This window comes from Protopterus annectens, chromosome 1.part0 (genome assembly GCF_019279795.1).
Source record: "Protopterus annectens isolate FY-2018-M chromosome 1.part0, PAN1.0, whole genome shotgun sequence".
In the NCBI taxonomy this organism is placed as follows: Eukaryota; Metazoa; Chordata; order Ceratodontiformes; family Protopteridae; genus Protopterus; species Protopterus annectens.
Window position 1 is genome coordinate 751,985,830 of NC_056725.1, and position 72,089 is coordinate 752,057,918.

A 72,089-nucleotide genomic window follows, 5' to 3' on the forward strand; every position below is an offset into this window, starting at 1 on the left:
GATATATTTCTGCTATTTATCAGCCAATAGGCTTCATGCATCAAAAATACACACACTACAAAAAGCAGTCCAAAGTCTCTAACTATCTCTACCTTCTCACAACTGGAGCACAGCAATACACAATAAAAAAGCTGTAAGAAATTAGTGCAATTTTAAAAACAGCTGCACTCAGTTAGCTATGCACCCTGTGCATCAGAAAAAAATGCATACATACCTATCCATGAATCCAAAATATAGAAACAAGGTGATGGCACAGTGTCAAAGGAAAAAACTTCAAAGACCAATACACATAAGGTTCAGTTAAGGCACTTTAATTTACTTGCAGCAAGGAGACAAAAACATGCAAATACAAGGATTTGTCTAACTACTAACAGGAAGTATGTTCATTCTTATACTGTTTTACAAGACATGGCCTTCTAAGCTGATGTAATCAAACACAACTTTAAGCATTGTACTACAGCAGGTGTTACTTCAGATTTTCTGCTGACATGACTAGCTTTGTGAGAAACCTTTCAGAAAAACAACCTGGCCTTGGTGACCAGTACTTCATTTACAAGCCTCCATTGTACAGTGTTGCATTTCAAGGTACTCTTCTAATACAGATACAAGCAAATGCTGATTGCAGTTCATATTTTCAAGCAGGCTTTTGTCCTAATTATCTGTTACTTCTACAGCTGTGTATGTTCTCATAGCACAGCGGAACTTCTTGTCTGAGTTTCATGTAAGCAGTATTGTTCTATTCATTATTTTCCTAACGTAAGCAGAAATCATCTGCTTCTCAGTAAATTTCCAAGGCACAAGCAATATTTAGCTGACAATACAAGGTCAGAAAGCAACTGCAGTTTGTACAGATTTATGCAGTATGAAATAGAATAAATGTGTTAACTCTTTTAGGCTCTGAATGCACTAAGCATATTACTAATACACACATTAATACATATTTTTCTAACATTTCCCCCTTATTAATACTTTTATTCTACTTTCAAAATAAGCATAAACAGTGTATTTTCTTCTCCTAACCTCTTCCACTCAGGATTTGCAGTTAAGAGAGTCATTCAGTTTAAACTCATTAAGCATTTTCAGTCTTTTAACAGTTCTTCAAACTCAGTACTTTGATATAAGGTTTCAGAAACTGACATGTCTATAAAGTCTTTGATCAGTCTTTTCATGCAGGGGATACCACAACAAACACATACTCCCAGTAGGAGCATACCTACACAAATGGCAATCAGGATGTTCATTAGGATGGTACCCTACCCCCAAACCATTTCTGGTAAAAGTCCATCAGTGGGTTTGGGCCTGGTTTGGTCATGGCCGACACTTGCTGAATCACCTCAAGATGATTGTCTATCTCGTGTTTATGGTCAGGAATATACGAACAGCATTCTTCTTGGATTAAAGCACACGTACCACCTCTCGTCGTTAGAGTGAAGTCGAGAGCCATGCAATTTTGGAGCACTACAGTTCTCATAGCATTCAGTTCATCAGTCACCAACTCGAGAGCAGAAAAAGTTGTGTTGCTCATTACTTCGAGAAGTTTTGACAGTTTTCTCAGCTCCCAGATCGATTTCACTGCTCCATATGCTGGTAATATGCCTGCCCACGATATAACACTATCACTCAAGTCCATGTGTGTCAGTACTTTGCCTAGAGAGTGATGGTCTTTCCAACGCGCATCAATTTGTCCCACTGGATTTACAGGTTTCTTGACAACCTCTCAGACATTTCGAATTTTCCCATGAGGAAAAACTGCAGTGTGTCGTATGGCCAGGACCAGGTAACCCAAAAAACAACTGCCGGACGAATTCTCAGGTAACCATTTGTATGCCTTTCTGCCACACACAAAATAACAATCCTCTACTTTAGTAGTAACCTTACTATGAATGTACACTCGCCCTGCATGAATCATTTTTCTATCAATTATAGACAGCTGTTTATAAAGAATAGAATTATGTTTTACTTCATCAAGTGTTTTGTGCATCAATCCAAGAAATGAATCATAGTTTGTATTATAATAAATATCTACTTTGTTACCTTTAGTGTAACATCTATAAGGAAGTCACATTGCAATTGCTCCAACCCACCTGAACAGTATCATTTTTATAAAAACACACAGTTCCCTTTTGTGGAACAGACAAGTGCAATGCTATTTTATCTTGTGCTGTAATGGTTGAGGTATCATAAATCAAGTTCTCCCAGGTTTCATTGACCCCTAGGGGGACTGTAGTCATTAATAACCCCTGTATGCTGTCGGCAAAGCTGTGCAAATCCAGCAATTCGAAACATTGAAAGTCTCAGCATACACATATTTAATTTCCTGGTAAGTGTTAAAGTTTGGATGCCAGTCTATGAGCAACGCTTCACGTTTATTCAGTTCAGTCTGTGTGGCTGGGAAAAGGAAAGGCCACAGCAAAAAGATTATTGTCACTAGTACAGTTAACAGGATGATTATGCAATACTTCTGAGGAAAGGGTTGTTCTGCATTCCTGTTTCTTCTGGACTCTATCATTTTTACTCTTGGCATGTAACAAGATTTTTGTCCATTTCAAAGATTTTAACCAATTTACAGTGCGTCAGGTGGATTCAAGAGGCACGCTCCGCGATTTTAACTGCAGTGGGTGTTGACAAAAGCACTTGATATGGACCTTCCCACTTTGAAGACGTCCAGTTCGTTCTCTTGACCACCTTCAGCCAGATCCAAGTTCCAGGGGACACTGCCACTTCTGATGGTTTGGTTCATTCTTTATCTGAAACAGAATTTAACTGCAACAAATGTTTAGAATTTAATAACTTACGCATATACTCTGCTAATGTACCATCAGCTTCCTGGTCTGCGGGCATGAGAGATTTCCACTGAGGTATATAATAAGCCCTTCCAAAGAGCTTTTCAAAAGGAGTCAATCCTTTTGCATTCGGAACAGTTCTCATGCTCAACAGTGCCAGGGGCAGACAGTACACCCAGTTTCTCTGCGTTTCTAATATTAACTTCCTTAACTTACTTTTTAAAATTCCATTATGCCTCTCTACTAGCCCTGCTGATTGCGGGTGATACACACAATGATTCTTTAAAGAAATTCTGAAATATTTACTTAGCTGTTGTATGGTCTGATTCACGAAGTGCATGCCATTGTCACTGTAGATCCTTTCCAGAATGCCAAATCTAGGGATGATTTCTTTGACAAGAACTTTGACCACCGTTGTAGCATCTGGATTTTTAGTCGGAAAGGCTTCCACCCATCTGGAAAATATATCTACAATGACAAGACAATACTTCTTATTTTCACATTTATTCAACTCTATGAAATCCATACAGATAGTATGAAACGGATACAGTGGTGTAGGGAAACTCCCTTGCTTGGGCTTTAACACCCCTTGTGCATGATGTTTATTACAAACGTGGCATACTGCGCATAATTTTTTAGAGTAATTTGAGAAGCCATATGTCATGAACACTCGGTTCACCAGCTGTACCATCCCCCCTGTTGAGACATGGCTCTGCCCATGGCTCAACAAAGCTGCATATCTAAACAAATTAGATGGCAATATTGGTTTCTTTCTTTAGAGATGTACAGCCCCTTTTCAAGAATATCTCCTCGTTTTACCCATCTTTGTTTTTAAACTTTCGTAGTAAGTGTCTGCATTGTTTTTAACATTTCTAGGTCTAAAATCTCAGAGGGTTGTAATTCCTCATTCAAAAGAAATACTTCTGAAGCTGCCTGCTTTGCAGCTGTATCAGCTCTTGCATTACCTTTTGAAATCCTATCCTGTTGTTTGGTATGAGCTGTGCATTTACAAATAGCTACTTTCTGAGGTAACTGAATAGATTCTAAAAGATCTAAAATAAGCTGTGCATGATTAATCGTTTTGCCAGTAGATGTTATCATTCCTTGATTTTTCCACTGTTGCGCAAAAACATATACAGTAGAAAAAGCGTACTGGCTGTCAGTAAAAATGTTTACACGTTTACCCTTTGCTAAGGTGCATGCCTGTGTCAAGGCAATCAATTCTGCTGCCTGTGCAGATAAACTGTGTGGTAAAGATTTTGCTTCTATAATGTCTGTGTCAGAAACTACTGCATATTCTACTAGGTTCTGTCCTGCAGGACCCCTTTTGCATAAGCCATCCACATAGTATGTCACCTCGACATCATCCAAGGGAACATTTGTAAGATCTTTTCTAGGTAGTGTCTTTTGCTCAATCACCTACAGGCAGCTGTGTGGTGTGCTATCTGCAGGGGTTGGGAGCAAGGTAGAAGGGTTCAAAGTCATACAACGTTCAATTGTCATGTGAGGTTGGCTCAACAATATAGTCATACAGGAAAGATGCCTAGCAGGGGAAAGATATGCTACCTTTTCTTGTAGTAAAATAATCGCGACTGCATGAGGCACTCTCAATGTGAGAGGGTGGAACAACAATACTGAGGCCGAATCCTGTACTGCCATTGCAGCTGCAACTACTGCTTGTACACAGTGAGGTAAAGACCGTGCCACTGGGTCCAGCTGTGATGAATAATAAGCAATAGGGTGTTGCTTGTCCCCATGCTGCTGTGTTAACACTGATGTCATATTACCTTGCTTACAATCTACAGTTTGGAAAAAACATTTATGATAGTTTGGTAATCCCAAAACTAATGAGGACGCTATTAACTGTTTCAGTTTGCAGAAAGTAGATTCTGCTTCTGGTGTCCATTGTAACAAATCCTGTGCTGCCATAGGGTTTTTATAAAACAGGTTAGTCAGCGGTGCAGATTCCAAAGCATAGTTTGGAATCAGCTCCGACAAAAATTAGTTGCACCCAGGAAGGACATAATTTCCTTCTTGGTAGTGGGTTTTGGTGCTTGCAAAATCGCTATTTTTCTGTCCTCGTCTAATGTTCTACCTTCCTTGGATATTACATATCCTAGGTATTTAACTTGTTTTTTCCAAAGCTGCAGTTTATTTTTGTTTACTTTATGTCCTTCAGTGGCTAAAAATTGTAATAGCGTTATGGTATCTTCTTTACAATCTTGCTGGGTGGGGGCCGCCAGCAGGATATCATCAACATAAAGCAAAATCTGACTACCTCTTGGTGGGGTAAATCCCGCCAAGTTTCTTGCCATTTCTTGTAAGAATATTGTTGGACTTTCACAATACCCCTGTGGTAGTCGTGTATATGTATACCTTTTCCCCTGAAATGTAAATGCAAACCAATACTGGCTGTCAGAGTATATCGGTATCAAGAAGAACGCATTGCTGATGTCTACCACAGAAAAATATTTCTGTTGAGGTTTTAAATCATTCAACAGGGTGTGTGGGTCTGGCACCGTAGGTGCCCTTGGTATTACTGTGTCATTTACAGCTTGTAAATCTTGGACCATATGCCAATCTCCATTCGCTTTCTTAACAGGAAATAAGGGTATGTTACATGTTGAATCAGGAGATTCCACCAGCACCCCTTCCTTAAGTAAAGCTGCTATAATAGGTCTGATTCCTACCTCTGCATCTTTTCTTAAGGGATACTGTCTCTTTTGTGGTCTAAATGCTGATTTTGGCATAATAGTAACTGGTCCCGCTGTACGAATAAGTCCTACATCTGATTTTCCTGTTGACCAAAGAGTTTCTGTTATATTCTGTAAGGCATTCTCTTCCTCCTTTAATAGGAGTGCTAATTAGCTGTCCTTGCTAGACTGCAAGTGTACAGCTGGGCGGGTCTAAGTTATCCAATTCAACTTCTGCTTTTTTATTCCATGTTCTGATAGTTTTAGCTCTGTCTGTTTCTCCCATCTCGTGACTTTTTCTCCCACGTCTACCCATTTCACATTTTTGTCCTTAGTTAAGCTAACATGTGGTAATCGATTAGATTTATAAAGTGCAAAGAACTCCTGTGGCAATGAACAGCTGACTACACTGTTCCCTTCTGTGTCCCAGTACAGATTACACAATATCAATCTGTCTGCACAGTTTCTAAACAATTCTTGCTCATATTCCTTATCAGGTCCTGGTGTGTTACAATAATACAGAGCACAGTGCAACAAATGTTGTCTATCAATGTCAAGGGAGGGGAACTTGCTGATGGCTATGTTCATCAACTCTTCGGTCACCGCCCCTGGACCAGTCATAACCAAGTCCTGGCTGTACCAATAAAACATTCCACCCTCCGATTGCACTGCAAAGGTGTCAATTTGTCGCTGTGCTTCCATACCCTGCATAGTCGGAACTACTGCTATACCAAATAACTGCATAAGGTCTCTGCCCAAGAGGTTTACTGGGCATTTTGCAGAAACAACAATTTTGCTTTTCTGGGTCAATCCTGAAACAGGATCAGTTATCACAATATTATGGGAGAGGGGCTCCCAATACAGCTGTCCATTAGCTGCTTTCACTAATATGTAATCAGGTGACTCTGAGTTCTCTGGCAGCTTGGAGGGATGTATCAGGGTCCGTGAGGCCCCTGAGTCACACAAAAATGTGACTTCCCTCCCTTCTACCAGGAGTGTGACTTCTGGTTTTGTGTCTGCTAAATAGAGCTCTAAGCTCAATAAAGCCAAATCCAATATTTCATTTTCTTCACTATCCGTGACTTCTTACACTTCCTCTATTTCTTCTGTCACATTCTCTACTCCCTCTATCACATTCTCATTTGTCCTTTCTCTGCTATCCCCTTCTAGTGATTCATGACTACAGTATCCTCTGTGGTTGCCTTCTTGTTTTTCTTGCAATCCCTTGCCAAGTGTCCTTTCTTACCACATTTAAAACATTCACCCCTTTTCTTTCACCCTTCAAAGTCCTCTGATCGTTGATCAGATTGTTTGTTTCCCTGGGCATTTCTCTTGCCCTTTTTCCCGGACTGTACTACATAAACTTCTGCTCCATCTTCTACAGAAAATACTTGAGCTTTCTTTTTCTTTTTGCTATTAAAATGCCTTTCGGCATGCCTAGCATATTCAAGCAATGACTGTAGTCTGCTTGTACGATGATCTACCATGTGTTTTGTAATAAAGCTGCTTATAGGTGCAATACTGCCTTTCAAAAATGCATTCTTTAACTGCTGCTCATATGGGGAATCATGTGTCTGGTCTTCAGGAACCTGCATTCCACAGTGGTTATTAAAACATTCAACAGTCTGGCATAATATCTGTCAACAGTCTCACCTTCTTGTTGGATGCATTGATTAATGCAAGTCCAGTCTGCCCTGGGTTTCCATTTCTCAGAGATTCGGTCTGTAAGACCTTTCACTCTGTTGTCTAACTCTGTGCTGCTATGTGGGAGGGGCCTGAGCGCAATATCACGGGGATTCCAGTCACCACTAATCATGTGCCAATCTGGTCCCACAATTTGTCTGACTACTTTTTCTACGTCTTCTCCATTTAAATTATAACTTAGCCTCATTCCTTGCAAATCTTCTAGGAACTTTCTAAAATTAACTTTTGGATGGGGAATTCCCTCAGTGGCTTTCCGGATGTCTTCCGGAGTCCAGGGTCTATACACTAGAATAGTTGGGTCCTGACCTTCTTGCCCTGCCTGAGGATTAGGCACTTCTATAAGTGGGCATATTTCTTCTTCACTCATAGATCGTGAATTCCTACCCATTTGATATAACTCAATGTCCCCTTTTGAGTTTCCTGCCCATGTTCGAGACTTGGTCTCGACGGGATCTCTAACAAATAGTTTCGCTTTTGTAATGTTCCCACTTGCAATGACAGCAGGATATCACAGGGGTGGACTAATTTGTTCATTTGCCTCATATTCTGGTAAGGGAGGTGGAGGGGCTGATGCTATTACTAATTTATTGTCCTCCTTATCTAAAAACATTGCTTTTGAATTATTACTCTTTTGTTCCCTTCGGTTTACTTCTTCAATCCACCTGTGTGCCTGAGGAATTCCTAATTGATGTTTCTTTTTTACCTGACCTCTAGAATCAGTTTTAAGCTGTTTGACAAGTTTGACAAGTGAGGATTTCTCTAGTTTACCATCAAATTCATATTTATTAACCCATTTTGAGTGTTATTTAATATTATCAGCACGCTGTAACTGCATGTATTTCGCATCTTCGGTTAACGGCAGATTTTGGGACCTTTTTGTACAATTATTACCCATTTTGTTCTGCCCTTTTAATCATTATGTAACTCCTTATTTTTATGTGGTACCACGGATATTTTTATAGTCTCTTCAGAATGACTGCCTACCTGCTCTGTTTCCCTGATCTATGACAAGACAGTAATCTTTCTGTCCCTGGCTTATAAACAAAGTCTCTAACAGAACAAATGCAAATCTAGTCCCTGATCTAAAACAGAAAAAGAAGGTAGATTCACCTTACCTGAGCCTTCATGATTGATCACCTGGTTCAAGTAAACCCATCCTTCAGTCGCAGATCAGAAAGCAGCTGTCCTCTTTTGTACGACAATTCAGTCGGAGAACTTTTCAAATAAGAAGAACCAATGTGGTTTCTTCCCCGTACGGTTTCAAGCCACCTGGCCTGTCTGATCCGAGGTGAAGTTAAGGTTTCCGGTCCAAAGGACCAATCTGTCAAAGGAAAAAACTTCAAAGACCAATACATGTAAGGTTCAGTTAAGGCACTTTAATTTACTTGCGGCAAGGAGACAAAAACATGCAAATACAAGGATTTGTCTAACTACTAACAGGAAGTATGTTCATTCTTATACTGTTTTACAAGACATGGCCTTCTAAGCTGACATAAGCAAACACAACTTTAAGCATTGTACTACAGCAGGTGTTACTTCAGATTTTCTGCTGACATGACTAGATTTGTGAGAAACTTTTCAGAAAAACAACCTGGCCTTGGTGACCAGTACTTCATTTACAAGCCTCTATTGTACAGTGTTACATTTCAAGGTACTCTTCTAATACAGATACAAGCAAATGCTGATTGCAGTTCATATTTTCAAGCAGACTTTTGTCCTAATTATCTGTTACTTCTACAGCTGTGTATGTTCTCTTAGCATAGCGGAACTTCTTGTCTGAGTTTCATATAAGCAGTATTGTTCTATTCATTATTTTCCTAACGCAAGCAGAAATCATCTGCTTCTCAGTAAATTTCCAAGGCACAAGCAAGATTTTGCTGACAATACAAGGTCAGAAAGCAACTGCAGTTTGTACAGATTTATGCAGTATGAAATAGAATAAATGTGTTAACTCTTTTAGGCTCTGAATGCACTAAGCATATTACTAATACACACATTAATACATATTTTTCTAACACACAGTTTTCATCATTTGCATGAGGTGGGGTTTAGGGTGGGGGGGGCAGCAGGAGGCCAAGGTTGACACAAAAGTAGTGACTGTGTGTGAGTAAGAAAGACACACAGGCATAAATGTAACTAATTATCAAATGGCCACTGAGACAGAATGACTGCAAGTCTCATGAATGCCTCGTGTACCTGTTATGTGTGAGTGTCTGTATGGGCACTCAATGCAAAATGTGTGTGTGAGTGTCTGCATGAACACAGCCAAGGTCTGTGCTAGCTCTACCTCCTGGCATGTCAGATGGGTGTGAGCTGTGCATGGTAGAAGTATGAGTACATTGTCATAACTCCTGACCGTGAGAACTCTCTCTGCCAGGAGATGCACTGGCATGTCCATGCCCATAATCAGATGTACTGGTGCTACCCAAATGTGAGAGATATCAGCTGGATGAGCTCTTCTCATGACTATGTCCAGGTCTATGACCATGTGGCCTACCATATCTGGATGTGGACACCTCAACCACTGATGGAGCAGTGCAAGTAGTGCCACTAAGGGTGCGGGATCATGCGCTGCCACATTGGCTAACAGCAAATGATACAGCTGAACTATGGCCACATGGATGTTGTTCCCCTCCCAACAGATGTTCCATTGCAGACACTGCCTTTTACATCATGTCATTCATCTGATCTATTGAATTGGCAATATAGTGGAGGCAGCCATGCATGTCATCCTGTGTCACATCTAGAACCCTAAGCATGTCCTTGGAAGCCTTGGTGGAACCTGCCTGTACCTCCAGGATGGCCCTAAACATATGTTGAGTAGCACAGAATGGCACTCCAGCATCAGGTGGAGGGTGGACAACAGACCTCCTCCAAGTGCTCCTAAAAATTCTCCTGCATGGCACCTTGCCCACACCTTGGCTAAGGCCAGAGTCAACATATGCTGAAGCTGCAGTAACCACACTACGCTGATTAAGTTTCTTGCCCTCCACCTGTCCAACATCTGAGGGTTCACTGGAATGGGTTTGTGTAGGCCTACTGATTGTGTCTGAGGGAAATACAGGGGATGGCTGAATATCAACCTCAGTGTTAGATATAACCTATACACCTCCTGACTGTGCCTCTGTTCAGGCACCATCATCAACAGAGCCTACCGATACTCCAACATTAAGTGATAGAAGTCCTACACTTCCACAGTCAGGATCACCTGTGATCATAAGCAGCACAGACAAGAATGAAATTACTACTACACTAAACTTTAAACCAATTTATATGATAAAAATGTAACATTGGTCACACAATCTCAGATGATACAGCAATACAGACACTCATTATACCCTCCTCATGCATTTATTTAATTTATATATCTAAAGAATGGTCATTAATAATCAAATAAACATTTGCTTACCAAGTATAGATGTCTCCACACTTTATAGGGAGGATGGACCTAGAAGAAATGAAGCAAGGAAAGGATAGTAATTAACTACCACTATGGGAAAAACACAGGGGGGACAGGGAATACACAATTGCCTATGTGTCCTGTATGAAACAGCTGAAACTGAAACTTGCCTGATACATCCACTTGCATCCATGTGTAATGAAGAACTGTGTTGTATAAGTCTATTAACTCATCAGTAGGTACAGAAACAAAAATCTTTCACCAGAAGTATTCAAAATATATGTTTTAGTATACAAAGCAAGTATAAAACGTGCCATATGTAAGCATCTATGGCAGGGCTAGCCACCAGGTGGTGTAAACGTTGGCTCTAGATGAGTGTCATTGTTGAATGACACCCTGACCCCATGTGCAAAAATGGGTAAAAAGTGTTGTGGATGGATAGATGGATGGATATGTAAGCTTGCCTGGAAGATGCTCTTAGGACACACCTCACACATGTCCTCCCAGCCATATCAGCACCAACATCAAGCACACAGTGCGCAGTTTCCACTGAGCTGTCTGGATCTCTTGACAGTGGGCAGGAACTCCTCATTTCATTTCAGTGGTGGCTCAGTAGCAGGACCACCCTCCATAATCAGCTGTTTTCAGGTAACTGCAGCTGCTCTCCTCCTGGGCTGATGAAATCATGTAATTGGCCCAATGCTGCAGCTGATCAGAATTCCAGCTGTGACCTCCTACTGCAATGACATCATTGAATATCCGGTTCCAAATACCCTTTCTGGCAGCCATATCCCCACATATTATCTCAAGCAGAAAGACTCCATGGTGCCTCAAAGCCTAGATTATCACTTCATTTTCAGAGGCACTGAAAGAAGGTTTACATGGATTTGTAGGCTTGGGTGCCATAATCTTATGTGACATAAAACAGAGAAGGATAAAACACATAACTATCACATAACTTATGTCTTGCTTACTTAGACATTTATCAACATTAAGCACTGGAAACATACTTTCCATTTATCAAAACTGAAGGTTATGTGGTTGCCCTACCTCTCCCTCACACACAAACCAAGTGTTGTACAAAACAAGGAATGCCACATAAGGATGCCTACAGATTTTCAACAAAAAAGTACTTGAAGTGCACTTTTGTTCTTGAAAGATAGAAAGGTAGATGGCTCCCCCACCCCCAAAACAACAAACACTGTTCCCACCACTACCGCAGAGGTGGCCCTGAGCCATCTCACAAGCATAATGCCGGTGTCGTGACACATAAATTACATTTCTCTTCAATAAAACAGAATATTGTAAAAGCTGATTTTAAAATTAATAGTTATGCTAAAACTATAACCTATGTCAGAAATGTAAATGCCTGCCAAAATGCCTATGCAACAGTGAAGTATAAGCAGTGCATATATATAAAAGTTCCATTTTCTGCTGAATATATAAATACAGTTGTAACATTTTACAAAATGTAGAATGCACTTGAATAATACAACCATAACTTAGCCAAATTATAAGCTTTCTTAGCTGATAAATCTCCTTCAAAGGAATAACAAACATCTGTTTTGTCCAAATACACAAGTCTCCTCACCTTCAAGTTCCTTAGCTACACGGTTACCTCTTTATAGTCCAGGTTCAACCATCTGATTGCTGTGAAGATGTAAATGAGGTGTGAACTTATTAGAATGGATGAATACCAAACTTTTGACTTTGTGTAACAGATGTAAACATAGTGTAGGCTCCACACCAGTGCTACTTGCTAATGGCTTGCAACTGTGAATGATTAGTGTAAGACAGAAGGAAACACAACAGCAATTCAAACAACCTTCACTGCAGTGGGTGTGTCAGTGAGGATAAACTTCCAAAGGGTGGAACTAACTTCAGTAAGCTTTTGAATGAAACAAAACAACACATATTTATCATTGATGTTTATTAAAAGCCCAACTCTCCTGCTTTTGCTGAAAAATGTTTTTATTTTACTATCATGTATTTTTATCATGCATTCAAAGGACAATGATAAAAACTGCATTATAGACTGCATGTCTGAGATTACAGCAGAGATAAGAGAAGAATGAATACAATACAAAAAGAAGACAGAGCTGCATTTCTGCAGACATATTCATAAATGATTGTATGATCACTCATTGCACTAAATATGTAAACCACCCATCTACAGCCATTTGAGAATGTACAAGTGTATGCCCTGTTAAACTGTAGAGGAAATGTGAATTGCTTGTGTGCACATGACTTAATTGCTGTTGCAAAGTTTTGTCTGTGGCAAAGAGAGATAACACACTCCAACTGTGTTTTGTAATTTCTTTAGTCCGGCAATTCAAATCCAGAGTAATATAATTCTTTAACATGTGTTTAACTGTTTTTTTCCCTCTTGTTAACATTTGTGTGGCATGTGACTAAGGACAAATATGGTTACATGCATAAATATTTAACAATTAATATTAGTTTCCTTAGGAAGTGCAATCACAGACACCTTATAAAGATGTTGAGGCACACAATATATAAGATAGTGAGACTGTAATAGGAGTTCCACATTATTTTTTTACTGATGAATGATCATAATCATTCTGAACAAAAATAGTGTATATTCACTTTTGCTTGTCTTATTTGCATGTTGCTCACCTCTGAGCAAAGATAGTTCACTGCTGCAAGCAAAAAAAGAAACATTGTATTTACAAAAAAAGAAACATTGTTACTTCCTTCACCTTCCTTCTTGCAAACAGGCTAAGTTTCATTGCGTAGCCATTAGCACTTTGGACAGTACTGATTGAAATAATACACCTACTGCTGGCTTTCCCTGTGGTACCAGGTGTAACTTCATTGCTAGAATACTGATGAACCAGAGTTCTAATCCAGCATTCTTCAATTTGTATTAATGGTGTTCCACTGTAATTTATATCCAAAATAGCAGTATAAAGATAAATTTACATAAGAATAACTATGTATAGCAGGTTGACTGAGTATTCAGATGGTATCATGTGTATTATATGCATAACTGGGGTATAATGACAATTATAGTTCTGTAATTAAAAATGTTATTTTCTGACCTGGGATGAACTTCATAGTTTACTGACAGTCATCTACACATCTCAAATAACACAAGTATAGCTGTAAATCAAAATGTATTGTGTGGTCTGAACCAGAACTCAAAAATCTACTCTGAAAGTAATACAAATATATGCATTTCCAGTATATTGTCACATATTATTCCCACATCACACCTGAAAATGCATAAACCAGGACCTTGTCATGTCGCAGACATACATAGGTAATTGAAGTATAGCACCACTCACTCTTTAAGGTGTATAGTAGCAATAATCATGTTTGGCAAACGCTTTTTCTGTGACAATGAGCAACAAAACACCAATGTAGAAATATATGTATTTTCTGTTTTACATAAGTATGAATCCCACAGTATACAAATTACCTTTATCAGTGTGTGAGGCCCCACAAAATATGTGTCAAGTCATAAAACTGATTCCTCCAAATTCAAGTCGTAAAAATCAAGTCATTTAAAATAACAGTGTTGACCAATAGATAAACTGTTACCATGTATAGCAGTGTACATGCCTTAAATTGATGCCAACTGTCAAATTATCCTTCCTATTTGATAAACTGCCTTCCTTTTTGTTTGGCAATGCTGCTCTCTGCTTAACATCACGCAAACATGGTTGGTATGGTTGTGTGGGTTTGCACACTGGCTGCAAAGTGCGATATCATGCATTGACAAGAATACACTTTAACTTTTGTTGGGCCTGTGTAAACATACAGGAGCTGGGAAGGATGGTGCCCAATTCGGGGTTCAAAGGTGGGACATAGAGGAGTCAGTAATATTCATTGCACTCCTCCTAGTAAAGTGCTATAACTGTAGGCTGCTGCACAAGAGCTATACTGGGTCTCAGTATAAGGCTAAGGCTTGGAAAAGCCTATCCAAAGCTGTCTACAGTGTGGCTGGCATTCTACATTGGCATGGATGTGGCTGGCATGGCATTCTGCATGGGGAGCAATGTGAGCACCATTATAATGACCCGAAACAGTGCAAGCAGGCACACCTGAACCAGTTGCTGGATGAGTATATCACTGCTGACATCCAACAGCTATGTAAATATACAGATAAAGCAACTTTAACTGATATAGAAGGCTGTGGATAGTCAAGACTGGTACACATAATGCTTTCATGTCTTTTTTTCTCTCTTCATTTTATAGCTGCTGAGGAAATTTCATTGAACAGGGAGGCACATGCTGAGAGATTAGAGTGGGAAGGGGTACGTATGTAGCACAAATGAACATGATTTTATTAAAATTATTGCTCTTCCATACATTACTAGCTACTTAAGCATGTAGAGCTTTACTGTAAAAGCAAGCATGTATTCTTTATTCTGTAAGTCTTGGTAATTGTATTAGACAAGTGTAATAGTGTATTCAGATTTGTTGTATTAAATTTCCACAAGTAACAAATACATTCTAATTACAAACATATCATTATTTATTATTAGTTTCATCAAAATTGGCAAAAATGACACATTGTTAACTTAATATGTTGTTCTTCTTTCGGCTTTTTCAGGTTTGGCGTCGCCACAGTAGAACTCCGGTCCGCTAATGACTGGCAGTAGATTTTTTTGCGGGTGCCAAGGTGCCAGCTCGACGCTAACCTTCAACGAAGGCACACCCATTCTACGCATGTCTTTTGAACATCACTCAACCACGGGGAGGACATGCATACTCCACACAGAAGGCGCTCCAGCCGAGAATCAAATGGGAGAACCTCTTGCTGTGAGGCAACAACGCTACCGCTGAACCATTATCTTTAAAAGCATATATGCAATATGTACATATTGCAAGGATTACTTGTTACAATTCACAATCCTAATTTTGATTTTGAAAGTTTATAGCTAATATAATAGTAAAAGTATATTTAATTGTAATAAAGAATTTATGTGATATATAATGGATCGAATCATCTGTTTTTTGTCTCATCTTGTCCATTATCTCTCTTTTTTATTTTTTTTATGTATGTGTTCACAACGTTCTGATGTCATACTTTTCTGCCAACAAACAAAATTATTTACAGCACAGGGAGATAGGCCAACCAGTGTGGCTCGGCCTGCCAACCCACCACCAGTTGCCACAGCAACACCCAGCCCATCTGGGAGACAAACTGGAAGTACTGCCTCTACTGCCCCTGCACTACTTGTGCCATCAACATTAGGAAGCATTACCCAGGCAGCTGGTACAGTGATACCCTATGGGAGTATTGGTGGAGGTAGAGATTACATCACTCACTAGGAGCTGCCAAGTATGCTGCTTGAGGTATTAGAAAGTAGCATTGGTATGCATTTCAGCCATCTGAAGATGTTGCTCAGTGGAATGCAGAAAAAAACAAATGTCAAGCAATCCCACAGGGAAACAAGGAAGGGGACACTAATGACAGTTCTGAGGATGAGGACTAGATTCTCACTGTTTCTTTGCTTGATGGACATGTGCTCCTGATGGCCCTACCAATCTCCAGTCATGGTTTTCTACAACCTTTTACGTTCATCACCATCCCTATGTCTGTCTTGTTTATCCTGTTTGTCTGTACTGGTTTCCTCACCTACCCTATCTACCTGACACTGACATTCCTATGTCCCTTCCCCAATATTCTTTTTTTTTTGAAATCCAAAAAAAGGGCACCTGTCCCACAAAAAAAAGCTTTTGTCCCATACATAGCTCCCCACTTCACATTTGTGTCTTCTCTACACACTTGATTCTATCTAATTTGCTATATAATCTGATTGCATTGTAGTCACCAACCTGAGTTGTGGTGACAATCCAATTTTCTATACATGTTCGCATTACACTGTTAAAGAAGTGGATAGCTATGGTTCTTTCCTATTTCTCTCCTGAAAATTCCTATATTGCTTCCCCTTTGTTCTTCTCCCTGCTTGTCTCCCATGTCACCACTTTCCTATCAACACCATTTTCACACGTTTAATCTGGCCAAAAAATAGAATCATACACCAGACACATGGCAGAAATGGCCTCTAATAAAGCCTTCACTTTTTGTCCTCTGCATCTGCATGGAGTTTGGCTTCATGCACCGATGCTGAGCAATGGTGAATGGCTGTTCATGTCCTATGGTGGTGAGTTTTTTCCATTGGCCACATTAGTCCAGTTATTCTTGCACAATGCTGCTTAAATTCACTGTGATAAAGGAATATAGAGTTAAACTAAAGTAAAGGCACTACTTTGGAACATTTAGTCTGGCAATTATTTAGACTGCTGAATATAACAAAATGCAAATTACTCTGCGGAATGTTGAAATCAATCACCTTTTTGAAGTTTTTTTTGACAATATCTTCAAGGCTTTAATTCCAAATGCATCTTTCATCATTTTTTAGTGTGGTGATATATGTGCATGATATATTTAATCACATACACATATTAAAATTTGCCACAGATATGATTTTTCATGGAGATATAGTGAGTGCTGCCCATAAATGAATATCTGAAGTGACACCCATTCTCATCACCACAATAAACAGAACATGCTGGAGGGATAGATTCCTGTCCCAGAGACTCCCCATACTCTGGAACAAACTACCTATCTATATCAAACAAAGCTACTCATTAGCACTCTTCAAGAAAAATCTTGATGATTGGATGGAAAATAGGAAATTCACCTCGGGGAACACTGCTGTAGCTCTGCTTGACAGGGGCACAGGAAAATAATTTTCTTGGGTGGCGAAAGCCAGGGTACCTTTTTGGCTAGGCTTATATAGGCCCTAGGGCCAATAGCCTAGTACCTACCTATGAACCTATATTTAACTAACCTTGTTCTGTTTGGCATAAGCCTGTTATCCCTCTCCTAAGCCTTTCCTATCCTTATGTCACTCATTTCATGCTACTCGACATGTAATGGTAATAATAACAACAGACCAAAAATATGTTCATCTCTCCTTGTATTCATCCCATCCATCCAACTCCTCGGTATGTCTTTGTATCTATTAGGTTGATGGATGGTGTCTGCAGACTGACTTGACTGTGCTGAAGGTTAATACTAACTTGTTACTTTGATGCAATAGTTTATCATTGCTCATGTAGTGTGGAATTTTTTTTTAAATAATCTGCAGGATTCTGTTAGTGACATGTTCAGGTGATGATGGATGCAATCTTCATCTAATGTCATATGCAAACTGCTCATACTGTGAAAAAGTATGCAGCACACATTTTCCCCAGATATATGGCCAGACACAAATAGTTTGCATATTTGCTAAGTCAGAAATAATCATTTTAAAACATGTACCAAACTTTGTCATTTCTAGAAAGCTGTAATGACAATTACATTTTAGTTTGCAGTAAGGTCTGCAAAACAGCTAATAGTTGTACAACTCTATAGAGGTACACATTTATGATAAAAATTGTAGAAGACAGACAAATGCTTTACTGTAGTTGTTGCTTGTCACGTTTGTAGAAATTATTACATTCACTAAAGTACTGCCATCCTGACATCTTTAAAAAAGTGAATGAGCTGGATTTGAACCTTGTGTTATTTGCGCTCTGACCATAAGCTCACTACTCTTACACCTGCTGCCACAGGAAAAACTAAGACAGCAGGCATGTTTTTTGCACTCTACTTTCCAAAATACTGCCAGCTGTGCATTGATGCTTAACGTATTTGCGAGAAGCACAAACCAGTAGAAATATTACTAGTTTTCCATTTAACACACAAAATGGATAAACCAACTAAACTAACTTCATTTTTAATAAACTATTAATACCGATAATTTCATTTAGCCCATGCGGGACCAAAGCATTAAGGAAAATTTGCTACCATGACTCCCTTTGTTCCAGAAATGAAGGCTTATGAGAAGTAATTTGTGGATTTTATGTATTTCATTATGTTTTATATTGTGTTTTTATAGTTATCTATCTTGATTTTATATTTAGTTGTATTGTATCATTACTGGATGATACCACTTCAAATTTGTAAATGTCTATCATGTCAAGTAGTTTGCAGGGGTATAAATGTTGCATCATGTGGCATTTTTAAATGTCTGAAGAAGTCTATATCGAGGACGAAAGTGCTTACTTTGTATTTTGATACAATAAATTCCGGTTGATCTTTTCTGCCTAGTGGCCATGTTTATTTTAGTTTAGTTTTGTATTTAAGTAGAGAACGGCCTTTGTCTATCACTTAAGTCTGTGCAAACAGGGAAGTCAATAGCAGCAGTTCTTCATGTCCTAAAAGTTATGACACAAGTTTTCCAATATAAACTACAGCATGAACAGCATAGTATCTGTCCACTATTTCTCCATAGCATATATATTCATAACTACTTCTCAAGTTCAAGTTGTATTCATGAAATGGAAATTTCACGTGTGCAAACCCTTTGCCATTGTTCACACAAATCGGTTTCTCCGTGATACACTATGGTTGTAGTATAGTTCTTACCCAGTTATTCTCCAACCCATTAGAAAACAGTTAAAAACACAACAAAAGGGAAAGGTCTTGTTATTCACTGAACACATATTTACTCAGACTCATGTGTGCCCTGCACCAGTGCACTTGAAAATGATATCTCAGTACTAGGTCTAATGTCGACTACAATAAGATCAGGATCATAGGATAATATGATCATAGGAAGTTACTATGCTAATGGCCCTAGGGGTCTTACAAGCCTAGCCAAGTTCTACCCTTATTTCTGCAATCAGCCACTGCCCAAGAGGGACACAGGTGGAACCCCTTAGTGATTGTATGGTTACCCATCCAATCGTCCAGATTGCATTTGATGAGTGTCAGTGAGGTGCTCTGTTTGACATGAAGTGGGAGTCTGTTCTAAAGGTGTAGTAACCTCTGGGAGACAAATCTGTCCTTCCAGCAGGTTCTATTAAAGTCACATGCCAGGTTAAGGTCTTTAGAAAGAATAATCCATGTACCATTTGACTTGAGGATATGCAGCATTTCCAATAAAGTAGGATTAGAGATTGCCTTATATGCAAGGCAGAGATTGCCTCTGAGTAGTCTGTATGAAACAGAATAAAGGGATAGTGATTTCAGATGATCCACACAGATAGATGCTGAAGACATTGAATTTCCCTTGAGAGGAACCTCTGTGGTTTATCCAATTGCTTTAGGTGCTTGGTAAGGTACATACCAAAAGGGGTGTTGCACTCAACTATTGACCTGATGAGGGAAGAGTACAGGGAGGTTATAACTTCTTTTTTTCCTGGAGGCAATGCCCTTATTTTTGAGATGAGCAAACAGAATGCCCTTCTTACCACTGTGAAGACATAGTGACCAAAGGCAAGGTTGCTGTCAACCTGTGTGACCAGGTCTCAAACCACTGAGTGCATACTTAGGGCATCACTACTGATGTGGTAGTTAGCAGGAACATCACTCTTACCAAAGGAGATAATAATACATATTTTTGCATTGAGTTTAAGGCCATAACTTTGGAACCAATCATTTATTTGTGCAAGACCCTCTTGTTGGACATCATTTGGAGATTCTATGACCACTGCCAGTTTGCAGTCATCAGCAAATTGTGTCAACCGCAGACCTTTAGTTTTTGCTTGTACTTCAAAGAAATAGATTCCAAACAGTAGAGGTTCTAGGACTGATCCCTGTGGAATACCACTGGTTACAGGTCTGCTGCTTGAGGTAGATTCCCCTATTTTGACTATATGTGTTCTATCAATAAGCTAGTTAGTGACCCATGTAATGGTATAATGGTTGATACCTTGCTGAGTGAGTTTGTCAATGATGCCTGAGTGGAGGATAGTGTCAAAAGCCTTGACTAAGTCTAAGTAGGTTGTACATACAGTTTCTCCTTGTCCTGGGCCTTGGTGACTGTCTTGAAGAAGTCCACCAAGTTTAACAGGCATGATCTTCCTTTGACAAATCCAAACTGAGTAGGGTCAAGTGTTTGGAGATTACCCATATCGTTGTTGAGTAGGGTCAAGTGTTTGGAGATTACCCATATCGTTGTTGATAAGGTTCATGATGATTTGCTCCATGGCCTTGCAGATAAGGTTAATCAGACTAATAGATCTATAGTTCCCAGTCAGTGGAAGCACCATCTTTGTGCAAGGGAATAACTGTGGCCATTTTCCATTCAGCTGAGACAAAGCTGTGCTTAGACTATGACTGAAAAGATTATCCAGTGGTGATGCTAATTCTTGTTGGAGCCCATGTAGAACATAGCCTGGGATTTTATCAGGTCCCATAGATGCTGTGTTTTTGGCCTTATACAGGGTGTTTACAGCCTGCTCTTTAGAGATACAAGGTAGGGGACAGGTAGTAGGGATGTCATGAGATACGATTGGTGGGGACAAATTAGTGAAGTTTTCTCTGAACCTGTTGGCAACCAGATTAGTTATGTCCACAGGCTCAGTATATGTGGTATCATTAACTACCAGTTTGGTACAAATCTGGGCCTTTCCTTTTAGGTTATGGATGTAACGAAAGAACACCTTATGGTTGTCATTAAATGAGGAAGCTAATTTGGATTCATAGTTTGCTGTGGAGGACATTATAAGAAGTCTTATTTGCTTGTTTAAGCTGAGGAGGGAATGTTTCCAGTTTAGGACTCGCTCCCTGTTACTCTTGGACAGCAATTTCTTCCTCTTATTGTAAAGCCTGTTAATGGCAGCTGTCCACCAGGCAGGTTTTCTCTTCCTTGAGGAACTTTTTTTGGCCCTATAAGGTACGGCTGAGTCAATGCAGTTATACAGGTGTTTGTATAAAGCATTGGTGTACAACTTGGCATAGTTGCCAGTTCTATCTGATGGGGAGGTGCAATAAAGCTAAGAGGTCATAATCTGCTTTGGAGAAGTTTTTTAGTGTAGTTGCTGCTAGGGGGAGTCAGACATGATAGCTACTTTGAATGAAACTGATTTGTGGTCATATCTCAACAGGGAAACCTCACAGTGGGGGTGATACAGTGGTCCCCCATATTGATAAGTATCAGATCCAGGATGTTGGCACCCATTGTGCGGGTGTCAACCAGCTGGTCCAGGTTACTGGAGTTAACAAAGTCGAGGAACCTTTGGACAAGTGAGTTTGAGCATGAGTAATTTACCCAGTCAATGGATGGGTAGTTAACGTCACCCAAAACCATGGTGTTCAGATGTATCTTCATAGACTCAAGTAGATCCAAATAGGCAGAGTGGATGCCCTGATTTATGGAAGGGGTCCTATAGCTGGCAATGACTTAAATAGGTGTCCTACTAACAGTTAATTGCACCTGAAGTATCTCCAGGAAATCATACTGCTTAACCATTCTAGAGGTGTATTTATCTTTAATGAATATTGATACACTGCCTCCTTAGTTTTCACACCTTCAGTTTGTAGTCTGAACGTGTGGAAGGAGGTGTAACCTAGTATGGCTGGGGTGCTCTCTACATCCTTGAACCAGGTCCAAGGTGAGGACTGCTTCTACTGAGTGACGTTTCATGTTAAGACTCCTAGCATTTAGCAGCATAACCTTGAGGTTGTTTTAAGATGGAGATTTACGTCAGGAATTTTGTCCTTGAGACACTGCCTAAAAAAGGCACTATGGGGGTGGCAAGAGCCTTAGCCAGTAGCTGGAATACCCAGGGTGACAGATAAAGACCATCTCTAGCAAAGCATTGAGGTCTGTCGCTCATGTAATCCCAGGCTGACACATACCGGATCCCCTTAGAATGACATGAGAAACTAAGCCAATTATTGAAGTCAATCATTTTCTGTTTGTATTGAGGAATCATCCTATGTGAAGATAAAATGCTGCTTAAGGCTAGGGACATACCTGCCTGAGACACATAGTCCAAGAGCTCAGTCATGTCTGTCTTCATATAGCTCAGAGAGGTATGTCTCAAGTTGTTCACACCAACTTGGACTATGAAAGAGTCATAACAATACCTGTTGTTGAGAGACTTGAGTGCATGTATGATATGGGGGATCCTGGCACCTGACAGGCAGCTGACCATGACCTTTTCTTTAGCCAGCCTGATGAGGGACATCTTTGTGTCTCACGATGGAATCTCCTATGACTAATATGTTTAATTTTGTGTTTTGCCTTAAGGGCTTAACAGGTGAGACACCGGTGCATGAGCTATTATTTGTATTGTGTTTTGCAGAGGAATTATTATGTGTAGCTTGCTTGTGTTTGTGTTTAGGAGGTCTCTGGTGTTTAGGTATGTTTCTGGTGAGGACCTCCATATATGTATGTATGTGTGATATAGATTTGGATGGAGTAGGAGGTGAGGTGTGCATGCTGACAACCTGCTCATTGTCATATGTTCTGACTGGTATGTGAGACAGCATGGATTCAAGGTTCTTAATATAGTTGCATATATCACATGTTGAGTTTGTGTGGACTAGGAGTAGAGGGTTGTCTGTGAACATGAGGCAGTTGTTACACTATCTCAGGATGCCCATGCTGACCAAGCTGGCTGGAGAAACTGTGGGAAATTGTCTCTTCATAGTGTTAGGTAAATTTATATGGTCAAGAAAAGAAGTCACACTTAGGAATGCCTAGTAGGTGAGAGGTGTGTTGGTTTCTCTGAGGCTAGGCTTAGTGTTCGACCTGACAGTAAAGCAAGGCCATAAAAAAACTCTGGAGGACCACAAGCAAAGTGCTAAGGGAAAATTTAATGAGTAAAACATTTGCATCTATAGCCACCAACGGTAACGACTGCTAAGCAGCAGTGCATGATGGCTCACTACATGCAAACAAGTGCAAACGCCGGGCTTAAATAAAGCAAGAAATTACCCTTTTAACTCAAACTAGCCATTACATAAAACCAACAATCTGGCCGGAGACTCTCTGTCTGCTAACACAGTGGGTAAAACCTGGAACACCCTCCCTAATGACCTAACCTCCTTACCCTCAATTACCCTATTTAAAACTAAACTCAAACCATACCTTAAATCATGCTGACTATGCTCCTGTGCAAACCCAGTTTAACTACCTCCCTTGTTTTCAGGCATTAAACTTCTCACTTGCACTAACTAAATTAATCTTTTCACTAACAATGAGTGTATAACTTTTAGTTCATTAGTGCACTATTTTACTTATGTTTTATATTTGTTATGTATATCCACACCTGTTATGTAACTAAGAATGTCTTTTCTTACCCATAAGCTAAAATGTAATGAACTGTTATAACTTTGCTAAAACTTAGGAATGTACCTGTGTTCTTAAATGTTTTTCTGATGTGCGGAGCTTTTCTCCCCGGGCCTCCACTGAAAATGGACATATATCCAGTTGGACCAGCCTGGTCAACAAATGTAAAATAAATAAAATAAATAAAATTAAGGATGCTCTCTCTGAGCTCTAGTCCAGTCGCCCTTGATTATATGGGACCCAGACAGCACTCTCCTCCTACAAGAGTGCAGAAGGGTCTTTACCAACAAAGATGTCTTGAATGTGATGCTCAGAAGTTAAAAAAAACAGACCATGAAACAGCAAAACTGGAGCTGGGCTATAGTATAGCTGAACTAGTACAGTATACAGTAAAATGTGGCAAAAACAGTTCAGACAATTCAAACAGACAGAATTCAAATACAAATTAAAAGTACAATATAAGAGCAAAAAGAGGCACTTATAGTTGGAAGCAACAGATGCATCAGACCTTTCAGTACCTCAGTGAAGAGTTGGTTTTAGTGCTCAAGTGATACAAAACAGTTTAGATTCAGCAAGTCTGAATCTGGCTCATGTTGTAAAATGCAAAAGTACTGGAAATTCAAAGTGCATAAAATCACAGTCACAGCAACAAAAAACAGTTTAAATAAAGAAGCAATTCACCAGCAATTCCCAGCTTAGAAGGGTATAGGCCACATTCTCCCACCACAAGAGTCTAGACCACAAACCTTCCTAATGTAAAACAACTGGTTTTGGAGCCCAAGTGTTAAGTCAGAACTAAGACACTTCAGAAGAACAGACACAATAGCCTTTCAACCAGCAATTTCCAACTTAGAAGGGTGTAGGCTATCCTCTCCTGCCACAAGAGTTTAGATCACAAATCTTCCCAATGTAAAATAACTGGTTTGGAACCCTAGTGCTTAAACCAGAATAACAGGCACAATAAGCCTTCACCAGCAATTCCCAGTTTAGAAGGGTGTAGGCCACAGTCTCCTGCCACAAGAGTCTAGACCACGACCCTCCTATTGTAAATGTAAGACACTTTCAGAATAACAGACACAATGAGCCTTCAACCAGCAATTCCTAGCTTAGAAGGGTGTAGGCTATCATCTTCTGCCACAAGAGTTTAGACCACAAATCTTCCTAATGTAAAATAACTGGTTTGGAACCCAAGTGCTTACACCCAAACAAGGACATTTAGAACAACAGGCACAGTAAGCCTTCACCCAGCAATTCCCATCTCAGAAGGGCAGAGGCTACTCCCTCCTCCCAGAAGAGTGTAGACCACAGAGCTTCTTAATGTAAAATAACTGGCCTTAAGCCCAAGTCCTTAAACCAAAAGTAAGAGGCTTAGAATAACAATTACAATTTAGTCAGGCTACTAAGCAGTGATAAATGCAGCAGAATAAATGCAATTGAGCACCTTTAAGAACAAGCAGCAAAAGCTAAATAAAATAATACTATAGGAAGAGACACAAATACAGTAAAAGCAACTGAATAAAGTGTAATTTTTTTGTTAAGTAGTAAGGGAGGAAACAGAAGATAATTCAAGGTTAAGAAACTAAGGGGGGGGGGCCTTCCCAAATTATCTCACTTTACTTAGTAGAATGAGCTGATGGAATAGTACTGGCAGGTTGCCCAGTATCAGATTTATAGTAGAGGTGGGCAACTCAAAAGACAAGTTTTAAGAATACGATAACAGGGAGGAGGATGAGAAAAATAAAATGGAGATAGAGATCAGATTAGAAGTAAGGCTTCCTGCAATATCAAGATTCCTTGGAAATAAGTTCACTAACCCTGATAAATGTTCACAACACACAAAAACTTTGCATAACCTAGAAGTATTTTAGCAAACTCAGAACAGCTTTTGCAGAATACTATTACAACAACCTAAGAGCAGTACAGTAACAAGCAGATGGAGTTTCTTTAAAAATTACAGTCTGAAAAACAATGATAAAAGAATGTTATACTGACACTAGATATTGATCAGAATATGAACACACGTGTGTGTGTGTATGTGTGTGTGTGTGTGTGTGTGTGTGTGTGTGTGTGTGTGTGTGTGTGAGACTGAGTGCGTAATGTACACAACTTACTGAGAAACAGATACATGTATGTCTCAGTTTTGCAACATGCATTCATGACAGTTTATTGCATATAGGTTATAAAGGTGTCTTTTAAAGTATTTGTGTACATTGCAAGCACAAAAGCAAATCTAAAGTCCAGACTTTGTACACAACTCTCATAACAGTATATGTTTCCTGCAACATAATTATGATGTCATCCTCTATAAAGACCATTATGACAAGGAAAAAAATGAAACTTCAGTGATGGAGTGAATGCTAACTACTGTGTTCTTTAGCTGGAATAAATAGTTAGGTAGGGGTTCAAATTGTGTAAAAGACAAATTGTGTGTGTACCTGCATGTGTAACTGTATATATGTGCTAAGTCAGAAGAACCTGAGTCTGTGTCCTAATGTCATCACTCAAGTCTCATGGACACCAAAGGTTTATAGTCATACATAAAACCAAAGACAGCACCAAGGGGTAAAGACTCCTGTGGTCCAAAATATAAGCTCAAAAATCCATATAACAAAAACACATCCACAGGAATCAAGCACGGTAGCTCCAAATATCTGTTATAGAAACAGCTTTTCAAAGACAATCCAATAAAAGGTACGCGGGCTGATAAAAACAGTCCAAGTTTAATAAACAGTTAGTGCTTTCACCCAGTAGGCTTCATCAGACAACTTCTAAAATGTTAAAAGCATTTAAATAAGACATCTCAACAAATCATTGGTGCACGCTTACACTGACATCATCACAATTCATTACTAAGCGTGAATACATTAATTTCCCTAATGTCCAAACCAATCAAAATTCATGTGCTTTAGCTAAGTATTTCAAAGATGACCATCATCAAAATAAAAATACATTATTATATAGCAATTAAATTCCATAGAATTGAGATATAAATAACACATTGCTTTCCTAAAAAATGGAAATGAAACATATCATATACGCCAACCTACATAATTAGCTGTCATCAAAGTATAGGGTACAATTCAACCTTATCAGATACTACAGCGTAATCTTCTAGGAAAAGTGAACAAAACTGGAATATACATCCAGTACATCATAAGAGAATGCACTGTATGTCCGCAACATGCGGCATACCATGTTGAAGTGACAAGAATTTAATGACTTAGCTAAAGCACATGAATTTTGATTGGTTTGGACATTAGGGAAATGAATGTATTTACGCTTAGTAATGAATTGTGATGATGTCAGTGTAAGCGTGCACCAATGATTTGTTGAGATGTCTTATTTAAATGCTTTTAACATTTTAGCAGTTGTCTGATGAAGCCTACTGGGTGAAAGCGCTAACTGTTTATTAAACTTGGACTGTTTTTATCAGCCCGCGTACCTTTTATTGGATTGTCTTTGAAAAGCTGATTCTATAATGGATGTTTGGAGCTACCATGCTTGATTCCTGTGGATGTGTTTTGTTATATGGATTTTTGAGCTTATAGTCATACATGACTACACAGCAATTTCATGCAGCCCTCCCAACATCTTTGTTCCAACATACACTGATGATGGCCACTCAATTCTATGTATATACAATGTAAATAGTAGGTTGGGAAACTTCTATGTCCTTTTTGTGCAGTTTATAAGTTCATTTGTTTATCAGTAGGATGTGCTTTGTGTCATTGGGTCACTTTTTACTATGTAAATACTTCTCTAGTCAAATACTAATGTTATTGACACCTTAGTGTACTGCTATGTAAATAGTAGTTTGGGAAACTTTTATGTTACTGTTTTTCTTTATTTCTTTTCCTTTTGTTGTCCAATCTATGAGTTCATATTTAGATTGACAGGTTGTATTTCTGTCTAATTGATACTTGTTACTGTGAGCAATGCTGAAATTTGTTGTCATTTATAACTGTTACTGTGGAGCTTTTCTCCTTGGGCCTCCACTGAAAATGGGCTAGCATGGCCCAGTGGACTTTCCCAGTAAACAAATGTAAATAAATAAATAATAAATAAATAAATAATTATGTCATCTGCTATAAATTGGTATGCAACAGTATAAAAGTCAGACTTGTGCCATGGTGTTTGTGTTAAGTACTGTGTTGTCTAGCTTGCATAACTAGTTAGGTAGGTTCTAATATCACTGTAATCAACCTGTGTATGCATAGTTAGAAGAGCATGGATCTGTGACCCACTCTCATGACTCCGGTTTCATTGAGAACAAAGTTTTTCAGTCTTGCATGACTACACAGCAATTTCATACAGCCCTGCTAACATGTTCTTCCCGACATACACTGATGATGTCATCTTCTATAAAGTGTTCTGTGACACTATAAAAGTCAGACTGGTGCCATGATGCCTGGATTAAGTACTGTGTTTTCTAGCTTGTGTAACTACTTAAGAAAGGGTTCTAATCTCACTGCAGCTGACTTGTGTGTTGTGTTCAGTTATTTGCCATTCTGGAGACTGTTTTAGAGCAGCCCATGAGACACTCTACTAACGTCTTCTTTTCATCAGACAATGATTATGTCATCTGCTATAAAGTGTTATCTGACACTATGAAAATCAGACTTTTTCTGTGTTGCTAGCATTAAGTACTGTGTTCTATAACCAGTGTACATAGGTAGGGGTTTTAATCTCACTGTAGTTAACTCGTGTGTATGTTCATTCTGCTATCAGTCTGGAGACAATTTTAAAACTGCATGTGAGGTTACAGCTATATCATGTACTCCTATTAATTTCTTATTATCCACATACACTTCTGATGTGATCCTCTATATTAAGTTCACTCTGACAGGGTTACCCTTAGATATCTGTATTGGCATGAGCATTAGCTATGGTGTCCTCTAGCTTGCATAGCTAGATAGTTTGTGGTTCTAATCTCACAGCAGACAATGTGTGTATTCAGTTAGGTATAAGTGGGTAGACAATTTTACACCAAGACGTAAATACACATCAATGTAACACACTCCTCCCAACATCTTCTCAATATACCCTGATGCTGTAATATTATATTAAGTGCACTGTGCTAATGCTAATGTAAAGTCAGATATCTGTAATGATGCTGCTAAAAATTATATATACTCCAGTTTGTATACCTACACAGGCCTAATGTTCAAATCTGACCTCGTTTAACTGCCGAGTGTGCGGTTGGTGGCATATTAATGCCAGTATATGATCTTTTGAATCTCTTTTAATTGGAATCCAATTCAGGAAAACCTTTAACATAGCCCTATAAATCCAAGATCCCATAATTCCCCCTGCCAACATGACATGCTTTCTGCAGATCTCTGGAGGATGTCATCTCAAAATACATACATACATTGTAAAGCTTAGCCCTTCCATTTCCCTCTGCAAGCCATCTGCAGACCATTGGATGTGTGATTGCTAATTCTGTTATAGGGTGGAGCACATGTTACATACATACAGAGGTAGTAAGTAATACAATCCAACATATACACACATTTATTTATTTATTTATTTATTTATTTATTTATTACATTTGTTAACTGGGTAGTGTCCAACTGGGCCAAAAGTCTGTTTTCAGCGGAGGCTCGGGGATAAAAGCTCCACATGCAGTAACAAAGCTTAAAATAGTAATAATCATTTTATAATACATTAGTCACTACAGAGTACAAACAATAGTGTACACAAGTATACAGAGTCACAAATGGAAGGACAAGCCATTGTAAAACTTGTACAGAATACAAATTACAAAGCCAGTGTGCACAATATAAATTTAGAGACGGTATGCACATATATCAACAGTGAAATAATGACAGGGAGTTAATTACTATTCCAAATGTATGTACAGTATGGTCTGGACACATATACATGTAACCCCTACTACCTTCCATTATATAGGTATAGTGATTTTTTCAAATGCTATAATAATGGTTAGAATTTAATGTTATGTTGGCCATTAGCATAGTAATGTCCTATGACCCTATGAAGATTATGGATGCCAATGTTGCTGTCATCCACATTTGCTGTGTTGAGGTGTGAATGTTTGGTAACCCTACAATACTGCATTCCAATCTGTGATTTGAGGTAATGCATTGATGGCCACTGCTGCCATTTGATTTCACATTCCATCCATAACAGCTGTAGTAATATGCCTCTTGAGGACTGCTGACATAGGATGATGGTATGTATATTGTTGCCTTAGTAAGGCCTGCGTTCTTGAAGTGGAGTATATTAACATTATACACATTTCTCATTCAACCATCGCAGTGACACTTGCAGTATGGCACATGTGTGAATGTGTATATTCGCCATCATGAAATGCTATGTGATATACAGCAATATTTCATCATAGTGATTACATGGGCATATATGCCTTGTTTGATCCATGTATTGTAATGCTGCTTTATACAGAAACATATAACCAGTTCAGATTCACTTGCAACCTCGGTCATTTCACATTTTATGCACAATTGTAGTGCTATTCATAAGGATTATTCAGGTGCTGCCCAGCAGCGTTGTGTGACTATCAGCATTTGTGTCATTAACTGTTCTGCATGAACCACATCCACCTCAAATGTAATGTGTCCATATATGATATCAGGGCCCTCACAAGCACCTTCCCAATGATAAGTATATAGGCATATGATGTGTAACTGATGTAATGATGTGAAATAGGTAGAGTTGTATGACTCTGTTAACAGCTCCACTGTGTGTCATGTAATGCATATCCAAGGTTGTATTTGGAGGTGTTGCCACAAATCCTTTTTTTTTCAGTAAGTACACAATCTTAAGCAAAATACACAGCTAATCACCAGATGGTTGTGGATGGCACCACCAATACTCAACTGGAGGCAATAGACAACCTGCTAGCTGACAGATTTAGATCAAACTTCACCCCCTGTCCCCTCTGCTCATCACCCAAAGTATACATGCAAACATTACACAGCATATTTTCTTAAGAGAACAGCTTATCTGTGCACTATCTAAGGCTAAAAATGTGGCATCAGTGAGCCTTAACAACATCCCAGGTTGCCTTATTATTAAATTAAAACATGACCTAGCAGACACATTTAGATCCTTACTTAACCACAGCTTCCAGACAGGCTATTTTCTGGAAGAATGATGCACAGCAACAGTCATCTGTGTCATCAAAGGGGATCATCACCCAACACAGCTAGTTATAGACCCATAAGTCTAACTAGCCTCATCTGTAAGTCAATAGAAAGAGTCATTATGGACCCTATCAGCAAGTAGGTAATCTCCCAACTGTGTAACCAATCCATTTTTTTATTTGTTAAGACTAGAACACATCTGTTTTATATTGTAGACTTCTTCAAGAAGGTCACCAATGTCATGGAAGAGGGAAAGAATGCGCATCCTGCATAACTTGACCTGGCCAAGGCACTTGACACAATCCCACACTCAGGTATTACAGAGAAACTGTTTCAACTGGCCTTAAACCACTACATCACCAAGTGGGTAGCACAATGGATCACCAACTGGACACATACTGTCAAAGTGTGTGAATTCACCTCTAGCAAGAGGCCAGTGAACAGTGTAGTACCACAGTGCTCTGTACTAGGTACTTTCCTCTTTGCTATTTAATTCACAGAAGTCAAGGCAAACTTAGACAGCCTTGGTAAAACCAACTTTGGGGATGACTGCAAATTGTGGACAGTCCTTGAATCCAGTAGCAGTATCCATAGGTTCATAGGTTCATAGGTGTGTACTAGGCTAATGGTCCTGGAGCATTTACAAGTCTAGCACATAGGATTACCCTGGCATCATGCCACCCGACCTTAGTTCCTAGTGCCTCTGTTGAGTAGAGCCACTGGAGTGATCCCTGGGGTGAATTTTTATTTCCCATCCACTCATCAAGATTTCTCTTGAAAAGGGCCAGTGAGGTGCTCTGCTCGACATGTATGGGAAGTCTGTTCCATAGCATGGGTAATCCCTGGGTTATGAACCTGTCCCTCCAGCATGTTTTATTGATTGTGGTAATGAGTTTGAGGTCTCTGGAGTGTGTGGTGAGGAGGGATTGGGATATCTTTAGATGCAGCATTTCTAACAGAGCTGGGTCAGACATGGCATTGTAAGTCAAGCAGAGATCGCCTCTAAGTAGGCGATATGAGACAGAGAATAGTTGGAGTTTTTTGAGTCTGTCCATATAGGACAAGTGTTTAATGCCTAGGATCCTCTTTGTGAGGTACTTTTGTGGCCTCTCCAGTTGTTGCAGGTGTCTACTGAGGTACATGCCAAATGGGGCATTGTACTTGATGATTGGCCTAATGAGGGAAGAGTAGAGGGAGCCAATGACCTCTTTCTTCCTGGATGCAAAACCCTTAGTAATGAGATGTGCCAAATAGAGGGACTTTCTGACCACAGTGGCAACATGGTGGTCAAAACAGAGGTTGCAGTCAGTCTGTATTCCCAGATCTCTTATAATGCCTTCTGTGTTCAGTGGACTACCATCAATGTGGTAATTCAGGGGAAATGGGTTTTTCCCAAGGAGGATGACAACACATTTTTTGGCATTGAGCTTAAGGCCATGGTTCTGGCACCAGTGGTTGGTGTCATTGTGGCCTTTCTGTAGACTTGGGGAGTTAATAGCTCCCAACTTGCAATCATCTGCGAACTTTGTCAGCCAGAGTCCCTTCATGTTGGCCTGGACTTCAGAGAAGTAGATACCAAACAGGAGAGGACCCAGGATCAAACCCTGTGGGACTCCACTAGTGACTGGACGGCAGTCTGACTTGGAGTCAGCTACTTTCACACTGTGGGTTCTATCTGTGAGCCAGATTGCAACCCACCTAGTGATATAGGGGTTGATGCCTAGGTTAGTGAGTTTTTCTATGATTCCTGAGTGGAGAATGGTATCAAAGGCCTTGGCCAGATCAAGGTAGGCTGTATGAACCACCTTGCCTTCATCCACAGCTCTGGTGACTGACTCAAAGAAGTTGACCAAGTTGAGCAGGCATGATCTACCTTTCACAAAACCAAACTGTGTAGGATTCAGAGTTTGGAGATTCCCTATATCCTTGTTTATTAGGTCCATGATGATGCCTTCCATAGCTTTGCATATCAGATTCATTAGGCTAATTGGGAGATAATTCCCGGGGTCTGTAGTTGCCCCTCCTTTGTGGCTAGGAATGACTGTAGCAGTGTGCTATTCGGTAGGGGTAAAGCCTGAGGTGAGGCTGTGAGTGAACAAGGCACACAGGTGAGGTGCCGGTTCTCTCTGTAGTTCATGTAGAACACAGCCAGGGATATTTTCAGGTCCCATAGAAGCTGTATTCTTGGCCTTGGACAGTGCTGATTTAACCTGTGCAGCAGTAATACTGGGGGCTTGGCAATCTACTGATATTGTGATTGGTCCTTTGGGGGTGGAGAGAGGGGTAAAGTTGGCACTGAATCTGTCGGCCAGTATATTGGCAATATCTGTTGGCTCAGTATAGGAGGTACCATTGTGCAGCAGCTCAGAGCAAATCTGGGTATTGCTGTGGAGATTATTTACATAACTATAGAAGGTCTTGTGGTTGTCTTTACTATCTGCTGCAATTCTGTTTTCAAAGCTAGCTTTAGAGGATTTGATGATGGATCTCAACCTTTTATCGAGGCTGATAAGGGAGTTTTTCCAGTCTTGGGACTTTGCCTTATTCAATATCAGTTTCCTCCTTCTGTTGTAGAGTTTGTTTATGGCAGGGGACCACCAGATTGGGTTCCTTTTTTGAGGAGAGCATCTTGGTCCTGTTGGGTATGGTGAGATCCATGCATTTGTGTTTGTACAGTGCATTGGTGTATGATTCGGCAGTCATGCAACTATTCTTCATTTGCATGAGTGCCGTGAAGTTAGCCACCTCTGTTTTTAGGAGCCCAAAGTTAGCTTTGGAGAAGTTTTTCATGGTGGATACCTTTGTGGGGGGGGGATGTGGATTTCCAAGTTGATTAGTTTGTGGTTGGCTCTAACCAGGGAGGAGTTTACTATTGGTTTAGAGCAATGGTCACCCATGTTAGTAATGACCAGGTTAAGGAAGTTGCTACCTCTAGTGGGGGTAAGAAAGAGCTGATCCAAAGCATTGGAATTAATGAATTCCAGAAAGCATTGGGCAAGTGTATTGGTGCATTAGTAGTTTTCCCAGTTAATGGAGGGGTAGTTGAAGTCGCCCAGTATGAGAGTGTTAGCTTGGACCTTAATATTCTCCAGGGTGCTTAGAAACATGGAGTGTGAGTCTTGAGACATGGTCAGGGACCTATAGCAGGCTATGACCTGAATTGCTGTCTTACCCAATGTTAGTTGCACCTGAAGTATCTCAGATGCATTCTGTTGGGCTGCCAGTCTGGAGTTGTACGCATCCTTTATGAATATGGAAACACCACTGCCTTTGGAGCTTTGGTCCAAGTTCTGGGGCCAAAAGGTGTGGAATGAGTTATAGCCTGGTAGTGCAGGGGTGCTTTCTGCTGCCTTGAACCAGGTCTCTGTTACAGCACAAATGTCGATGTTCTCCATTTTAAGGAGTGCTTTGAGTGAGTGCATTTTGAGATTTAGACTTCTAGTGTTGAGCAGCAATACCCTCAGATTCTTCTTGCCTGTACCTGTTAGGGTGGTGAATTTGTCATTTGAACCTTGCTTAAAAAAGGCACTATAGGGGTGGCTAGAGCCTTAGCCAGTATCCAGAATCCCAAAGGTGACAAGTGCAGGTCATCTCCGGCAAAGCATTGAGGTCTGTCAATCATGTCATCCCAGGCAGACAGATACTGGATCCCCTTAGAATGACACCAGAAACTTAGCCAATTGTTGAAATCAATCATTTTCTGCTTGTACTGTGGTATCATTCTGGGTGATGGTAGGATGCTACTCAGGGCTAGGGTCATACCTACCTGGGCTACAAGATCGGACAGCTCCTCCATGTCCCTTTTCATGTAGTCCAAGGAGGTACATCTCAGGTCATTCACACCAACATGGACAATGACAGAGTCATATTTGTACTTGTTGTGGAGTGACCTGAGTGCATGCCACCATTGTGGACACATGGTGGTTGAACTTCCAATTACTATCTACCTGAGTACCCAGATCATGTACCACTGGGAACACTTATTGAGGTGTACTCTCTATATTGTAATTAGCTTAAGTATTTACTTTACAAAAAGGAATAATTATGCTTTTTTGGACATTTAGTGTGTCTCCATGGCTCTGGTGCCAATCATTTGTGTGAGTTAATACTTCCTGCAGTGTAGCCTATCTACCACAAGAGGAGTGGTTTCTGGACCAGAAATTGTAGTTTATTGGCCGTTTGGGAAGTTTTTCCATCTCTTTCAACTTTCTGGTTTAAAAGCCCATGTTTGAGCTTGTTTCCTGCCTTTCCTGTAACTAGTCTAGTCCAGGTACAGATTTGCTGTATCAAGGACTGTTTATAAGCTTCTGAGCCCCCCAAGCTATTCTGTGTTGAAGGGAAACCTTCTAGCTTATCAGTGGGAGTGGTAAACACTAGGTAGCTTATATACCACAGGAGGAGTGGTTTCTGGTCCAGAAATTGTAGCTTATTGGCTGTTTGGGCAGTTTTTTCCATCTCTTTCAACTTTTTGGTTTAAACGTCCACATCTGTGATTGTTTGCCACCTTTCCTGTAACTAATCTTGTCCAGATACAGATTTGCTGTATCCAGGACTGTTTGTAAGCTTCTGAGTGGTGCCAAAGTCTGCTCTTCAAATTTTCCCTTAGATCTGCTATTTTTCTCCTCTCCTGCACTTTTACTAGTTTATTACCTAGATGTGGACATCCTACAAAAGGGCCTCGCTGAGACAGATGCCTGGTGTCAAAGCCATGGCCTCAAGCTCAATGCCAAAAAGTGCATTGTCATCCATTTTGGTAAAAACTCTGTACCCATGAACTACCACATAGGCGGTAGTCTACTTAACACTGAAAGTGTGATAAGAAACCTTGGGACACAGGTGGACAGTAGTCTCTCCTTTGATAATCACATCGCCACAGTAGTCAGGAAATCCTTCTACGTGGCACACCTCATCACTAAAGGTTTCTCATCCTGGAAAAAAGAGGTCATTGTTCCCCTCTACTTGTCACTCTCACTCATTAGACCCATTATAGAGTACAATGCCCCTTTTGGTATGTACCTCACAAGACATCTACAACAACTGGAAAGGCCACAGAAATACCTCACAAAGAGGATTACCAGCCTCAAACAGATGCCCTATGCAGACCATCTCAAAAAACTGCAGCTTTATTCCATCGCATATCGCCTACTCAGAGGCGATCTCTGCCTAACACACAAAGCTATGTCAAACCCAGAGCTTTTAGACATGCTCCACTTAAAGAAATTCCAATCCCTACGAACTACACGTTCTAGGGACCTAAACCTTGTCACCACAATAAACAGAACATGCTGGAGGGATAGATTCCTGTCCCAGATACTTCCCATACTCTGGAACAAACTACCTATCTATATCAAACAAAGCTTCTCATTAGCACTCTTCAAGAAAAATCTTGATGATTGGATGGAAGATATGAAATTCACCCCGGGGATCACTTCTGTGGCTCTGCTCGACAGTGGCACAGGAAAATAATTTTTCTTGGGTGGCGAAAGTCAGGGTACACTTGGCTAGGCTTATATAGGCCCTAGGGCCAATAGCCTAGTACCTACCTATGAACCTATGAACCTAAATCCCTTCTATGTGGCAATATGGAAATGTCACCCAGACCAAAAAAAATATATAATTACATTGTACTCATCCCTTACTTTTTTGCATGTAACTCAACATACATTTGCAACAGCTAGATCAACAACAGAGATTTATTTATTTTTTATCATTATTTATTTATTTATTGACATTTGTTAACTGGATTAGTCCAGCTGAGCCAGTAGCCCATTTTCAGTGGAGACCTGGGGAGAAAAGCTCCAGTTGCAGACAGTTTATAATGCATAAAATTACACTGAGATAGAGAAATTAAAATACATAAGGTCAGGAAATCTAGAAGTAAGATACATACCTATGATAATAAACAATAAGTAATGTACAAAAAAATTTAGTAAAAATATATACAGCAACTGAGCTTTCGATTGAGAAAGATAGGGTTTACCAGATAAATTACTAGTAAGGTAGTTAGAAATAGGCAAACAATATATACATATATACATGTGGTGGAGTAGTAAAGCTTAAGGATGTAGTTTCTTGGTAAAGTACTTTGGTAAGGTGAAAAAGATAAAGAATATGTGCAAGGTGAGAAGGACCTGGAGGAGGTAGAGTAGGAAGTCTGAGGAGTGGGAGCGAAACAGAAAGAATATAAATAGACAGAAATATAGGAGTGTCGGGAATTAGGTAGGGTCCTAACAGGTGGAAATCTTGGTGCTGAGTAGATGAAGTATGAGTTCTCTTTTAAAGTGTATAGGGTAGGTAATGGAACATAAATATGTTGGGAGTTTATTCCAAGCTTGGGCTACAGAGCATTTGTATAGTAGTTTACCGACATTTTTCTTTGATTGGTAAATATCTAGCAGTTGCTGGTTCAAGGTGGGGAGGGTACAAGTTGGGGTATAAGATGATACCAGGAAGGAGAGGGCAAGAAGATGGTTTGTATAATATAGAGTGTGAAATTGTGAAAGAAGGAGTTGTTGAGGGAGTTCAAGCTATTGGAGAGAGTTGAGTGCAAGGTAATGGTGTGGGTTATAAGGAGAGGTGGTGACAAATCTAGCTATTTTGTGGTTGGTTTGTTGGAGTCTGGCCAAGGTTGTGGACTGAATATTAGTTAGGACTGGGGTGGCACAGAGAAGGGAGGGGAGCATGACAGCCTGTGCTAGGGAGAGTCTAGCATTAGAAGTTGTGAATTTTCTGTTGGGATAAAGCAAGCCAAGTTTTTGGTGAATTTTTTTCTATACTTTGGAGGATATGTAAGTTAAATTTAGTTCATCATCAATGATGGTACATAGGAATTTTGTGCAGGGTTCAGGTTGTATGATGGTGTTATTGGAGCATGCGATGACAAAGGTGGATTTCTGATGTGTATGTGTGTGCGAGAGAGAGAGAGAGAGAGAGAGAGGGAGAGAGAGGGAGAAAAAGCAATAGTATTTTTTTTGGGGGGGTTAAGATTAATTGATTATCATACAGCCACATTTCAATGGATAGAAAAGCATCTTGGGTAAGAGTATGGAGTTCAGGGATATTGCTGGAAATGGAGATGAGAGTTGAGTCATCAGCAAATTGAATTAGGAACGACTGCAGGATGTATGAAGTTCATTAGTGAAAAGGTTAAATAGGAGGGGACCCAAGATGGAACCTTGGAGTACACCGGATGTGACTGGAAGAGAGGGCAAGCAAGAGGAGAACCATCTGACAGATTGTTGCCAACAAGAGAGGTAACTAGAGAACTAGGCTAGGGAGGTAGGAGATAGATTAAGGTTAGCAAGTTTAGATAGACGTATAGGGTGAGAGATAGTGTTGAAAGCTTTGGAGAGGTCAAGGAAAGGACAGGATATGAGTTGGTTGTCATCACTGGCCTTAGCTACAGTATGAGTAAATGATAAGAGGGCAGTAGCTGTGCTGTGGTTTGGCCGGAAGCCATGTTGAGTGGGAATGAGAAGGTTTTTCTGGAGGAGATAATTTAGTAGCTGTGTATGAATGCATTTTTCGAGTATTTTAGAGAGAGGGGAAAGGATGGTCATGGGTGTATAGTTAGGTCAGTTGAGTTCCCCCTTTTATGCAGGGGATGGTGAAGAAAGATTTCCAAATGACCGGCACTGTTGCTTCTTGAATGGATCTATTGATTAGAAGAGATACAGGATAGGCTATGGATTCAGCTGTTAGTTTGAGGAAGATACATGGGAGATTGTCTGAGGAGGGAGAGCAGGGTTTAAGCTTCAGCAGAAGTGATTTCACATAGGAAGTAGGAACAGGTTGAAATGTGAAAAGGTTTTTGTTAAGTAGATTCAAAGAGGTCAAAGGGTATTTGTTTTGGAGTTAGAGGGTGCAAGTTTTTGGATGGTGTTAATGAAGTGTATATTGAGGAGGGTAGCAGTTTCTTGAGAAGTATTGTTTGGAAAGGGTGAGGGATTGAAAGGGCAACCTGGCTGAAGAATTTTTTTAAGGGTAGTAAAGAATTTATGTGAGTTGGTTTCCTATTGATTTGGGGAGAGTTATAGTAGGATTTTTATCATTATTGATTTGTTTTTTTGACAAGGTTCTGGAGTTCTTTGTAGTTTTGTAACAGGGTTGTTCTTTGGTTTTAACCCAGGCTTTCCAAGCACTAACTCATTTGTGCATAAGAGATCTAGTTTCCGTAGACAGCCAGGGAGCATAGTTAAATTTGATTCTAATTCTCCTGCAGGGGGCAAGGGAGTTGAGGGTGTCTAGGAAAATGTGATTAGATTTAAGCACTGCTTCATTAAGAGGGATCTGCCTGAGGATGGACAAGTCATTACTAGAAAGTATGGAGTTAAATTGGGTGGTATTAAAATTAGAGAGTTTACAACAGTCTCTATAAGAGTATGATTTGGGTAGTAGGGCAGAGTGTTATAGGGTGGAGGTGGGAAGATGGTTGCTTAAGGAGCCTGGTAAGGTAATTAGATTGTGATAGAGGTTAGGGGAGTTATTGATGATCCAGTCAATAGTAGAGCTAGAAGAAGAGGTTTTGTGCAAGCGGGTTGGGGATGTTATCAGTTGGTGGAATCCATGTAAGTTGATACTAATTTATGGAGAGTCAGTTGCAAGTTTGGACCAGTCAATGTTGACATCTCTGAGGATGAGAGTTTCATATGTTATGTTGCTGGAAAACCAGAATAGGATATTTTCTAGGGTTGGAATATTATTTCCAGGGGGGTATATATACATATATATATATATATATATATATATATATATATATGCAATGGCAAATTTCTTGTGTGGGTTTAGGTGACAATTTAGCATGATTAGTTCAGCTAGGTGGAAGTCAGGAATAGGATGGTGATAGGTGAGAGATTAAGGCCATCAGAGTAGAGGATGGTGACCCCACACCCCTTTTTAGGGAATCTATCAGAGCAGTAAATATTATAGTTAGGTGGGAGTATTTCATTGTTTGTGATGTGGGGTTTTAGCCAAGTTTCGGATAAGGTTGGAATGTGAGGGGAGGTATGGGCTATCCAGGTGTACAGTTCAGTGAGTTTGTTAATGAAGCTTTGAATATTTACAGAATAGATAGCTAGGTGTTTCTATAATGAAGTGTGCTGACGGGGGGATGGGGAAGGCATGATTGATGAAGAGAGGGGGGTAGAGGAAGACTTGTGGGGTATACAGCTGTGAGGAGGAGTGGGATGGCAGGGTTGGGGTGGATGCCTCCAGAGAGGAGTATGTTACTAGTAAAAAAAAGTAAGAGGAGTTAGCAATAAGTGTTGGTTGTATGATTTAGATTTGGATTTATCCTAGAGAGGGTAGTTCTGTAATATAGTAAGTTTGTGAAACCAGTTATTGGAGAAGTTGAAGAGAGATGGGGAGATTATAAAGGAGTGAGAGGTAGTAGGAGCTTTAGGGATACATGAGGTAGGAGATCATATGTAAGGATGGGAAAGGTTAGTGTGATAGGAGGTTAGAACAGAGAGAAGTATAACAAGTGGAACGGCAAAGTATATACATTGCATTTTAGCATGTGTGGAACGGGTGGAGGAGGATTTGTTGAAAAATAGGAGGTGATGGAGTTGATTGTGATAGTGTAAGGGTGGGAGTGGTTACAGGCAGGAAGTGGATTGTGAGTGGTTGAACTGGCAGGAAGGGGGCTGATTGGAGAGGATCAACGTAATTGAAATTGAAGTGGGTGGAAATGGGGGTAGGGGAGTGAGGTGAGGCCAAACAGAGTAAGGCTACACCTGTGGAGAGATCTAAGAAATCCCAACAAATGTAATCAGTGATGCAGGTAAGTTTGACAGAAGTGGGAGCAAGAGAGGCAGGAGGCAGTAGAGCAAGGCACAGGGATTTTCTGTATAATTCCTTAGGGAAGGAGGTAACAGGGCAGAGTAAAGAAACTGGTGAAGGAAAATAGGATAGAGCAGTGCAGGAGGGTCAAACTAGAGTAGAGGAATCAGAGATGGGCAGGGGGAGCACAGCAAACAGGGAGCTTTAAGAGTATGGGTAGCTGGAGAAAGGCAGGAGATGGGGAGAACTGGGTAGCTAGAGAATAGGGAGTGGCCCAGAGTTGTGCAAGAAGCAGTCAACAGAGGAGCAGCAGTACTGGTATGAGAATAGCAAGTGCCTTTAGCAGGATATACATTAATTCAACTCAAATAGGAGATAGGCACCCTCAAAAGGACTTGACTACAGGTAGTAACAGGTTTGTGGGATTGAAGGTGTGGATATTGGTAACTTTAATTCAACTCAAATAGGAAAGAGGCATCCTTGAAGGGACTTGACTGCAGGTAGTTGCAGGCAGGGTAGGTTTGTGGGCTTGAAGGTGTGGATATTGGCAACTTTAATGCAGCTCAAATAGGAGAGAGGCACCCTTGAAGTTACTTAACAGCAGGTAGTTTCAGGCAGGGTAGGTCTGTGGACTTGAAGGTGTGGATATTGGTAACCCTATTTGGCCACTGCACACCATGGGTCCATTTCAGAGTTAAGGGGAAAGAGAGAAAGAGATTTTGCACAAGAAAAATACAGGGTATAAAACACAAGTCCTATGTGGAAAGATTGAAAGCCACATTACTGTATTCTGTCCCCTACAAATTAGAGCCGGTTTGTGTCTGGCCAATAGGGCTTTCTACAATCTGGCACTGATTAAAATTTTACACTTTGGTAAAACAAACTGCATGAAGTTCACACTTTCCTAGGATGATTAACCTAGCTTTGGACATAATAACTCATTTTGGAGAAATATAAATGTCTCTCAGATACTACCCCTTCTCTGGAACAAGCTTCCCATTCATGTAAATCAAAGGCCTTTCCTGACCATATTCAAGTGCAGCCTACATCAATGGATGGTTAATGGTAATTGTACTCCTGGTGTTATGCCCAGGTCCCTCATGAATAAAGGCAGTTAGTCTTAGATAACATAGCATAGGCTCATAACTGTCTGAACTTTGCTCAAACAGATATTTAAAATTGTGAAACATGTTAAATTTGGCTAGGCTTTTATGTCATCTTGGAACATTAGTCTACTACTCTCCAATTAACATATGAACCTATAAAGTCCAATTGTATCCTAGGTGCAGCTATAGTGTGACTGTACAGCATCATGGATGTAACATTGCATCACATCAGTATTAACACCTGATTGTTTGCATGTGCACATATGCATGCATATCAGGATCTCATGCCACTATAACATTTTCATTGGCAAAGTCAGGGGGGCAGTGATCATGTGGAACATGTCTTGAGGTTTGGCATGTGCTTATACAGTGAGCTCCATGCATTCTTTGGTATGTGAACAAATTATGATAGTGACAGCTTCCTCACTCATTGATGCTAGACTTTGCACTGCAGTAGTTTCTGTGCACATGGGTATAGTTGATGCATTGCCATGTGTCTCATATACTGGAGTAACATTTCATTATAACACTCATCAGTTGCAGATACTTCAGACAATATCCATTGTAATTACATGTGGCAAATGCATGCAGTGCCCAGCTCTGTGTAGGGAGTCCACTCATAATAGTGTGTTGTTTGTAAGTACTGTTATCCTTATGGCCAATACCTATATCAGCCAGGGATGCTCTAGTCAAGTGTATTATATTTGGCACAGTGAGCTCCCACACATCTTGTTGCTCATACAGAACTGTTCTTTGTTATGCATACCTGTTAGAAATTGATAGTGCAGACCTCCCTTCAAGGTTCTGTAGAAGATGCATGTGTGATATGTATTTCTGTGTTGCAACCAGTAAATACTGAGATCATTGACAACTTTAATGGCATGGTATTTTCGCCCATGATAGTCATTGTTGCTGTCTGTGCAATCTCGCACAGCAGGTTTGTCTGTAGGCAAACTTGCATGCATGTTCTTTCTGCATTCCTTCTGCTCTGCACGGTGTTGCTGGCCATGAAACCTCAGTTGTATCCAAGTAAGAATGATGCTGGACATGCATATGTAATTAGTGCTGCTGCTTATCATGCAAACACAAAGTCTGTGTAGTCTTCATGTGACGCCTGCTTCATTTAACTCCTGCATGGAGTTTATTGAATCTCTGGGGCAGTGTTGTTCTCAACTGAAAACAGACTTATAACAAATGCTGCACCTACTTTGTTAGCACTTGGGTAAATCTGTAATGACATCAGTTGCATTCAATATTCACTCATAATCAATGAACTCATTAACAAGACAACAAGCTTCAATTAAACATGTCAGTGCTTTAAACTGCCACATTTGTGTTATCGTTTTTATGGATGGCAGGTTTTATTGGTGGTGTGTAAAAGAAAGCAATCATCCTAGCCACCCTAGCTGAGAAGACTGACTTGATAATAGGGAGTTCACAAGATTCCTTGAACGTACCTGAAAGACCTGATAAGTGCATTAGGTTTTGCCAAGTCCACATCTCTTTCTTTTTGAAAGACAAAGAAGAGATGATTTCCCACTAGCAGGACAACATGAATTCTAGCAAATAGCTGAAAGAAGGAAACACACTGCTCTGGTGCTCAAGAGACATTAATCTACTGGCTTGCTAAAGCTTGTTTCAGGGATGCATTAATGAGGGCCACTTATCAGCAAAAAAAACAAATGAACAGCTGAGTGTTTTGGCTGTACTGAATCCAACCCCCTTGATCAATGGCAGTACTGTGGTACAGGTGGTGAGGGACATAACAACTGGTGTAAATGAGGTCCTGGAGAGAACATGAGCTCTCATGGAGCTGCAATTGACCACTTGTTTACACATGTCCTTCTGAATTACTGTTTTACCATATAATCAGTAATATCTATAAATATAATGAAACAAGACAATTTTGCAGATGTAAGAGTTTTAAAAATGAATTTTTATCTGACCCTTCTCCATAAAAAAGAAGACTATACAATTTCGATGCTTCTTAATATGTATAGTGGTGAGAAATTACATTTTGTGATTGTGGCTTAGAATTCAGGCTTACCAAGATATTTGTTAGGTGTGTGCCACGATCTGTCTGTAACGTACCCACTAGGGGAACTATCTGGGTAGCTACTGATGTTCACTGAATAGGTGAGAGCTTGGGACAGAACCTTACAAGGACATCATACTGTGTGGAAGGTAAACAGAGGCAGAGAATAACCAAATTTTACATGTGATGTGCTAACCAGCCATGATTTTGCCTTTCCTTTTAATTTAAATTATAAAAAGGTAGTACATGTATGTAGCTGTATTACACAGTACTATACTGAAATTTTAATTTAGTAGATAAAAAGTGCAGTTAATTAAATATCACTCCTAATTTTCTTTTCATATTTTGATGTCTTTCAGTGAAGTATAATACATTTGTGGAACCCTGACCCTTTGTAGTTAGTTTTCTCATATAATATAACAGCTCCTATTGAAAGCTTGGTTAAAACAGACAGGTTATACTGAACAAAATGGTTAAAACTCAACAAGTCCTTTATAAGCAGCATGCATGTCAGTAAAGCCCTTCATACTGTAAAATGTATTTTAGGTCAGACAGACTTGTTGTATTATATATGTTAACTTTTTTCAGCTGTAACTTATAATCCTGCTGTTTGTAGCATGTCCTTATTATTATCTTGTTTTATAGTTGCTTATATAGTTCACAGCCAGAAACTGGCATCAATTAGAAATATTCATCTTTCTCCATATACTTAGTATAAGCTTTTAAGCTTCCCCAGTGTGTCAGCTTTCCTAAAGGATCTTGGGAAACAAATTATTCCAGTGTTTAGCGATCTGCAAAAGAAGAACAAGCTCTTTTTTTACATATTTCAATGTATAGAAAAACTCAGGAGAGGCCTGTTTGATTATTTCTCTCTTATACGTGTGTTTATCAATTAAGTGCCCCTTACATGATTCTCTCGTAATGCCTTTTTGGGGCTACTATATCTCCTCAACAGGCCATTCGAAGCTAAGTCCAACAGCACACTTTCCTGAGCAGCCTCTTTTGCTGTTAGTGTACAGTAGGTGATCATTCTTGGTCTCTAAATATTCTGTTTATAAATGCTCTCCCCTCAAATATGCATTGCCTGGATATGATGCTATATGCAGACAGCCTTTAAACCTTTAAATATTCTAATGGTCTTTCTAATCTTCAATATTGCTTTCAATATTTTTGTAGGATTTGTATCTAGTTCCCTATCCACAGATTTACAGTAAACTGTAAAACCAAAAGCATGCTTTTCAGAACATCCCAAAGTTTTTCCGCTGCTTGCTCACCTTTAGTAATCATAGATGGCTTTTGTACACCTGTCACTCATGTTAACTTGCACGCATGACTAGGAGTCATATTTGACTACTGCCTGACAATTAACAAAGACATTGTCACTATGACCACTGCTAATGGTTACAGTGGGAAATGTAAATCAGGTAATGTTTACTCAAATAAATGGTATAATATTTTGTAAAAATCTTCCTATAGTCTCCAGGTAAACACTACAAGACCCAAGCAATTCAGAGGTCCCTGACAGTCATGTGTGAAACACTTTAATAATGCATATGGCTGACAGATTGTCAGTAATGTTAATGGGTAAATCCTGTACAGTGTACGTAACTAAGATGATGACATTCATTATGTCAGTGAGACTCTTCCTGACGCCATTAATACTACAATCCTTTTAAAAAGCTACAGGGTTAAACACAAGTCCAGTTCTAGGATGACCTTAAAAGTAAAAACTGCTATGATATGTTGAAAAAAATCACCAAAAGCCATGTTTTAATTATGATCTTCCTTCTACTCACAACAAATCTAGAGTGATTAAAAACACTTCCAAAAATGTATAAAAAGATGGACTTTTACCACATACAGTCTCTTTAGAATTCCCTCAAAGAATGTTGGAAGCCTTGGAAGGGTATAAATTAATTCCTTTCACCCAGTTGCATTCTCACCCCCTTTACAGTTCTAACAAATTTATTCATAGCAGATTCTTAGAAATTCCATTTTCTCAACTCTATCCCTGAACAGCTAGACAGGGATGCCTTCTAGGAAGAATAAAATAATTTTTATCTGCTTCATGCTTTCCAGCAGTTTTATCAGAAAACACTGCACCTACATTCCAGCTTCCACTTAGCACAACTTATACCTTACTTAGCACTTACTCAAAACACTTGTTCACACATTCCTACCCCCTAATGCCAATATCTTTGTCATATACAAAACTTCCAGTGTCTGACTCCAAGAAAAACTCTTCCCTTCTGCAATCCAGCTTTCTACTCTCTGCATAAACAACACTCAAACACATCCACATTGATGAAAACCTTTGAACAAACATTCACACACCACAATAACAATTTCATATCTGCCTCATTTGATCAAATTCACATTTGAAAATACATTTACATATTGACAAAAATACATTTAAACTAACATAACATTAGGATCCCATATGTAGATATATAGTTAAATGGCTGTAGATATAGATATGTGTGTGCGTGTGTGTGTGTGTGATGTGTGTTTGTGTGTGTGTGTGTGTGTGTGTGTGTGTGTGTGTGTGTGTGTGTGTGTGTGTGTGTGTGTGTGTGTGTGTGAGAGAGAGAGAGAGAGACAGAGTCTTTGATATGTTCAAACATGCTGCTTTGTGTAATTGGCATACTGTTAGGGATATTAATCTTATTTGTAAAATTTAAATTAGCTGCTTTGTCTTTTTATGTATGCGTTTTGGTGATTTTTTTATGCCATCATCGGTTTGGTAGCATCATTTTTTGTTTCCACTAACAGTGCAGAAAGCAACAATGAGTGTGCAGTGCATTTATAAGTGCTACTTTCATTAACTGAGATTTTGTTAGGGATTTACAGATTTCATATTTGCCTTTTATAGTCTGTCATTTACTTTTTAATGTGTATTATTGTCTTTATTACTGTTTTCTGTGCTGCCTCTCAGTTGTTTCCACTGATGACATGAGAGGAAGCTTTGAAATTGGGATTATCTGAAACATCTCCATTACATATTGCTGTCCACGTGCTCATTACTTTTTACTTTACTTATATGAATCTGCCTGCTTTACTGCTTTCTGATACTAATGTTCTAGTTGCTAAACCTTTTATGGCTAATCTTGTTTGCAGCATGCATGCTGATTGCTGTGTTGAGTCAGCATGCACATTTTTAAATATTATGTTAACTTTATTATATTATACATGTCTGCCTATAAGATGAGAAAGAAGGATTTGGAGTTTTTAATTTTTTTCCATCCCCTGGATCTTGTCTAATGGCACCCCTTGCTTTGCCTCATTGACCCTTTATTCCTCTTCTCTCAAGGTGGGAATCAGGCAGCTTCCAGCCTGAGCAAGAGCTCTACAGCCCATTTGATGTCTAGCATTCCCACTGCTGCAGTAGCCTTAAGAATTTATGGGCTGTGTCTTGTCCAAGATACCACAACTCTGGCTCCTTTCTACACTTTCAATCTGATTGCTGATTGGAAAGTGATGTGGAGGGAAAATCAACAGTAAGATTGAAGAAGCTTCATTGTTTTCTTGCCGTCTCATGAAGAAGCAGCTCAGAGGCTTCAAAAAGCAGAAGCTGGCCTTCAGATTCTTAACTGGCAGATAAGTCCCTTCTGGGGAACCCCTCCAGATAGAATATTGCCCTTCAAAAAATGCTATTTATTTTACTTGAACATTTTAGTGGTAGTGCACATTTTAGAAACCCAGTATCTTTCCAGTATCAGTAGTTTCCTGTCAGGGAACACTATTTTTAGCTTTGGCTAATTGGGGGATGATTTTAGTGAGAAAATGTACTGCTCATATAAACTTTGTGTTCTTTGTGTAAAAGTCTAATGTTGGGAGTTTTATTTGGGCAGGAACTAGTGCAAGATGTGTTAGTGCTTGTGTTCAATGTGTGACAACTTACCTGCCATTTTTTTCTGTCAGACTAAAGTTTATGTGAAGTAGTTTCTGACATGAGTTTAGTGTATTGTTTATGCATTACTGTGTTTAGGAGACTGTCCTTGTGAGTGTAAGTGTGCTGTGTGGGAGCACTGACAATGTACTATCTGTTTGACTCATTCCAGCAAAGTTTACAACATCTGAAGCATCCTCCTTGGTTACAGTATGAATACTTAACCCACTCCTGTTGGATCACCTCCTGCTGTTCCTGGATAGAAAAAAAACAAGTTACCAAAGAGCCCTTGCTGAGTCTGTGGGCTCAATCAATGCCTCAGACAATGGTGGGCAATTATCTTTAGTCACACTGCAAACCATTCACATACTTCTCCATCTCTCTCTGGAGTAGTCCTTTCAGCCAACATGAACTGGAGATCAGCCACATCTTCTTTGGCTGTTCCAGTCTTCAAACTGGGCATGGGAGAACCATCTTTTTTGGGTCAAAGAAACATACCAGGGGATGTTGCTCGATGTAGCAGGGGAAAAACACCTCTTGATGGGGCACAGTTACCTTCTCTGAATTGGTCATCAGTGGTACCTGTGAAGAAAACAAACAAAAGTGAAATGCTGTTCATCTGAAGACATGGTATCTATTTGAAAAGATGACTTTTTACCTTAGCTAAGAATTTGATACAAGCTGATAATCCTGGTACTCAGAATATTTAAGATGTCAACAGAAACATCCCTTGGGAAAATATGTCAGACGATCCTGATATAAATAGGCATAGGGCTTCTTCCTGTACAGATTATTCCCAATCCCAGTTCTCTAATGCGAGGAAACTTTTATTTTACTATAGTCAGGATGAATAAGGTAATTTTATGGGAATAAATGGATGCTGACCCTAAATATAGGAAATATTCTGATATGTTGCAAGTGCATATGCCTCATTCTATTCTCATTTCTCCAGTAGTGCCACCCTTTGAGGATATATTTAATGCTGCCTGTAACAACCCTGATCTTAAACTCTTATCTCCCAAAAAAGTAGATATACTTTATAGCTAACAAGAATTTGTTTTCTCACTTTAGGCCTGAACTCACAGCTATATCCACATCTTCATCAGCTAGGAACAGAACCTTGGTGACCTCCAGTCATTCCCCTGTGAGCAAGGAAGGGAAATATTGGATATATTTGCTAAGATAATATTTTTTCTTCCACTTAGACATATATAACCCTTAACTATCAGACTCGTGGAAGTTTGTACCTTTCTGTACAGATAGTTTGATAGAATTATCTACCACACTTCCCCATGAAGGTCATGTCTATCTAAATTATATTGTTTCTGACATTTCTCAAGTATCTAAATATGCCTTAAAGAGTGTGTATTATTGTGAAAGCACTGTGCTAGGGCCAATAGATATTCCTGGGCACATACTTACATTTTTTGATGAGGTAAAGTCTGTATTTTTAAATTCAGCTTTAGATAATGAGGTTTTATTTGGCTAGTCTGCTACTCAGGTCCTGAAACAATTTGATAAAAGATGGAAATGAATTCAGGGAGTTTCCAAGATTTTTCAGATTCACCCTTACACATCCCCCAGATCTTCTTTCAAATCTAAAAAACAAATCAAACAATCTTTGCCTTCTCAAGCCAAACAGGGAAACAAAACAAGATGACAGGAAGGGAACAACAAGAAACAGGGATCACTTCCTAAAAAGGGACAGTCTACAATGTCAGAATGACCATGCAAGCAGTGTTTTCTCCCTCCGAACCCTCCTTCCTCTATCCTTTAAATCTGTCCTAGAAACTGGCTATGTTGGCAACAGATCATTTTAGAATTTTGAGTGCTAAAACTGGTTCAGGAGGGATGCAGTTGCCACTGGATACAAAAACCTCCTTTCAGGGCAGTTCCTCCCCTCACTCCAGACCAAACAGAATTTTCCTTGGATTCTTCAGCACTACCCTAGGAGTCATAGATCCAGTGCCATTAAATCAAAGGGGAAAAAGGCTTCTTTTCCAACATGTCTCTAGTACCAAGTCTTCTTTGAGACCAGTTCTAGATCCTTCCTTCCAAATATGTATATGAATGTTCCAAAATTTAAGACATTGACCCTTCAGTATCTGTTTATTCTGATTTTCCAGAGATGCCTTATGGTAACATTAGACCTAAAAGATGCATGCCACCACATTCCAGTAGCCAAAGACTTCAGGAAACTTCTAAAGTTTTCTCTGTGTCTGGGTCACATTATCAGTTCTTAGCACTATCCTTTGGTTATCTATAGCGTCAATGGTGTTTATACATTTTGTAGCTCCAGTCATACCTCATATGGCATTCACATATTTACTTATTTTCTCAACTTACTTAACTTTGCATTATTTTAACAGATGTAAAGAGGCACAATTGGTTTCTTTTCTTTTGACCATTCTGGGGTTCTAGATAAATATTCAGAAATCCCCCTTAACTCAGTCACATAGGATTGTCTTTTTTAGGATGTCTTACTGACACCCTGCAGCAAAAGGCTTTTTTGACAAAGGAGAAGGTGTATATTTATCTGGAAACTTTCCCAAACTTCTCAAATCAGTCTCAGACTTCAGCTACAGAGTATTTCAAGATCTTGGGGTTCATGGCATCTATGATTCTTATGATTCCTCTTGCCAGTTTGCACATGAGAAAGAGTCAATGGTTTCTGAAAAAAAATACATGGACCCAGTCCTCAACAATTTCAGATTCCAGTCTTTTACTTTGTGAAAAAGGAACTGCACTGGCGGGGACTACTGATACAAGCAAATCTGATTCTCCCATTTTCTTCTCTACCTCCAAACCAATTTGTAATTGCAGATGCTTCAGATTTCAGTTTATAATTCTTATTTATTGATGATTGTATTGTTAAACATTATATTATTTGGAAAATAAAAAAAATATTTGAAAAAAAAAGCACATCAGTGTCAAAGAGATTATGGCTGTGTCCCATGCCTTAAAGTCTCTTTATCAGCTATGGTCCCCAAGACCCCTTCAGGCAATAACAGATAACACCACAGTGATGTGCTACACCAACAAGTAAGGGAACACCAGGTCATACCTTCAGAGCAGGTTGGCTATGATAACATGGGAAGTAGCTCTTCAGTTCTCTTTACCCCTCCAAGCATTGTACATGCCATCAGACCAAAACATTGTGGCAGGCAACCTGAGCAGAACCAGGACAGACTCTCATGAATGGAAATTGAATGAGGAGATCTTTTAGAAATTCATCCAGTTGTGGGGAGCACCTCAAACTGATATGTTTGCTTCCTTCAAAACAGACAACTGAACAAACTCTGCTTCAGGGCTTCTTGCAAGCAAGCATGAAAAATATATGTACTTTCCTTCCCTTGAAGGGAATGTTCCTATACGCATTTCCACCCTTTCCACTGATATAATTGTGAAGATTCAGAAGGACTCTCCAAAAGGTCATTGCAGTGACTCCCTTTTGGTCCATGCAACACTGGTTTCCCATGTTATGGAATTTGCCAAGGGAAATTCCCACAAGCTTCTTCTTCTTCTCAAATGGACCTGTTCACAGAAGAAAGGGAGAGTTTGATACACCCCAGTCTTAAACATCTTCAACTAACTGCCTGCATGATTCATTTCTTATTTTTTTTTAGGCTCATCTTTTCAGAGGATATCCAGATACTAATTGAGGCAGGAAAATTTGCAATAAGAAAATCTTATATTGGCAAGTGGAAAACATTTTCTAGTTGGTGCATAGCCAATAAATAGGGCCCAATAAGGGATTATGTACCACTGTTGTTTAAATATTTATGTGAGTTGCTAGCCTCCAGTGTCTCTCACTCATCTGTCAAGGTACATCTTGCAACTATTTCAGCATGTATGCCCATGGATCCTCCACTTTCTTCTATGTTTTTAGTAAAACTGCTTCTTAAGGGAGTTTTACACCTGAGACGTCCTTATAAACAGGTTGCTCCTTCCTGGGATCTTGACTTTGTGTCAGAAAAGTTACTCTATCTCTGTCTGAACCTGCACACCAAGCAAAACTAAGGTTCATTACAAGGAAAATGGTTCTTCTCATTGCTATGACACCTGCAAGAAGAGTATCCCAGTTGCAAACTTTCATGGCAGGCGAACCCTATCTGCTCTTCCATAGAGATAGGATCTCATTAAGAATAAGTCCCTCATTCATGCCCAAAGTTGTTTCAGAGTTCACTTTGAATCACGCTATCATATCTCATTATTCAGTCTAAATCCTCAGAACCAGATGAAAAGGATTCTACATACATAGGTAACACAGGTACTATCCTGACAGAAGTAAGTCCTTTAGAAAAGCTGATCAGCTATTTGTGTTTCTTATCTTTGGACTAAGAAAGGACATCCCATGTCAGAATAGATTATTCCAAGATGATTGTCTGCAGCTACTGCCTTTAGTTATGCCCACCAAGGTAAAGCAGTTCCAGGAAGAATCAAGGCTCACTCATTGGAAAAGTTGGACTCTACAAGTATTCCAGAGTCAGCTATATAGTCCTGTGTATACACTTTTATAAGGTATTGCAATCTGGGTTCCTTTCTAGGTCCAGTACAAGCTTTGTTTGGACCATTTACCTGGGGTTCAAGGATCCATATCCTTCCTCTTTCCAGGTGGGTTAGCCTTTGCTAATCAAACCATATAGCTGAAAGGCTACTGCAGCAGTGGAAATGATGAAAATAACATAACTGTGTAATTCCTCACTGCTGTAGTAGCCACACCCACCCTCTATTCCCCTGTTCTTCGTATATAGTTACTTGTTTGGCTATAAGATTGTTGGCTATTTCTTGTTTTAGTAGTTCAGGATACGTATGTTCCTTCTTAACTTTTGGGCAAGAAAGTCCAAAGATTGTTCACTCTGACTGCTGATTTTCCTTCCACAGGGCAGTGTTTCATATAATGTGCATTGATATGTAACTGGGTTATTTCCACTGTTCTGGCATACTGTTATTACTAATGATGTTTTGTTCATAACTAACCTGCACTTATTGTATACCTCCATCACCACAGCACATCAGGGTAGGCCAGTTCCTGGTGATTCGCCTACCTTGCCTCAACTGGCCATGGCACTGGGTCTTAGCATGTCTGGCACTCAGGCCAGTGGTGCACCCTCTGCTATCCCTGCACCTCCTGCAGTGTCAGGTGGAACCGGCTCAGGGGACGGGGCCTGGTCTCCCCCTGGAAGTGGTGGCAGAAGGGCTGCAGTCACCCAACAGGAACTGCCGGTCATGGTGCACAGGATCGTTCATCGGACCAATGAACATCGCCTGTGCCAGATTGAGGGCACATTGGCCAACCTGGTGGGGCAGGCTGGCCCTGGCGCCCAGCCTCCACCACAGCCACCTGCGGGGCAGTGAAGGAGCAGTGTCTACTGCCCATGGGTGAGGATGTCAGTCATGCTGCTGCACCATGCTGCTTCACTTAACTCAGCTTAAATGAGCTTTAATGTCTATATGTGTCTATTACATTGTTACTCACATATGGACTTTATTGTCTGTATGTGTCTATTACATTATTGCTCACATGTGGAAAATAAACACCTCTACTAAGTGTTGAACCCAGGTCCCTCTCAATTATAGCACACTGCATTAACCCACCATGCTACACAGGCTTTAGGTTCAATAGGTGTTTCCAGCAAAACATATGATAGTTACTTACAGACATTAAGCATGAAACTGAAATAAACTTATGTGAAAACTGGGAGTGTACCCTGGACTCTGGTGCAATAATAAATAATAACATACTAATGGATATAAATGAGGCCTGTGATAGTAGATATATGTGCCCTTTTATCACCAACTTGTGGAAAGACACTTGCCAAAGCAGCAGTGGCTAAGTACATGTACAACTGGGACCCTAGTGCAGAAATACAACCATATAAAGCCATGTACATATTCATGGATGTAGAAATGTTTCTCACAGCCTATATATGTGCACACATATCCTGCAAATACCTGCCTTTGCAGTATCTCAGTAGTTCAGTCTGTTAAATGCCTTGTATATAGTACATTTTGCCACACACAGTCCTGGGTTGGAATCCAGTGTTGTGTTGCACTTCAATTACATCATAGTGAAGACAACAAGTAATGACTGAGTCATGCAATCTTACTCCCCACAGTTTACTGCTACGTAATTAACTGCTACCCAGTTTTGCAAGACAAAGATCTGTAGGTAGAGACACAATGCACATATCCATATAGCCTAACTATATGTCACCTACTACTCTGTTAGTCGCACTGTTGCATAACAGATGTACCTTAAGCACATGCCCTAATTGCACTGTCTAGAATAACCTTGCCCTGGCTCTGCCATAATGACAGGTCTGACACAGCTGACACAGTTACACATACAGTTTGCTGTCCACCAAAGTGTTCACATTCCCTCTATGTGTTGTAGGCTGCAGCAGGAGCTGTGTGTAAAGGTAGCTGCTTCAGACCTATCATACCTCCCAACCCGCTAGAAAAAGGGATCTGGACACAGCCATACTTAATTGTGGGGTGGGGCAAAGGTCCAGAGATAGGGACATGTTTAACAGTTTGCCTCTATAAAGATAGTAGGTTGATAGAATAACAGCTATTGCAGTAGCATGCATAGTCTGATGGGTATGAAGTGTGACACGTGTCTCTTCCCTTACTGACCTCAGCCTACATTGATTGCCAGTGCACTGCCAGATGACCACAATAGTATGGGACATTGACCACACATATGAGTTAAAGCTGTGGACATACTTCATAAATCTCTATAGTGGATGATGTTTGCACCTACCCTCTGCAATGCTGTAGTCTCCACACCTCAGTAATGTCCATCTCAAAAACTAAGACAGGTGCCAAGGCCTACATGAAGGCTTTATATATTGCACTGTGGCGGCATGTCATTGGCTAATGATAGTGCAATACAGCTGTTCTGGCTGCAATTAGCACAGATTGGTGCAGAGGCAATTACCTGCTAATGAGCAGTACCTTAAAATGGCAAGCAGCTGGGTATGGGGAACAGGTCTGTATGAGACTTAACACCCACATAGAGTGTATTATCAAAAGATTACTGGAAGCAAAGGAGTACTGCACTCCACCAGGTATGTAACAGATTTATCCATATAACAGGATGCAGATGGGAGGATGGAGGTAAGCCTGTCTTAGATCTATGGTGATGACATGTCATTGAAACTCAGCTGTCCTACACCTACAGGCATGCCTCTCAACTGTCCCTGATTTCAATCACATCTCAGCTCTGACCCTGTCAATCCCACCTACAACAGTAGGATGTTGTAGGAAAGCTAGTGGATTACATGTAGTACATAGTCACAATAATGGAGGGTGTACATCCTTGTAATGCCAGATGATGTACTTTAATTCAGCTCCTTTCATTCTGTCCATGTCTTACATAATTAGTTCTAATACTGCAAAACTGACCCTGAATGTCCCTGATGTATTCTGGCTAAGTCCCTGCTTCTGTTGACATTTGTCCCTGTTTGGTTGAGAGCTAAGCTTAACATATCTGTCAACCTCCTACAGCAAGAACTCAGGACAAAGCCATACTTAACGGGGGACAAAGGCCCAAACTTAGCGACAGTGTTTATGTATTGCTCGTACAAAGTAGGAACATGAATAGACTAAACTGATATTACTGTAGCATAACAGTGTTCTGAAGGGTATGACATGTGAAACTCAGATATCTGTCTTTATTTTCTGACATCAGCCATCAATGATTGGGCAGCCATTTGTCAGAAATCTACAAGTTTCTGTGAAAATGATCAAGACTATGGGCAAACATCTTGGCAGTATACAAACATCTGTATAGATGACAGGTATGATGCCTACAGGGAACATGCACTACAGCAGGTTTGCATTGCTCTGTCATTGTGCCACACTGGTGTTGCTGTACTGTACTCATATAGTTGTAATAGCACACTGCTATTTGCCTGACAGCTGGTGCATGACACATTAGTGGGAATTTGCCCACAGGAGATTCACCACAGTAGATTGCAGTGATGGGTGTAGGAACATACAGCAGAATCTGTCACACCACACAGGGACATACCCCATTATTGCTACTATCTTGGTGATAATCCCACACATAGTGTTTTGCCAGACTGTGGGGTATGACATGTGAGGGAGCAGTGGATAATGCAGGCCATTATGGGTGTGCTGGATCTGTACATAGTTGATGTTTACATATCTGGTCCTGTAATGTGTTCCCCTCTTGTTGCCTGTCAGGAACCATGTACGCAGGAGACACACATCTTTCTCAATTGTGGAGAATGACAATATACTGGATGGACTGAGACATTGCCATCAGATCTTGCTGTCCAGGGGTAGGCATGATTGGGTACAGTGGGCAGCATTGTGAGCAGACCTTGTGCGGGCTGTCAATCAGATTGGCCAACTGGACAGGACCTATGAGCAGGTTCAACACTGGGCCACAGATATGGTGCATGCTGCACAACAAAGGGCAGCTGCTGTTGCCAGGGATCATGCCACCACCGGTGGAGGGCCTGAGACAGAACAACCACTTTCAGCCACAGAGGAATTCCTGGTGAACCTAATGGCACACAACAGCTCCCAGGCATCCTCCACATACGTGGAGGTGGGTGCCATAGTGCCCACACATGTAGAGCATCCAGGTAAGATTACTGTGTTCAGCTGTGTAATACTGTATCAGTCATTGTGGCAGGCTGTACATACCAGTACATGGGTGTCGGGTCTATCTGCATTGGGGGGGGGGGGTTGGGTTTTATGCTCTTTTGTGCACACATACTCAGAATGTCAGCAATATAGTCATTATCACAGTAGCTACTGTACATGTGGATATATGCACAAATTATTTTGCAGTGTTGCAACAGTTGATGGTGCTATCAATACCTCTCCCTCACCTTTTCATAGGTCCGTCAAGTGTGGCCCAAGTCCATGGTCCTGCACCTGGTAAGTGTGATATTGTTGTTTTAAGGATCATATAGACCCTAAGAAAGTTAAGGGCTGTCATTTTGCCCTATGTACAACTGTTGTGCTTAGCCAGAGTAGGATATTTGTATGTTCCATTCTGGAACAGTTAACTACAGTGCATAGACTGGGTAATCACAGGTGTGTAATTGTACAAACATTAACACGTTTGCATTTATAGTTATGAATGACTATGTGGTCTGCTATACATGAGGCAAGTACTCCAAGTTACCTGTTCACACAACAGGGAGATGGTACATACCTGAGCCAGTGATACTACTACTGACATATCATTCTCAATATAGGTGTACTGGGTTTTATGTTTAGTTCTATCACATACATTGTCATATTGCATACCTTACAGGTGTATTGCACTGGGAACGTTAGCTGGATGTAGCTGAAGTGCATGTTATAATGGGCCTGACTTGCCTGTGTATGTTGTTGCGAGTTTGTTGTGCATGGGAGCAGAGATGTGAAGATGTGTGACTTGTAATGCAGTTGTGGATCCTCATCTGTATGAGTCTGTGTGTATTACCATACATAATAGTGCAGGTAATAATGTACTGTATTTTGCTTCTCACAGGTGACCGGGGGGGTTGGAGTGCATCCCCCTCACAACCTGATGTTAGTGTCTCATCAGATGCTGCTGATGATGGTGGTCATAGTGAGGCACAGGTGGAGTTGTCAGTGGCTGAATCTGTCCCATGGTTGACATCCCTCTTCTGCCCCCATTGTCACTGCACACAGTCTGTATGCCCACACATACCCAGTCCTCAGAGGCCATGGATACTGGACAGTCAGAGGGTGGTGACATTGAACAGGGCAGTGTGACAACTATGACATCAGTGAGTGTAGACACTGACCATACCCAGAGAGCTGGCAAGGTCCCACACAGGAGGATTGAAAGGGGTGCTCATAGGAGGACTGCGGTCCATTCACCACCTGTTGCAGATGTCACATCATGGGTCACTTGCCACATGTTAGTCCATTATGGAGGCACAGGCACATTCTGCATGTAAAACCAGATGGATGCTTAGAGTTATGGGTGCAGCACAGTCTGACACCCAGGACTGCCTCCACCACATTGGGACACCCTGGATCAAACTGCTGTAGTGGATAGACAGTGGGCTGAGACAGTGTCTGTCTTAGACTGCACGATGTCTGTGCTGGAACATCTGGTTGGAGATGGGTGTCAGACATGTGGACGAAGGTCAGCAACACCATCTGCTGGGAGTCCAGGTGGCCATGCACAATCATCCTCCCATAGTGGCAGTACCTACAGTGCTACAGAGAGAGGTGTGCTGTGCACACCACAATGTGGCAGGCCATAAACACATGGTCCTGGGTGGGTCCCATGGGGAACCAGCCCTAACAGTTTTGCAGTCACAGTCAGGTACTAGCACTGCATATGACCTTGAGCATGCTGGTGCCAGTGCTACTCCTGGCAAAGCCAGTTCACGTGTTCATGGCCAGAGATGGCAGACTGCCCACTCTATCATGTATGGTCCACAGTTGTCCAATATACACATGTGTAGGGCTAGCACTGGGGCTTGACTGTGTACAAGGACACAATCAAACACGATTGTCACATGCAGGTCAGCAACAGACACACACAGCAGCTCTCCGTGGCCCATTTAACCCACACCCCTTCCTGACTCACATGCATGCTGTCACCTGTTTGGCACAGTCTAGGTCTCTGGCACTCCAACACCACACCCTGTGCATGTAATTATACCTGTGTCACATCCCTGCCAGGTTCCACCGATGCAGGGAAATGCAAATATGTGTCTGATGCACAGGGTGATTATATTACTTTACATGTACTTGTGTAGTGCAATATTGTTTTGCAATGGTATTTGTTGTGGGCCACTATAGGTATTGTATGTCAGCATGTGTCATGACTACACATCAAGCTTTGTGTATCTTTGTTGTATGATGTTATACTGGCAGTAGTGTTACAGAATGACAGGTGTGTCACGGACCTGTCTATGTGTCCATTCCAGGTGTCTGGAGAGATTAAACAATGGACACATGGTGGCAATACAGAGGCACAGGATGGCATGGCAGCACAGCAGAAATATGATGTCAGCAAGGTATGGCAGTCAAGAGGTGCATATGTGTAGGGGGCAGTCAGAGTAATCATGCATTCATACTTTGTGACAAGGTCTGCTACTCTCGATATGTGTTACCTGGAGTTTTTGGAATGTACCACACACCAAATGAACTCATGTAAGATTAGAACTCCTATCTGTCTACTATTACACATTACAGCTCACAGTACTTATCGCATGTGCCATGGAGTTGATCTTATAGTTGACTTGTCAGCCAGCACCATTAAGGTGGATGAAATCAGCAGGCCTTGCAAAGAAGGCCACTGTAGAGGCCAGCTACTAGTCACAGGGCCTTAAAATGCATAACCATTGCACAGAGATAGGCAAGAATGGCATCTCTGTAGTGCACAAGGGGCTATACTTACATACACACACACATGCACATGCACACAAGATCAATAATGTGAGATTAGAACACCTACCTAGCTATTATAACACACTACAGCTTGCAGTACTTATCACATGCACCACAGTGTTTATTTGTTAGCTGACTGTCAGCCAGTGCTCTTAAGGTGGATGACATCAGCAGGCCTTGTAGAGGAGGGATATTTAGAGGCCAGCAGCCAGTCACATGGCCATAAAATACATACCATTGCACAGAGATAGCCCATATGGGAATTGTTCATAGTGCTGTAAGGGGACATATTTATACACACACACACAAACACACACACACACACACACACACACACACACACACACACACACTTGGATGATGTGAGATTAGAACCCCTATCTATCTACTATTACACATTATAGCTTGCAGTACTTATCACATGTGTCATGGAGTTTATCTGATGTTAAACTGTAAACCAGTACCCTTAAGGTGGATGACATCAGCAGGCCTTGTAAAAGAGACCAATGTAGGGGCCAGCAGGTAGTCACGGGGCCTTAAAATGCATAACCATTGCACAGAGATAGGTCAGATGGGCATGTCTATAGTGCTGTAAGGGGATATATTTAAACACATACACACACCCACACACACACAATTTGGCTGATGTGACATTAGCACCCCTACCTATCTACTATTACACACTACAGCTCACAGTACTTATCTCACATGCCATAGGTTATGTCTGTTGTATATGTGTATGCAGACACAGTACTTGTGGAGTAGGCAGAGTGGCCTTGTGTTAGACAGCATGTGTAGCCTGCAGAGTGATACTGCTTGGTACTGTTATTATATCTAGTGTCCTAGGAGTGGGATACCTGGTAGTATCCCTGCTATGCATGTACAGTTACCAGTATGGCCATATGTGGCCATTTGCAGTTTGATAGGCAGACATATGGCCAGGGACAATATGGCCTGTCCAAGGCATGCATTGCAACCATTGTACATTACAGCACCTGCACACCTGTGTCTGTCCACAGGGTGACACTCCACAGGCACAGGGGTCTGTGGGTGAGTGGATTATGTACCATTGCAGCCTTGGTCTGGTTCCCTCAGACAACTGTTGTGATGTGTAAGTGAAAATAATCCCAGCATTCCAGGGTATGTTGGGCATCCCCACACATATCTATATAAATGTGTATAACAGGGATGTTTCCTTAACTGTTGTTGTGTGTGTACGTTATGTAAATGTGTTATGTAGATATATGTGGAAAGTCTATGTATCATTGTACTTTATATAGCTCTCTTTCTCTCTCTCTCTCTCTCTATATATATATATATATATATATATATATATATGTGTGTGTGTGTGTGTGTGTGTGTGTGTGTGTGCCACATACTGATAGATACACTAATCAAGCATGAGGGGGGAGAGGGAGAGACAGTTATGTATATGTAGCTGTATGTATGTACAGACATGTTTCCACATAGCAGGTCTTTGGACAGAAGAGGCAACAGACTTGGGGTCAAGTTGGCTATGTGTAGGAGCCTGCCCGGTGTGACTGTCAGTACTTACAAGGTGTCTCCTGGCCAGAGCTACCTGTACTTCAGTCTGGGATTATGTGTGCTGCAGGCCATTAGCTACTGCACCTGTTACCACACTATAGCATTTCCCTGATATTGTACAAGGCATTTCCTGGCTGTTTGCTGACCTTAATATGTGACTCATACCTCTCGACTGTACAGAGCTCCACAGAATGTCCAGATTTTTGCCTCATATTTTTGGTCCATTTTATATAACATTGTGGTTTTCTGTCAAATTATTGGCAAAACATTGAAGACTGAAGTTAAGAAATAATGACAGACATTTGAGTTTCAAACTCCATACACAACAGGAGATTCATGTTAATGCAAGACCTGTTATTTTAACAACTTTCTACATTTGTAAGAGCAATATTTAAAGCTTGTCCCTATTTGTGAGCCTTTGCCCCACTTTTATTTAGATATATATCTTTGGCCAGATTTCTTGCTCTGAGAGTTTGAGAGGTCTGATGAGACTGGGGTACCTGATGTAACACCACAAGCAAGGTGACAGTCTGCATACCTCACACTGTACATGTTTTAACAGAATTGTCCAGCATATTGCCCCATATGTCTGCTCTGTTCCTCACACATTTGTGGTTTTCTGGGAATATACTGTAAAATGCAGTCACTGCATTTTTGTAACTACTGAGACATTTAAGTGATGGCCTTTACATCCTGCAGCTAATCTGATCTCTTGCAACCTGCTGTTTTACTAGCCACCTTCTAGGTTACTCAGAGCATCTATAATGCCTGTCTGTAGGTCTGGACCATTGGCCCCCCATTCAGTCTGTCTTTGTCCAGCTTTCTTGCTCTAACAGATTGAGGGGTTATGACAGTATGTGGGAATACCACCATATGACTACCTCAAATGCAAAAGAAGTGGCTACTCCCAGATTCAAACCATGATTCAAACCATCAACACCATCACCCATACTAATGTCTCTAGCCTACTGAGCCACACAGGCTGCCAGACAGGGATGTATCATTCATCACACAATCAACACCATACAGACATACACTGTCACTCCTACGTTACGTGAGACATAGAATGTGTGGCCAGGTTCTATGTCACAGCTCTGGAATTGGGTGGTCTGCTGATATATCATTGCAGATATACTGCTACAGCAGTTGTATGGGTACACTGATGAGTTAGGGGTGGAGGACAATCAGCACATACTCTGCTGGCATACATAGTTGTGCAACTGTTGTGATACCCCACTGTTAGTCATCCCCCTTGAATATTGCAGTGGACATTTCAGCCATGTGGACTAGTGTATATTATGGAGCACATACTATTGGACAGAGTACCTGTTGTTCCAAGTGGCTATTAGATCTTCCCAAGTAGCCCAGTAGTCCACTATAGTCCCCTGCATACATGTGGCAAGTCTGTACATATGCTACCATATTCTAGTACCCCTTACAAGTGGTGAATAGGTGTGTGACTTACCTTGCAACTACAGCAGTTGTCAGACCTGTGGTTCGAGGCTGAGTCTGTCTGATGCACACAGTGCATAGCCAATACATGGTTAGGTACAGGTTGTGTGGGCTGGTTGGCATAAGTTTTACTAATATGTATGTGAGTCAGAGTAAGGTGTCAGCCCCTAGGATCCTAGGTTATCAGTGAATGTGCTATGCGTTGTCTCTTGGTCAAGGCCAGGGCATACTGGGCATGCCTACATCTGCCTACAGAGACAACCTCAGGGATTTCCTCCTCAGAATCCCTCTGTGGGTGTGGCTGGGGTGACCTAGGCACTGCTGGGATGCTGTGTATCACTTCCCTTTGCTGATCCTGCTGCAGCTGTGTCCATAAGATTATATTATGTAGCATGGCACATCCTGGGAACATGTGCACACATGTGGCTGAAGAGTACTGCAGGGCTCCACCAAATATATCGAGGCACTGTAACCGTGACTTCAGCAGCCCAAACACATGCTCTATGATGTTCCTAGTTTGTGCATTTTCTTCATTATGGCATTCTTTGGTGGGTGTGTGCACATTTCTGATGGGTGTCATCATCCACAGTTCCAGTGCATAGCCAGCATCCCCCAGTAAATAGTTATGTGGGATGTCCCCCATAGCAAGCATCTGGTACAGCTATGATGCATGCCAGATATGGCAGTCATGACAACTGCCAAGTCTGCCAACACACACATTCATGATTATGCCCTGGGCATTGTACATGAACTGGCAGTTGATGGAGTGGTACCCCTTGCAGATGACACAGATTCTACCCTCCTCACTGGGTGGTGCCTTGATGTGTACATGAATGCAATCTGTGGCACTCAGTACCCCAGGGAAGTGTGCTACGTGGTAGAAGTGTTGCATACTGCTGGCACTCACCTCAGGGATGAGAGGAAAATAAATGTGCTCCTGACATGTGGTAGCATGGCATCCAGGAACTGGTGGAGTGCCCTAGATGCTGATGCCTGTGAGACCCCCATCATGTCCCCAGTTGGTCTTTGGAATGTACCTGTAACTAGTATCCTAAGAGCTACACATACATTTGTTTCTACTGGGATGGGTTCCCCTCTGTTGGCTCTGGATCTGAATTGAAGTTGGAAGAGCTCAGTGAGTTATCGTGGTATGTCCCTGTCCACCGTGTAGCACTCTACAATCTCCAGCTCATGTAGCTCCTGGAAGGTTACCCTGGGCCTGAACACTCTTCTCCTTCTCAGTCTAGGCCTATAATCAGCAGCAGCAGCATTGACCTCAGCATCTAGCACATACAGACCTTCAGCAGCCCCTAGCATTTCTTCAGTTAAAAGTCCCAAGTCTGTACACCACTGGTGCAGAGTATGGGGATGAAATCAGATTGTAGGGTTTTTGCAACCTTTATAGTGTCCTACTGTAGGTGTAGCATTTGTGATTGGCTGTCTATGATGCATTTCACCTGCCAAGTATATCATTAAGGACTGTTAATGGCCCTAGCTCAAGTGGAACAGGGCTCATCAGTAATTAAGATATCATTACCTTTCTCAGCCAATTTATTTTGTTTGTATTTATTTAACAGCCTTCCTCACTCAGCACTGCAGTGCACCACACAAACACAAACCGTGAAGGTAAACAATCCTCAGCAGTCATTGTACATGCCCCCTGCTGAGCACAGTGGGGCACTGTGCAAACACACTCAAACCTTCTGAAGCATGCACCCTGAAGGTAAACAAAGCTTAGCAGCCAGCATACACACCCCTTGCTGAGCACAGTGGCTCGCCGCGCAAACAGACACCGCTGTGCTCCAATGAGTTTTAAAGAATGCAGACACACCCCCTTTTGATGTCAGCTACCTCTTCTGCGGACACCAACATGGTTCTCTGCCTACACGGCTGGGATCTGCGGACACAGATACCCATTTGTGCTATTCAATAACCCCAGCTCATTTATATAGAGATCTGTGCACACAATCTGGGAACTACATGGCTCAAAAACACAGCATCAATGGGACCGGACAGCATCCCAGGCTGCGTCCTATATGAGCTCAAAGACAAACTAACCTCTCACCTAAACACACTTTTCAAACCCAGCCTCTCCACAGGCTACATACCTATAGAGTGGCACACAGCAACAGTTATTCTGCTCCACAAAGGTGGAGCCACAGCACACCCTGGGAACAATCACCCTATAAGCCTAACTAGCTTGGTCTGCAAGCCTATGGAGCACATCATCAGGGAACTCATTAACAGAGACATTGGGAACCTCCAAACACTGGACCCTACCCAGTTTGGCTTTGTTAAGGGCAGATCATGCCTCTGGAGACAGTTACCAAGGCTATATATGAGGGAAAGGTGGTACACACAGCCTACCTTGACCTCGCAAAGACCTTCGACACCATTCCCCATTCTGGTATTATAGACAAGCTCACCAGCCTGAACATAAACCCCTACATTACAAGATGGGTTGCTAACTGACTCATGGACAGAACCCACATGGTGAGAGTTGCAGGAGCTAGGTCTGGCTCTAAACCAGTTACAAGTGGCATTTCCCAGGGCTCAGTTCTAGGACCCCTCCTGTTCGGCATATACTTCTCAGAGGTACAGGCAAGCACAGGGGGACTATGTCTGACCAAGTTTGCAGACGACTGCAAACTAGGGGCTATAATTGACTCTCTGGCTGACACAGACATCCTCCAAAAGGGTCTCATTGAGATGGATACCTGGTGTCAAAATAATGGCCTCAAGGTAAATGCCAAAACGTGCATAGTCATCCCCTTTAGAAAAAACAAAGTACCCACAATACCACATAGGTGGTAGTCCTCTAAATACGGAAGACATAATAAGGGATCTGGGGACCCAAGTAGATAGTAATCTCTCCTTTGATAATCACATTGCTAAAGTGGTTAGAAAATCCTTCTATGTGGCCCACCTAATCACAAAAGGGTACGCATCCAGATCAAAAGAGGTCATTGTGCCTCTCTACTCATCACTCATCAGACCCATCATAGAGCACAATGTCCCATTTGGGATGTACCTTACAAGACACCTGCAACAGCTGGAAAGACCAGAGAAGTACCTCACCAAGAGGATCACTGGCCTCAAACAGATGCCCTATGCAGCTCGACTGAAGAAACTCCAACTGTACTCGGTTGCATACCGCCTACTCAGAGGTGATCTCTGCCTGACATACAAGGCCATGTCCAACCCAGAATTGATGGACATGCTCCACCTAAAGAAAAGCTTATCCCCTCAAGCCACAGGCTCTAGGGATCTAAATCTCACCACAACAATAAATAGGATGTGCTGGAGGGATAGATTCCTGTCCCAGAGACTTCCCATGCTTTGGAACAAGATTCCAATCTACATTAGGCAGAGCTCCTCGCTAACACTCTTCAAGAGAAACCTTGATGATTGGATGGGAAACAGAAAGTTTACCCCGGGGATCACTTCAGTGGCTCTGCTGGACAGAGGCACAGGGAACTAATCTAAGGGGGCGGTGAAAGACAACACATTCTGGCTAGGCTTATAAATGCCTTCAGGCAGATAGCCTAATATTTACCTATGAACCTATGAAACTATAAGGCCATGCCTCCTTAGCAACCACAGCAGTTTACCATTGTACATATTCCACACAGGGTCCTATAACACATTACTGTTACATACTACTAATTTTCATTTTTACATTTTTTTTCTTAACAGCATGTTTGTGCACTGCAGTATGATGTGCAAACATAACCTGATTATTTGAAAAAAAATATTTTAAATTATTTTCCATTAGGTTTTGGACACACAGTGGATAGTTTTGCACATATCTGTGTCTGCTATGCTATTTCTGTCTTTTGTATTGCACTTTTACAGTCCCTGTTCCTTGCTTCAGATCCTGTACACAGAATTTTTCTGTGTACATTTCGGACACCAACAGGGGGACTGCAGGACTGCCTATCTGCTTGCTGAATTGCTCTACTACCCTCATTTGCATGTAATTCACCTGCTTAAGAGGTGATTTGCATGCCTTGGACACCTCTGTGTTGGCTTGCTCATACATGCCCTTCAGCTCTGTTTACTGGATCACAAACCTGCTTACTTTCTTGTATGCTTACATGGAAAATAAGTCAGTGTAGGCTTTATTAAATTCCCCCCATTTCTAGGCAATTCAAAGGTTTGAGAATCGAAATGTCGAGATACAGTTGTGCGGAAGTATGTTTTCAAGTTCACATAAATGTGAATACAAACAAAGCAATCCCAAAAATTGCGAACTGCTTCTGCAATTCGGCTTATTTGTGTTCGCACATATGAATGTGAGCTAATAATATAATTATATGTCGCGATAATATAAAGTGAATCCCTGTCTGAAATTAGTTCTTTTTTGCTTCCCCTAACTGGTTATCTTGCCTCGTAAATGGTTAGCAGATTCAAAGTGTGTGTGTGTACAGGTGCCATGCAGGTAAGATATATATATATATATATATATATATATATATATATATATATATATATATATATATATATATGTATATATATATATATACAATGATAAAGAAAAAGTGATAAAATGTACATCCGTACTACCATAATGTAATGGTATCTGTGTGCTTTTAGGGTGATGATGCATGTAATGTGCAGTTTAAGCCTGGAGTGCTGAATGCCATGTATATAACCAGTACAACTCAAAAAGAGAGGCAATTATTAGTAGTGGATGGGTACCAGTACTATAAGGAGAAGGCTGTGAATGACAAGCAGTATTGGTGCTCTGTAAAGAAGAATAAGGATAAGTGTAAAGGCAGGTGTGTCACTGAAGTGGAGTGCAACAGGTTTAAACTACTGAAGAGTACAGAGCACTATCATGCTCCTGAGGTCCTCAAAACTGAGTTATTCAGGGTACGAGACCAGCTTAAACTAAATGCTGAGCACTCAATAGAGGACCCCTGTAAGGTGATCTCCGAAGTACTGGCCACCACTTCCTCTGATGTAGTACACAAGCTTCCCAATGCAACTGCATTAAAGCAGACGATAACTAGGCATAGGTACAACAAGAAAGCTGCAACATTTCAAGCCATGAGGTCATTGAGGGACTTGAGTCCTGAAATGCTACCCATTAAATTGGGTGCTTTTATAGTACACCACAGCAGTGGTGATACTGATGGTTCCGTTCATATTGTTATGATAACTATGCTGGATAACCTAAAAATGCTGTGTAACTCAGTGTGTATCATGGCAGATGGCACATTCCCCATTAGCACCACTGAATGTCGCCAAATCTACAGTATACACTTTGCTTTAGATAACGCTAACAGTAGGAAAGTATGTCCAGTAGTGTATGGTATATTACCTAGCAAGTCAGAACAGTGTTATGACCTGTTCTGGAGTATTGTGTTGGAGTTATGTGTACAGCATAAGTTAAAGTTAATGCCTAACATGGTTCTAACTGATTTCGAGAGGGTTCCCTTGAATTGTATAAAGCATCATCTGACTGAATCTTTAACGAAGGGCTGCTGGTTTCACCTCTGCCAGATAGTCTGGCATCAGATACAAAAGTTACATATGGCCTCAGCATTTGGTAGTGATGTGTCATTTACAATGCTTTGTAAGGAGATCCCAGCACTTGCTTTCTTGGCCCTTGAGGAAGTTGCATGTACCTTCTCAGAGATCGAATCAGACATGCCAGAGAATGATAAGGCTCTCTGTACCTTTCTTAAGGAGAACTATATCCTGGGCAGACCAAGGCGATATGGCATGCGGGGTACAACATCAGAAAGGTTGCCACCCACCTTTGAAATACCCTTCTGAAATCAATTTGATACATGTACCGTGGGCTATCCTCATAGCCAAGGTACAGGAGACTCCATAGTTTAATGGGGAAAAATAGCTGTACCAGTTAGATGTGTTGCATGCCATCCAGTTGGAGAAGAATTATGTGGATGACATGCATATAAGACATGAATTGTGTGTACCAGCATCACCTCAAAGGAAGAAACTCATGGATAAAGAAGCAGCCTTTGCATGGCTTCTCTGCAACAGGGCACAATTTACTGCACAAAGCTTCATAAAATTGGTTGCTAAGCACTGCTCGTTTTAAAACACGGCAGACTAAATCTTTCTACAAGAAGGTCTTTCTCTTTGGAGCATACACACACATGGTGCTATTATGGACTGCAAATGTGTACTTTTGCACATGTGTTTCACTTTAAATATGTACTGTATGCCTCGCATATGATGTACATTCAGTGTGATGTTTGCAAAAGGGATTTCTATATTCTGAACTTCATTAGATTCACAGAGGTTTGTGTTGTGAGTTATTCAGTACCTGTCTATGCATGGCAACAAGCATTTCATCACACAGGTTCGAAAAAGGTCGATTACGGGATTCCGCTAAGTAATTTTCAACATTTTGCAAAACGGCTTTACATATTTTTACATAAGTAGGTCACACATATGACTGTTTGTACATTGTATTTTCAACCTTTCAAAGGTAAACCAATTCAAATCCTGTGTGATACCTCAAAAGAATCATTTCCTTTGTTACAGTCACGTGCTCCTCTAACATTTCTGACTGGGGACAGGAATCAACAATAAAGAAAAAGGGCTAAGGGCAGTGCTGAAAAATACAAACAGTGGAAGAAATTATAAGAGAGAGGTAGTAGGTTAAGCACAGGATAGTGGCTAGACTAAGCATGTATGAAGGGGAAATACCAGAAGGATGCTTAAATAAAACAGTATGTAGATAGAATGGATTGTTCAACCAAAATAAACCAGACAAGCATTTTGTATACAAAGAAAGTAAGGAAGGTATATTGAATGGTGGTTGGGGATTACATAATGATGCGATGGAAAGGAAAAGATATGATTAATTGTGCTGCACACATGATAACTCATACAGCCAGGTTCAATAAAGCCTACATGGTGCATTTACATTGAGATGCGCACAAGGTAGCCCACCGTTTGGGATCTGTAAGCTTCTCTACACGGTTTATAGAGCCGCACCCAGCTGTGCAAACAAGGTAAATACCATGGCATGCAAATTACTACATAACCAGCTGAACTGTATGCTAATAAACCAATCCAAATGGAGGAGCTATGCAACAAGCTATAGAGCAACCAAGTAGACTCAGTGCTGTCTTTTCCTGTGAATTCCAAAACCTATTGGAATATAGCTATGAAAGGAGTCTACTCAGAACCAGTGTTAGGGGCTGCTGTTGCCTTAATTTATGTGTATGTACAACAGGCTGACATCTATGCTGCTGCTGCTGGTAATAGATCAAGGCCAAGAAGGAGAAATGTTTTCAGACCCCGGGTAAATTATCACAACCAATGTGATGTGGAAATTGTAGAGTGCTGCAGGGTGGATAGAGACACACTACAAGAACTCTGCAGACTCTGTTGTCCTCAACTAAGAGACAGGGCCCGGTACTACTGATGATAGGACCATAAATATGCAGGTGTTCTACCTTGTAGCAAGCTATACTGAAGTACTGGGTGCCATAGATTGCACACATATAGAAATTAAGGCACCACCTGGAGAACAGAGAAGGCTCTACATTAATAGAAAGGGCTTTCACTCAATTAACTGCCAAGCTGTGTGTAATGCCAAGGGAATCACCTTGAATGTGTGTGCTGGCAACTCTGGCAGTTACCATGACCCACATATTTGGCACACCTCCCAAGTGTATCAGATGTTCACTAGGGGGGATATCCCACAGGGTTATTTACTGGGGGATCCAGGTTATGCAATGGAACCATGGCTGATGACATCCATCAGAAATGAACACACAACAGCAAAAAAATGTCATAATGAGGCACATGCTCAAACCAGAAATATCATAGAGCATGTGTTTGGGCTGCTGAAGTCATGGTTCCTCTATCTAGATACATCTGGGGGATCCCTGCATTACAATCCACATACATATACTGAAATATTCACAGTATGTGCCATGCTACACAGCATCATCCTGATAAAACAGCTTCAGCAGGATCGACAAGGGGAAGAAGCACACATCCCACCACCAATGGCAAGGTCACCACAGCCACACGCAGGTTAGGAGTCAGAGGGAGAAGCAGCACAAAGCCAAATAGACCACACCTTTGCTACCACAATAATATTTTTTATTTAATCACCCACAGATGTTAAGATACAGTCTATCAGTTTCTAAAATATATTTGCATTGAGAACAATGACCACATTTTGTCATCCTCCCTTCCCAATCGGGAAGTTTCTCCCTTTCAAGAAGGGCTTTTAGGCATATATCCTTTTTGTAGACAACTCATTGGACATCTCTTACAATTACAGAGAGATTATGAAACAGGGAAAGCTTACCCTCCACCACCCCATAATAGGTTAAAACGTTAATTATGATGGTAATATTAAGACTACCCATTCAGACTATAGTGTTGAAACAACTAATGTCCCAATACCCAGTGTTACTGACCCTTTAGAATATCCCCCTCTGAGGATGTCTGAGAAGCTAATGAACCAGAGGGTGGGGAATCAGTCAGAACATATGGTCAGATCAGATCACTATTAGAGGGGAAGGGGAAGTGGGGAGAGGCAATTATTGGTGCAACTGATAGTTAATGCTTGTAATATAATTATGAATAAAAATTGTGACTTTAGTATTTACAATTACAGTGATGAGGAATTTACTAGGTCCTGCGCAGATTTGTTTGAAAAAGGTATGCCTTTCATTCCTGTACGGAAGGCTAGAATTGAAGAGGTTTTAATTAACTTAAAATTGTTTTCCAGAAAGTTGAACCTTGGTTTTTATTTTAAAGACTAAAATAATTTTGATGTTTCAGAAGCTACATGTAAGAGGCCCAGCACATTTAATTCCCGCTTCCACCCGATGATCTCTACTTTTGATAAAATGTGTTAATTTGATATTTGGTGGCTACTCTGCCATAAACATAATGTCAACAAAGTTAGTAATGATTTGAAATAAAATAACAAAGTATTCCAAAACCGGTGACACTGTTTATTCCAATATTAAAAATCACACTGAGCGCTTTCACTCAACTATTCCGTGGGTTTCTTCAGAGTAAATAATACACCATCAACATTTCCTTTAATTTAATTAATTTAATTCTGGTTTTGGAATACTTTGTTATTTTATTTCTAGTTTTCGAGTGGCTGTGCGTATCATGGTTAGTAATGATTTGAGTCTGGATGAGTGTGAGTTGTTGAAAAAATCTGCAACAATAAACAGCTTAGGGTCATGAAACCTGATAAGGGTGGGGGTGTTGTCACTATGAACACAAATGATTACAATAATAAAATGCTGACCTTATTATACACTGACAGTTATAAAGAAACTAGTGTTAATGAAATTAATATTTCTTACAGCAAGATTGATTTATTATTGGAGTATTTGCTGATAAATGATCAGATATCGATCTCTGAGCACAGGTTTTTATATGTTGCAAATCCAAGGACCCCCACAATTTTGGGATACAGAAAATTCATAAAAACATGGATGACCCACCACTAAGGCCCATTGTTGACACTAAAGCTACAAAAACATTTCAAATTGCTAACTTTACTGATTTTGAAACTAAGAACATATTGCATGGCAATTCATTTTGTTTCAGAGACTCTGGATTTTTTATCAAAGGTCTCCAATGAAATGTACAATGACAAACTTATTTTTGTTACAATAGATGTACAAGACCTTTTTTTTCTGTTATTCCCCATGCAACAGGGGTAGAGTGGTTTTATTAATATTTATGTCAAAATTCTGATATGGACCACAACTATATTCTCACCTTAAAGTCCCTTATGGAGGTGGTTCTCGAAAACAACTTTATTATTTTTTGAACACCAATTATTTAAACAGAAGAAGGGGGTAGCAATGGGGGCAGCATGTGCCCTTATTTTGCCAATATTGTCCTAGCATACTGGAAGACTAACTTTATATTCAGTTCCACTTTTGGAAAGAGTTGGTCCCTCTATGGATGGTTTCTGGATGATATTATAATTTTCTGGATGATACTAAGGTGAGATTAGACCCGTTTTTTGAATATATATACACACAACCACAGATTTTTTTTAAATTTACTATGACTACACAGACTGAACAGG